The following is a 72,089-nucleotide window of genomic DNA, read 5'->3' as shown; positions in this document are numbered from 1 at the left end:
ACTCATATTTTCATTTAGGATGTATTGCCTTAGCTCTACCATCCATGTATTGTAGTGCTATCCGATTGTTAGTCATTTGGTTGTTTTTACTCCTAACTTTGGTTTCCTCTTTGGTAGCACTACTATTATGTCTTCTGACAATCTATTGTGTTGATGGTTTTATCCAATTTTTCATAGGATAGAGGTCCTTCCTCCACTAATTTTAATAAAAAATATTGAATTGTTATTTAGTAATATAATAGTCAAATATTTTATAATTAATACTCACATTTTTGTTGTAGATAAAGCTAAATATGAATATATTTACTAATAATTTAATAATAAAAGTGTACCACAATAATTATCTAATGTAAAATATAGTATTGGTATTTTTTATCATGTGTAAATCTACTTTTCATCACGCATGTACAAAAAAATGTGGGTATTACAGAAAAAAATAAAAGGAGGCTAATGAATACTAAAGGATGATTTGGTGTTGTGTCAATAAAAATATTAAAAATTAAACTCAATATTTAGGAAATTAATTCCTCATTGGAAAGAAAGCTTAAATCCTTCCTAAGTTCTTAAGGTTCTTTTGTCTCTATTTTCTAAGGTAGTTCAAAAGTGATATGAGATACTTTTAAACAAGGGGTCTAGCTTAAACATATAATTAGGAATTAATTATACATTATGGTCAAGATATAGTTTTTAGATAGAAAAGTAGGTTGTTATTCCCTTGTCTATTCTCTGAGGCAATAATGGGCGAACAAATTTTTTACATTTCAAATTTGATATAAGCATTTTTTATTTGAGAAAAGAGATCCTACACTAATCAATGCATTAACCTAGATCAGTTATTTTCGCATACATCATTAGGATAATGTGAATAGGTTTGGTTAGTATCCTCTAGGAAGAGCCAAATTACCTAGGTTTACACTCTTTTTGGTTGTGTTGTGATGAGGATTTTTTTGAATGTGTGCATGAACTAGTATAATGATAATAAAATTGAATAACTTTGATAGAATGTAGATGCTAAAAAATAAAATATCAAAATAGAAAATAGATTTGAGAAAATGATACAAATAGGAACTTGGAGTTTCAAAGTAGAGTTGGTTAGGTCAAACTCCAGTACTATGTTTTATTGCATTCATATTATATAGGTTGGAATCATGAGTGATAGTGAAATAAACAAAGTTCTAGATACAGATCACTAAAATTTGATGTAGAAGTGGCCAGACAATAGTATTGGGTGTTATGTATTTAGGGTTTAGATGATTTATATTCTAGAAATCTCTATCACAATTCACTTTTTTCTCCTATAAATCTAGCATTGTTATAATCCCTCATATTTGTGCATATAAAAATGAAAGAGGGGAAAAAGGTTGTGTTTTATGGGGCATTTCCTTAATCAAACCTTGTGTTGGTGTCCACAATAATGATTTTAATGATGAGAAAGAGTGCATAATATTAAGAAAGAACACCAAAAATTAATTAAAATAATTCTAATATGTATAGAAATGAGATCCTAGACCTATGGATGCAAGCTAAGATCTCATATCTCCATAGAATAGCATTTGAGAATGAATAGGCCTGAAAACAATATGAAAATGAGATCTAAGTACTTGTATTTTGTTCCTTTGTTGCAATGATATTTATATTATGAAGTGTGTGAGATTGAACTATGTTAAATGATAAAAAATTGACAACTTTTAGCAATACAAATGAAATGCAAAACAAAAAGCTAATAGAGTAGGGAAACAATAGAAACAAGGTACAATGGAGAACATGTTTTGCTTGAGACCTAAAGATGTTAGACATGATTAGAGGTAATGATAGTCTAAGGGTATTTGTGTCAATCGAAAGTTATAGATACCTAATTAGCAAGTCTTGCAGGTTTGTTTCTTTGTAATTCAACCAAAAAGTGTGGAACATAATTAGAGGATTCCCTAGTCCTTGTGTTTCTTGTTGTTCAAACTATGAGATTGCCTACTTTAAATTACATGATTCGTATTAATACTAAAAAATGTATTCATAGTTTTTTGATGTGTACTAGCCATAAAACTAAATCTAAGCAAGATCACATGGAACATGGTGGATTAAAAAATATGAAAACAATCTACACAATAGAAGAGAAAGATGATGCACATAAATTAAGTATATCAATGAGTTTTCTACAAGGTCCATGATATCCCAACAATTGTTTCTGGCAAATATGCAAAAAGGGTGGTTGCTAAAAATCATGAATTTGTGTCAGGTATAAATGATCCTACAAGTCCATTTTTTACATCATTTAAATTTCAAAAAAATGGATGGCCATGAAAAATGATAATTATGTTGTGAAGGAGTGCATGATCTATATATTTATTACCTTAATCACCTTGAGAAATGAGACATGAGTGGAGTGAGAGTTAGAGAGGCATCTCTAAAAATTTGTTGAAGTGCCTAATATTAAAATTTTAAAGAAATGATAACCTCTAATAGTTCTTCATTCACAAATGATAAGCTATACAATTAATAGAAACAACTTCATAAATCCTTCCAGTCAACTAACCACTGTTAGTGTAGGTTTTTTATTTTTCCTTATGAGGAGGTATTTATTTTTTTCACATATATTATTAATATTGCTTAGGTTATTAGGAGTGGTTAATATGAGGACACATGGTGAAATAATTTAGCTACATGTGCAACTCCACCTGACATGGGTAGTTGAGTTACACACCCATTTTTGGCTTGTTGTGCCACCTCTCATAACCATTATTTTGTCATTTCCTAAGTGGATTAGGGGGTAGTTGGGTTTCTCATCCTCTTTTTATTTTATATGCCACCTCTTATAAGTCCTTTTTTGTTTTCATGTAAGGAGGTTATGCCACATGTTTTGACATTTACCAAGTAGGTAAAATTCTCACACCTTTTATGCTTGGTAGTAGGTAAAACATCCCACTTTTTATGGAGGTGGGAGTTAATGTTCCTCTTTGATGTATATGCTATTGTTTTTCTATATAATAAGAACTATACTCTCATTCAGCTATTTTTATCTCCGATCATCTATTGCTTGGCCTTGCATGTGATCTACAACTGACATCAGATCCTGGCTCAGTTCTCGCTTCTCGCGGAATATAACATGGTATCAAAGCCATGTTTTTTGGTATAGCTCATTATTTTTCTGAATAATTTGAGAGATTTGAGACTATTAGATAGCTTATATTTTCCTCAAAAACCAAGTAGGCTCTTCTCTTGCATTCTCATGTGACCTGGAGAATCTACACAGTTTAAATGAAAATAAGCTTCTAGATTAATCTGGTTTATTATATATGTTCCTTTGAGATCTGGGTGATTGTATTTTTTTGGTAATATTAGAAGATTATTCAATATTTCCACAGTGTCCAGAAGGCTTGAGAAAGTCAAAAGTGATTTTTATTTCATGCCAAAATCAAAGTTTGGAAAACATAGTAAAAAATATAGAGTGAAATCTTTTTATTTGAGTTGTTTTCATTTTGGCTTTAGAATTCCAACATTTGCTCATTTCTAGAAAAAAAACATTTATGGGTTTTCTTCCCAACATAAAAAACTTTTGGTTTTTTTGAATTTTTTCCTAAAAAAATTGTACTTTTTGCAGAAATTAAGTTTGAATAGGGAATGAGCTATTTTTTCTAGTAGGTAGATTCAACAACATCTCTTAAAAATTGCATAAATTTTGCCTCGGGTGTCGGATTTTAGTAAATGAGTACTTTATAGAAAGCTAAAAATAAGAACTTTCCATTCACGTGGGTATCATTGAAAAACATGCCTTTTTGCATTAGATATTGCAGGTTGAATCAGCTACATTTTTTTCTTCTATAGGTCATATCTTTCATCTCACAACTCTAGTTTTAAAAAATGAATAGTTGGAAAGGTATTCAGAAGTATTACATAGCTATAAGGCTTTTTTTTAGATATTTTATCAGATTTAATTGCATCAAAACTTTCTTTTTTTACCATGGATCCTTAGAAAGCATTGTAATCTGATAAGAAGGCCTTGTAATTACACTAATTATAAAGTGCCAACCTTGTAATATTTGGGGGTGAGGGGGATGTCTCGTGTGTCTTATTTCTTGCACTTTTCCTGATTCTTTGCAATCTTCTTTTTTCTATCATGGATGAATCTATAGTTCCTCTTTTAACACCATATAATTATTTTGAATGAAAATATAAGATGATAATATATCTAAAAATTCATGGATATCATCGTGTTACTATGGGACTTGAAACTAAACCTCAAGATTCTATAGAAAAAATTAAATGGTTTAATAAATGTGATGAAGCTTTTGCTACTCTATGTATGTCAGTCTCTCATAACCTTATTTTTCACATTGAATCTATCACTACACCAAATGGAGTGTGGACCACTTTGGAAAACCTCTTTGGTAAGTCGAATGAGTTAAGGGGTCATCAATTAAAGAATAAACTCATAAGGTTGAATCCAACCAATTTTGACAGTATACAAGACTTCTTCACAAAACTCAAGTCTATAAGATTGCAGTTGGAATAGTGGGGAACTAAGAAAGATGATAAGAAATTGATCTTGAATATTTTTTCTAAGCTTGTTCCTAACTATTCATTATTTGTTTCTACATTCTATGCTACAAAATGTGCTCTAGGTACCACATTAAAAATACCTTCTCTAGATAATTTTGTTGCAGAAATCACTAGGGAACAAGACAAATTGGTTCAAATGGGTACAACAAAAACCTCTAAATCAGATGCCTTAGTTGTAAATAAAGGCACAAAAGAACTAACAGGGTCTAGTAAGAAAGATAAGAAACAAAAGAACCAAGGAGAGAAGAAAGATCAGAAATCTGCTACCTCAAAAGCAAATAATCAAACCTCTTCATCAAAAGATGAACAAGCTAAGAAGGAGAGAGTCAAGTGTTCTTATTTTAAGAGTCCTGCTCATTTATGAACATAAGTGTTTAAAGAAACAAATTGATCACCTTTCACATTTTCTTGAAAAGAATAATATCAAGGTTTTTGATTCAGTCAAATAGAGTTCATTAGAAGGATCTTCAAAAGACACAGATAAGAGTAAGAGGAAAGGAAAGGGAAGGCCCTAGTTGTTGCTTCACAACCCAATTCTTGGATAATTCACTTGGGTGCTTCACACCACATGGCTTCTTTAGAAGATGATTTATCCTTTTTAGACCCATGTTCCATGACTTCCATCCTAATGGGTGATGACACTTTTGTTGAAGTGCCTGGGAGAGGGTCTATTGATGTGGGAAAAGGAATATTTGAGGACGTCCTTTATGTTCCATCTTTATCAGCTAATCTCCCATCTATTTATGAGATCACTCATACTGGTTCTAGAAAGTGAGTTGAGTTCACACCATATACAATGGTAATCAATGAAATGCATAGTGGGTCTATTGTTGCTATTGGAAAAGAAGATTATCATTTCAGATTATATCAGTTTTGTCATTTTGTTCCTGACTCTCCTTTGACAGTGTTACTCATGTAGATGAGGTAAGTTGTTTGTGGCATCAATGGTTTGGCCACTTGAACTACCATTACTTGCAACAACTCAGTCAACGAGACATGGTTTTAGGGTTGCCTTCTATTCAATTTTCTGATGGAGTTTTCTAGGGATGCATTCTTGGTAACCTTAGAAAGGAGAAATATGGTAAACGTAAATCATGGAGAGCTACACAACTATAGGAGTTGGTACAAAGTGACCTGGTAGGACCATTTTCGTAACCATGTTTTAGCAGGGATAGATATATGTCTTGACATTTATTGATGACTTTTCTAGATATAAATGTATTTGCTTTCTAAAACAAAAGTCTAAAGTCTTTTAGAATTTTCTAGATTTAAAAGCTTGTGCTGAGAAACAATTTGGGAAGGTCATCAAGATTCTGCATACACATAATTACATATAGTCCTTACAAGAATGGTGTCATAGAATGCAAGAACAGGTCTTTGGAAGAGATGGCCAATTGTATGATTTATTCCCATTCTTTGGCACCACAGTATTGGGTTGAGGCCATCAACTCTGTGTGACACATCCAGAACCTAGTTCATTACAAATTTGTGAAGGGGGTAACTCCTTTTCAAACTTGGACTGGTTGAAAACCCAAAACTAAGAACTTTAGAGCATTTGTTTCTCTTGCATGGGCCCACAATCTAGTATAAAAATGTAAGGATATGGATCCATGGAGAAAGCCTTGCATATTTGTTGGATATTTAGATGATGTCAAAGGGTATAGACTTCTCCATCCCTTTACTCATGAGATGTTTATTGAGAGGAGTGTTTCTTTTGAGGAGAGTTCTTCTAGTTCTTCTCATACCACTTCTCCATCCACTATCATATTGGAGACATTACATCATGATAATAGTTCTTCAAAGGATATTAATCCTCCTATTCTTGATGAGGAGTTTTCTTCCTCCATTTTAGATGGTGATAGTGATGATGAGGATTCACATTCCTCTCATAGTCATCACTTAGAGGTTGATGATTCTCCCCCAGACTATCTAGCCTCAGTACCTCTTTGGGCTAAACAAATATTTGAGTCAACAAGAGATTTTCCTGGTGATCCATAAGATACTAAAAGAATAAGGTCACAATTTTAGTAGGCTCCACATCTCTTCATTGCGTCAGCTTCTGATCCATAATATTTTCAAGAAGATTTAGGTTTTCCCGAGTGGGATGCTACAATGCAAGAAGAGATCAATTCTTTGGAAAGGAATCACACATTGGATTTACTTCCTCTTCCTAAGGGAAGGAAAGTTGTTCAATGCAAGTGGATCTATGGAACAAAATTTGCAGTAGACGGGTACATTGATAAGTATAAGGCTTTCTTGGTAGAAAAAGGATTTTCCCGAGTTGATGCAGGAGCACCGGTCTAGTTCTTACCAGTTGGGAAATTTTTTAATGGAGTTGCTTGAGATCGTGGTATTTCTTCATGCTTGAATGTTTAGCATTATGGTTTTGGGTTTATTCCCTTGTGTTCATGATCTTTGTTGTGTTCGAGTTTCATAGCATTTGGCTTTGTTTTTGGTGAGATGTGGATTCCAATTTTGGCCTAGTTGATATGTTCTTACCTGTTAGTCTGGTAGTGTATTGAGCAAAGTTGGATTGGGTTGTGCTTGACCTCTATGACTTGTAGATCATTGGAGATGTTTCTTTGGGCCTTGGACAATATTCCCAGAGGTCCGCGCATCATTTTATGCTTTTGTGTTTATTCTTAGTGATTTAAGCCGACAGGTTACCATTGCACGTTCCATGAACCGGTTGGTCTTTGGGCCAACTTGATTTAGTTGTAATTATTTGCAGATGGTATAAATAGAAGCTGCTGAATCATTTGAGAAGATAGAATTTAGAGGATAGAAAGACAAAGTTTTGAGATCGAGCAAAGATGTAGACCCGACAAGATTCTGATCCAATTGGACTAATGATGGAAGGCTGAGGTCTGGATTAGGATAGAACATATGGACTATTTCTGGTGGCCAATATATTATGTGGATGATCTATAGAACTTGTATTTGTGTTGTAAGCATTATTTGTATCCTGGACTATGATCTAGTAGGTGGCATGTGTAATCCTTCACTGTATTAAGATTTATTCATCTTGTTTACCGATTATGTGTTCTATGTTGTTCCTAGTTGTTCTTTTTGCTATTGTTGGCATCTTTCTATCGATTACCAATATATCTTACATGGTTTATATGTTAAACTGAAAGGATAGACTATCCTTCATTGGATCTCCCTACCTTGACTGCGTCAAGTAGTATTAGAGCTGGTTTGTGAACTTGTTGTTGGATAGAGTACTGATTGAGCATTGGTTGGTTGGAGAGAAAGTTGAGGCAACTTGTAGACTTGTTCATATTGTGAAATGTGAGGCAGAGAAAGGTTCATAGGTAGATTGTGGATCCTAGAGCTTCAGCTTGAGGTAGTTAGTGGGCGAAGACTTGAATATATCGCTGATTGAGGCAGGCCGCAGTTTACAATGGTAGATCACTATGGAGAGGCAATTAGAAGTTGTAGTCTAATCTTCAAACCCCCCTAAGGTAATTGCAAGTACCTACTGACAAATCATTGAACCAGATTAAGTGATGGGACTCACTTTTCAATTAACCCGAAGAATTTGATGCAATAGCACCGATATAATTCTTACTGGTTGGGTAGTTTTTTAGTGGAGTTGCTTGAGATCATGGAATTTCTTCATGTTTGAGTGTTTAGCATTGTGGTTTTGGGTTTATTCCCTTGTGTTTGTGGTCTTTGTCTTGTTTGAGTTTCATAGCATTTGGTTTTGTTTCCGGTGATATGTGGATTCCGGTTTTGGCCCGGTTGATATGTTCTTACCACTTAGTCTGGCAGTGTGTTGAGCAAAGTCGGATGAAGCTACAATTGACTTGCAGATCATTGGAGATGTTTCTTTGGGCCTTGGCTAATATTCCTAGAGGTTCGTGCATCATTTTATGTTTTTGTGTGTATTCTTAGTGATTTGAGCCTACAAGATACCATTGCATGTTTCATGAACTACTTGGTCTTTGGGCCGACTTGATTGAGTTGTAATTATTTGCAGACAAAATAAATGGAAGTTGGTGAATCATTTGAGAAGATAGAATAAAAGGATAGAAAGACAGAGTTTGAAGATCGAGCGAAGATGTAGACTTGGCGATATTTTGATCTGGTTGGATTGAGGCTAGAATGCTGAGGTTCGGATTAGGGTAGAACCGACAGACTATTTTCGGACATTGATCTGTTATGTAGATGATCTATGGATCTTGTATTTTTTTCATAAGCATTATTTGTATCCTGGAATGCGATCCAGCAGGTGGCATGTGTAATCCTTCAAACTGTAATAAGATTTATTCATGTTTTTATCGGTAGTGTGTTCTATGTTGTTAGTGGTTGTTCTTTCTGCTATTTTTGGCATCTTTCTATCAGTTACCGATATATCTTGCATGGTTTATGTGATAAGTTGCAAGGTTGGGGTGTCCTTCATTGGATCTCCCTGCCTTGATTGCATCACAAGTTCTAGGAGTTGATTAATATAAGACTTTTTCTCTAGATTCTAAGATGAATTTCATATGACTTGTCCTTTCTATAATTATAGCCCTTCATTGGGAAATTCATCATATCGATGTGAAGAGTTCATCTCTTCATGGTGACCTCAAGGTGGAAATCTACATGCAGTAGCCATAGGGGTTTGTTTAGAATCCTTCACTTGTGTGTCGACTTTGAAAGTCTATTTATGGCTTCAAAAAAGCTCCTCGAGCTTGGTATGGAAATATGGACGCATTCCATCTGATAGTTAATTTCACTCAGTGCTATTCTGATATGAACATATACATTTTGCAACTGGATGATGCTCTCATATTTCTAGTTATCTATGTTGATGACTTGCTAATCATAGGGAGTCCCTCATCCACCATCAAGATAGTGAAAACTACTCTACATGATAGATTTCTAATGTCAGACTTGGTTCTTCTGCATTACTTCTTTGTGATTGAGATTACTCAGTCTTCTTCAGGTATCTTTCTTCAGGTATGCACTTGATATTCTCTCTAGAGTTTGTGTGGCTGATTGTAAGCCTACACCTACTCCAATTTTGTTAGTGGCCAAACATGAGGCTAAGTTCTCTTCACCCTTTGTTGATGGCACTTTATACCAACAACTTGTTGGGAGTCTCGTCTTCTTGAGTCATACAAGACTTGACATTTCATATGTAATGGGCATGGTCTATAGATTCATTTAGGAGCCACATGAGTTGCACTGGAAAGTAGCTAAGTAGAACCTCCACTACATTCATGGTACTCACAATTATGGATTTTAGTATGTAGCAGGCGTGGATATTAACTTGGTGGGATATACAGAATCAGATTAGGTAGGTGATTCTTAGGATCTCAATTCCACTTCAGGATATGGCTTCTCACTTGTTTCTGGTCTAATTTATTGGTCAAGCAAGAAGAAATATGCAATTTATCTTTAATCAATATAGGCTAAGTGTAGAGGGGTTGTCAATACAAAACTAAGGCTATTTGGCTTCAGAATATTCTCATTGAGTTTGGTATTTCAATCAGAAATCCTACCATCATCTTTTGTGATAAACAGAGTGCTATACAGATCTCAAGAAATCCAGTTCATCATCAGAGGACGAAACACATTGAGATACATATGCACTACATAATTTTTCCATAGTCTTCTCTATGGACATATAAGGGGAAAATCACACCAAAATAAAATGAATTTTTTTTGTATTGAAGTATTTACACTACTCACACTTCTATCACTCCTTACCCTCACTTAGCACTAGTAAACAATGGGAAAATCCCCCAGAATTTAGCCTTGTGATCTTACTCATATACTGCACTGGATACCATTCACTCAAGATGCCTATTATTTCTCAATCTTTCATTATCACCTTGTTGTTGTATGTACATTGTTTAAAAAACTTAATATTTCACCTACTAATTTTTTAAAGCTAAATTAAATATTAGTTTTGAATTTGAATAAAATAGATTTTAAATATATAAAGAAAATATATTTCAAATTTGTATGAGTGGATTAAAAAAGAGAATAATAATTTATTACATATATATATATATATTAAAAAATGAACACACTACAAAATAAATTAAAGATCAAAAATCTTGATGTATTTTAGATAGAAAAAATGTCAAGGTTAAAAATGTAAAAGAAAACTTGATACTGTTGTGGAAATTTTTAAAAAAATTATTAAAATTCTGAACATGTTAGAGAGCATGTTTAAAAATTGCTATTTTTTTCTTGTTGATGTACAAACATCTTTTGCTACCTTACATGTGAACCCAATATTTTGGATCATATATCTAGGCCAAATCCAAGTCTAATAATAGAGTCTTCAGGAACTTGGAATTCTTGGCTCATCTCCTATTGTGAAAAATGGATCGAAGAATAATGACAACGATTCTGGAAGATTGATTGCCGTAAGTTATTGATCGTCTCCATCATTGAATCTAGTTTTTAAATACAAGAGGAAAGGTTGCCTATGTAGCGACATGTCCATACATGGCAGTTACCATGTATGGACATGCCCCTATGGAGGCAACCGTTCATAACAATTAGTTTGTTTATGTTTAATTTCTGAACTGCATGCTCCGTTAATATAATGCGATCGAGAATCACATGGGCATGATAACTATCATGCCCACTATGATTACATTACAGTGCGTATTGTAATGTAATCATAGTGGCACAATAAATATCCTTCTCATTGTGATAATCATCACAGTGTATACAAAGTTAATGTCCATCTGCATATTGGGACTGTGTGTTAATATATCACTCTCCAGAATGACTTTCAGGCATCGATTTAATAACCACACACACACACACACACACACACACACATATAAAATAACTGATTTACCATCAGTTAGATTCAGGAGGGCTATATCTTAACACTCCCTCTTAGCAGAAGTGCATCTAAGTAATTTTCTTGGGAGCATATTCTGTCATGACTTTTGACACATTTCAGGACAACATTTAATATAGTCTTGTCATGACAATAAACTCAATATCATGATATCAGGCTCAGTCCAGGACAATCACTTAAGAAGTCAATCATGAGATGATCACATACTTTAGGATCAAGATATCCGGCATAGTCTGGGACAACAACTTAATGTAGTCAATCTTGACACTTGGTCAATTATTGTCAAGATCGTCACCTTGAAATAGTAACCTTAAACATAAGAAGATTGTCATCTTCTTGAACATAGTTAGAATATTGCAATATACATTTTATTTATTTATTCATGAAAAAATTACACATGGCAGGAATTTCATCCTAATAATCTCAATTATAATCTAGTCATACCAAGTTTACTTCTGAAGTATTCTATCTTCAATCTTGCAAGTGGCTTGGTGAAGATATCAACATTTTGTTCTTCAGTACTGATGTACACTAGTTTTATGACATTTTGATCTACCATATCTCTTATGTAGTGATAAGGGATCTCAATATGTTTGGATCAATTGTGAAAAACTGGATTTACTGAGAGCTTGATACGGCTCTGATTATCACAGTGAATTATGGTTGAATTCACAGTTTTTCCAAATAATCCAAATAATAACTTTCTTAGCCATACCGCTTCACGAGCTCCCATGGAGGCTGCCATATATTCTTCTTCAGTGGAGCTTTGTGCAACTGCTGACTATTTTTTGCTGAACCAAGATATCATAGCAGAACCAAGACTGAAGCAACACCCTGTAGTACTTTTACGGTCAGTGGTACTTCCAGCCTAATCAGAATCAGAATATCCTTCAAGTTGATTCTCAATATTTTCATACTTTAAGCCAAGTCCAATTGTGCGTCGTAAATATCTTAGAATGTATTTAGCATCCATTAGATGTATCTTCTTAGGTTCACACATGAAGTGACTTAATACATTTGTAGCATAGTAGATATCAGGACGAGTATTTACCAAATACATGAGTGAACCGACGATTTGTCTGTAGAGTGTGGGATCTGTAGGTTCTGAATCTTCTGCCTCAATTTTTATCTTGTGCAAATTAGTTTCCATTGGTGTAGTAATAGCTTACACTCCATCATCCCAAATCTAGCTAGAATATCTGTGGTGTACTTTCCTTCATATCAAATTTTGCTACCAGATCTTGCTTACATTTCATAATGAGATTATCCTCTCGTGTTATCAAAAGATAATCCACATAAAGGACCAATATAATTATATTGCCATTTGAAGCCTTGAAGTAGATGTTGGGATTTGCTAGGTTCTTGGAGTACCCTAGTTTGGAGAGATAGTTGTCTATCCTTGCATACTAGGCCATAGGTGCTTATTTTATCCCATAGAGAGCTTTCTTTAGTTTACAAACATAGAAATTTTTATCACGTATGGTGAATCTTTCTGGTTGTTCTATATATAATTCTTCTTCAATTGAACCATTTAGGAAGGCAGTCTTTACATCCATTTGGTGAATTTTCCATCCTTTGGATGCTGCAATTGCAATGATTGTTCTTACTGACATATACCGGGCAACTGGGGCAAATGTCTCTTCATAATCAATTCCTTCTTTCTAAGAGAATCCCCTAGCCACAAAGTGAGCTTTATGTTTTTCAATGCTGCCATCAGATGCATATTTGATCTTGAATAACCACTTGGATGAGACAACTGATTTGTCTTTTGGTCTAGACACTATATCCCAAACATCATTCTTAGTATAGATTGATATTCTTCAACCATAGCATCTTTCCAAGCCTGTTTTGATAAAGCTTCTCTAACATTTGTTGGTTCAGAATTTGTGAGTTTGGTTAGAAGTGCAGCATAACATTTTAGCATTCTTGTTCTCTTATTTTCTTTGGAAATTTCATTTGGTTCTACATTATTCTCTTCAATCATTTTCCTTGCCCATAGAGGTCTTTTCCTATTATTGAGTGTTTCAATATTTTCATCAACAAGAGGTTCAGAAGCTCTTATGATGTCCTCTCTCTTAGTGTCTGAAGGTTCAGAATTTTCTATGATATTCTCCCTCTCAATCTCAGTTATGTGATCTTCTTCTTCTTTAGTAATGTTATCATCCTTGGGTTCTTTGAGTGTAGTGTTTTCTTCAAACTTTACATCTCTATTTATCTCAACAATTTTTTTCCCTGGAATGTAAATGCGATATCCTTTAGTATTTTCACTATAGCCAATGAAGATACCTCTTTTTTCGGATGTTTCTAGTTTTTTTCTCTTTTCTCTAGGAACATGTATATATACGGGACAACCAAATATCCTTAAATGACTTACGTCTGGTTTGTTCCCTATTAAAGCTTCTTCAGGAGTTATGTTTTCTAGAACTGAGTGTGGACATCTATTTTGAATGTAGACTGCTGTATTTGAAGCTTCTGCCCAGAATGAAGTGTGTGAGTTTTGGTCATGCATCATGGCTTTTGCTGCTTCAATTATGGTTTTGTTCTTTCTTTCTGCTACTCCATTTTGTTATGGATTATATGGTACAGTATACTCCCTCTTAATCCCAACAGAATTACAAAAGTCTTTGAAGTTGTCAAATGTATATTCTCCCCTATTATCGGATCTTAACACCTTAATTTTCTTCCCTGACTGGTTTTCTACTAGTGCCTTGAATTCTTTGAACTTAGATAGTACTTCATTTGAGTCTTTGCACTTTAGAAAATATATCCATGTTTTTCAAGAGTAGTCATCAACAAAGATTATGTAGTATAAGGATCCAGTTAGGGATGGTGTTGACATGGGACCGCATAGGTCTGAGTGAATTAGTTCTAGAATAACTCTTGATTTGTGCTCGCTTGAGGGAAAAGAAACTTTCACATTCTTTCCCAAGGCACATCCTTTGCAAATGCCCATGTGTTCAGATTTTAGTTGGGGCAGTCCTAAAGTAATCTTCTTTATGTTGGATAGAGCACTATATCTTAGGTGTCCTAATCTTTTGTGCCATAATTTATTATTATTTGAAACTTCAAGATTTAGTGGTTCCTTTTGATCACTGCATGGTTTGTATAGGCTACCATCTCTTGAACCTACTGTTATGGCATTTTTGATATTTGTATTTTTAGGCCAAAGTAGAACTTTTTCTTCATTGAAGGTAACCCAATATCCTTGATCAGCTAGGCCTGAGATTGAGACTAGATTTCTTTTTATTCTAGGTACAAACAGAACATCCTTTAATTGTAGAGATACTCCATTTCTTAATTTGATAGTACAGGTCCCAATTCCTTTCACAAGATATGTGGAGTTATCTCCAATAGTAACCTCTTCACTTGAGTGCCTGTCAAGTGTTTCAAACTGGTTCCTGAATCCAGTTATATGCCTTGATGCTGTACTATCTACGATCCAAGTGTTTTTATTTGTATTCATTTTGCTTGATAGGGCTAAGAAGAAAAGTGAGTTTTCTCCTTTGACTTCAGCTAGAGTAGCTTGTGTTTTCTTCCTTTCTGGATAACTCCTATGAGTGTGCCCATATTTTTCACATTTGTAACACTGAATTTTAGACATATCTCTTTTCTGATGGTTTTTATTTCCTCTCTTCCATTTGGAGAACTTTTTCTTTTTGTTGAAGGTATTTCTATTAAGTGCTTGGATTTCTCCTTCTTTATTTGGCCCTAATCCTGTTGAGATTAGTTGAGATTCCTCTTGAATGCACTCATTCTTAAGTTGCTCAAATTTGGGTAAGGGGGGTGTTCTGCTAATACATTGAATGTAGAATTCCCATGAAATTGGTAATCCTCTTAGGGCTATAAGAGAGATTTCTTGATCATTTGCCTCATTTCCAATAGTTTGTAATTGGTCTTTTACTTCAGATATGCTTGAAAAGTATGTAGATATTGTATCATCTTTATTCATCTTTATGTTTAAAAGTTGTTGTTTCAAGGTTAACATTTTTCTCACATTGTTAACTTCATATGTATTTTTAATGGTTTTAAATACTTCATATGCTTTAGGTAGTCTAGCTATAGATGGAAGAATATGATCTTTGACTGAGTCAATAATTCTTTTCTTTTCTTTATTATTGCACCTTTTCCAGGTAGATTTCTCTAGTTCATCATTTGGCATGTCTAGATTTTCTTTTATGTAAGACTCTAATTCTAGTTCTTCAAGAATGGCAATGATTCGTATCTTCCACTCTCATATTACTTGACATTTTAAATATTTTCTTAGTTGGATATGTCCTCTGCATATATAGCCTTTGCGTCGATTTGTTATTTACTTCCAATAAATGCTTATGAGTAATATGGTTGTCTAATTTATTCTCTTAATATGTTGGCTTTGATACCATGTTGTGAAATATGGATCAAAGAATAATGACAATAATTATGGAAAACTGATTGCCGTAAGTTATTGATCATCTCCATCATTGAATCCGATTTTTAAATACAAGAGGAAAGGTTGCCTACATAGGGACATGTCCATACATGGTAGTAGCCACGTATGGACATGCCCCTACAGAGACAACCATTCATAACAATCAGTTTGTTTATGTGTAATTTATGAACTGCATGCTCCATTAATATAATGCGATCGAGAATCACATGGGCACAATAACTATCGTGCCCACTGTGATTACATTACAATTCATATTGTAATGTAATCATAGTGGCACGATAAATATCACGCTCACTGTGATAATCATCACAATGTATATAAAGTTAATGTCCATCTGCATATCGGGACTATGTGTTAATATATCACTCTCCAGAATGACTTTCAGGCATCAATTTAATAACCACACACACACACACACACAGATATATATATATATATATATAATAACCGATTTACCATCAGTTAGATTCATGAGGGCTATATCTTAACATCTCCTAGGTATGACAATTCAAAGTGTTATTAAAGAAAATTTCTTGGTGGCCTGTCCGGATAAATGTTTTAACTTCGAACTCTTTGTCTCCCTTTCTGATTTATAGGTGGCTCGAAATTGGAATCTTCATAGGGATATTTCTATTCCTCTTCAAGGGCTCAAATAGAGTATCGAAGGGGTGGTGTGGTTTCCCTCTTCCCATGGACATATCAAAATTAATATTGACGAGGCATCTAAGAGAAAATTTGGGCCTACTAGTTGTGGGGGAGTGGCTTGTGATCATAATGGTAGGTTTCTCTCAATAGTGGCACACAATGGACTAAAGATTTCTTTAAAGGGACAATACAAAAATTTGGCTAGAAAGTGACTCCCTTAATATTCTTAGTTTCCTGCAGAGCTTGCAAACCACTAGTTGGACTATAAAAAAATTAATTAAACATACTCAAGCTATGCTAAGGTCTTTGGAGAATTTCACTATCACCCATGTGTTTCATAAAGGAAACAAAGTGGTTGATTGTCTGGCCAATATTGGAGTTAAGATTAATGATATTAAATGGTCGGGGCCCTAGGATGTCATCTCCGTGTATATTAAAAACCTTATATACGATGATAATAGATAGTGTTGATATGGGGGATGTTGTCTAGATTATTTTAATGCACTTTTCATTTATGTAGAATATTAGGTTGAGATGTCTTTTTCACTATATTCTAGCAAAGGTGGGGTTTGTTCTTTAGGAAAGTCTAGAATCTTCATGGTTCTTCTATGTTATTTCCTAGGGTCTAGTGGCTTGCAAATAGGAAATTTCAGAAAAAATTGTAGGTTTGTAATGGTGGTGATAGAAATAGATTGGAGCCTACATCTTATGAAAAATGGAGGAACAAGGTAGAGGTTTGGGGTGAAGTGTTTGGGGATGGAATTACAACATACATTGAGAAACTCCATGGCCATGACCCTTGGGCCACTTGTCTCTTCATAAAATGTTGGAATAATGGCACCCTTTGGATATTTGAGGGTGAATTTGTGGTGGATGAGAACAACATTTCTAAGGTTACATGGATTTTTATGGAAGGAAAGAAATTTTATTGAGACGGGAAACCTTCAAAGGAAGCCCTTGACATCTTCTTCTAGAAGAATGAGAGAGTGAAAGTCTGTCGCACATCTAATGGTGGCTAAAATTATGAGGACCTTAAAACCCTAAAGGTGGATGTAGCCAAACTTATTATGAGGTATATCTCTTTGGATGGTCACTACAAAAGTATTTTTACCTATCACTTCACTATTCTCAACCGTTTTAGTCATGATAGGTGTATTTCAATTTTATTTTATTTGGTGTTGTCTCTATGTAATTATGTTAATGTCGACCTCAAGAATTAGATCTCCTTTGTTCTCCACCAAGGTTTAATTTTATTGATTGTTAAACATGGTAAATTTCTTTAGATTAAGCCCCATCCATTGGCCTCTAGAAAGAAAAATATTCTCTATGCCCAAAATGTTCATTGGCACTATATAGATGAGTCTTCAAAGTCTAAAACCTCTGATGAAGCTACCTTCCATCTAGGATAGAATAAAAATAAATCTTCTTCTAAGGGTAAGGATTTTGTTCGTAAAATGAATGTGTCTGAGAAGAATGATTTTGACTATGCCCCTTAAGATGAGTTTATTCTGGATTCCTATAACCAGGTATCTGCTAAAAATGGTAAATCCCCAAGGCTTCCTATCTTTGATGGCAATAATAGAATTTTTGAGTTGGGCTCTACCTCTAGAGTGAAAATAAATCCCCCACAAGAGAATCCTCGAGGATTAAAGATGCCCAAGATCATAGATACTAAAAATACTACTCAGATTTTTGGGGTTCAATAGAATCTGGATTTTTACATTGAAATCCAAGTTGAGAAGGACAAGGAAACTCCCATGAGTAGGGATAGAGACTCCTCTATGGTGGATTCTAGGGCTAGAGAAATTATGGTGAAAGTGTCTATGGAAGGCCAAACTAGTTTTTTCAATTAGGTGATCGTGGAAATCTCTGGTTTGAAAATCACGATCAAATACCTTATAGTAGGATATAATTCCTCCCCTTTTTTAGACAACACAAACAACATACTTGAGCTTAGTCAAAAACTAGTGACAAATGTCAAATCCATGAAGAATGATCTTGAAGAAAAAACAATGATCCTAGAGATAGTTATGGATAAGGTTGATGATAAGCTAAGAGTGATCATTGTAGTGAGAAAAACTACCATGACCAATAGCACAAAGGGCCTTCAGAGGCTAAATGAAATGCTCAATCTCTTAATGATTCCCCTTCAGGCACTCATGCATCCCCCTCAATATTGGTATGTGGCAAAGGCAAGATAAAGGAGTTCATCTAGGAAGGCGAGACCCAGACTAATTAAGGACCATCAACTCACACCTAAAGCAAGGATAAAGGTAAGTAGGTTAAAGCCACTAATATGGAGGAGTTGGCTAATATCAATAGGGCTTTTATTGAGAAAAATGTTAAAACTATTCAAATGCTAAACATTTTTTTTTAATCTCCAGAAATGTTAAGACTATTAAAAAAAAAGTAAAGGGCAATAAGAAACATATTGATGTTCTATTGTGAGAGGTCACTAAATGATGAATATAAATGATAAAGGAATTTGGGTTTCATTTTAGGGAGAATGATAAAAATAGAGAGATAGAGGGAAAGAAGATAAAAAAAAACAAAATCAGAGAATGAGAGGGAAATACAGAATGCGGCAAGAGAGATAGAGACAAGGATTAAGAGGGAGAGAAACCAAATATAAAGAAGGTAGAAAGAGATTAAAAAAAATTGAATTAAAAGAGAGAGGTAAAGAGAAAATAGAGATATAGATAAAGATAAGGTGGTACACAATGCACAAGTGAGTGGGTATATATTTAAATAGTAATGGTTAAATATGTCATTGAATTGTATTTATTTAAAAATATTTATTGTTTTGTTAGTCAAATATTTTACCAAAGCAAGTTAAAATAATATAAAATGGTTTTAAGAAAATAAATACGTAAATATGAAATGTTTTGTTAAATAAGAAATATTCTATTTCTATATTCTACTTTAAGAATATTGAAATGCTTTTGGAAAAAAATAATATTAGATATTTTGAACCACTCTCCATAATCCATTATAGGAAAAGGAAGACTGCAGACTTTTAACTATCAATGATTCAATAACACATGAAGGTTTTACTACTAGCTCTTAAGACTACCATTGGTGTAAGAATTTAAGATATTTTTTTACATTTTTATGAAATGGAAAAAATCAACTTTAAATATATTAGAATTTGCCAATATTAATGATTATTTTAGAAGATACTTGAATTGATTTTGATAATGTATTAATTTTAAAAAAAAATTGATTAATTCCTTTATCAAGAGAGAGAGAGAGAGGTGATTTATATATATGTTTTTAATAAATATATTAGATTTATTATTTACAAAAGAAAATAATAGTTTATAGAAATGCAAAAAATGATGCGGTTTCCATGCAACAGTACAAATGCTACCAGCATAAATATCTTAAATACATCTATCTATAAGATATTGAGAGATATTACTCTTGAAACACCTATCTATTCTCAGTAACAATTTAAATATAAGAGACTAAAAACACACAACATTATTTAGAAAGTTGTGTCTAAGATATCTAAACTAATATTTTATGACTATTATTTTTAATATATCATATTTTTTAACACACTAATACTATTATACTCACCCTTTAAAGTCATTTTAGATTATACTTCTAAATATAATTTACCATCTATATAAAAAAACCCATAATTCCTCTTATTCAAATTGAAGATATATTATTATACAATTTCAATTAAGTTAAATCATTTTGATTTCATAATTATAATGTCACATTTATTATTTATATATATATAAATATAAGAATAGAAAATACAAATATATATATATATATATAAAAGAGTAGAAAATACAAGAGAAGAAAAGATTGGCTCAACCAAGCCAAAAAGTTTCGGAGATGCAATTCAGGCTGAAAACGATCAATCATTACATAACAAGTCAGGAAGGACAGCTGGAAACCAAACAATAATACAGCAACAAATTACAATACGGAAAAAAAATATTTTTTCATTGAACGTAGATCCCTATTATAATCATTAGCAATGACTTCCAACGATACATTGAAAACATCCTAATATATCCTCACAAGTAGAGACACGGTTATCACAATGATTAAATTCAATTTTTTGCGAAGAATCATCAGAAGTATTAAAACAAAATGAATTCATGATTTGAGAAAAACGTTTATTCTGTATTAAGGGCCCTCTAATACACTATTGGACTATATATTCTAAGAAGTCGTCAAACAATTCCAGATTAAATTTGCTACTGTTAATTTGGGACCCTACAGTTTTTGCGAATCTCTCCGTTGCTCCCAGTAAGAGGTTTGATGTTTCCCATATTTACCATAGCCGTTGCAAAATCTCGAAAGAAGGCAAACTGATTAGCACTGTAGGTAGTAACAAGAGCATCTGCGGAGCCGCCATTAAACAGAACCTGATCAGAGTGTAAAAGACCTCTGTCTTCTGAGGATTTTGTAGTAGCTGTTGTCAAAGGAATTAGGTGTGCCCACGTCTAAAGGAGACAGATTGCTATCACCATTGCCGCTTCTGCTCGGGCAGCTTGCCTTGCGAAAAGCAGCGAATGCAGGACTGATATTCGTTTCATTGTAGATGCGAGTTCGGAAAAGCGAGCATTGCGCTTGACCGATGGTATGAGCCCCTGCTCAAAACGATAGAAATATGCAAACTTAGTTACCATAATTACTTCCTTAAAGTGCTTCAGTGAAAGATGAAATGAAGCTTTTGTATTGCTTACCTGAAAGGGCAACCATGTCACTCGCAGAGAGTCCTTGAGCTTGAAATGCTGAGATGAGATTAGGAAGGCTTAAAAATGGACTTGGAATATTAGTATTTGCATCGCTTATGACGGCAGTTCGCGAGTCCCTCCTACCCAAGCTCACAGTCCACGATGGACCTCCCAACTACCATATTTAGGGACGAAAATAATTTTCAGTCAAGACAATGGTGAACTATTATATTCATTCATCCGTAGCATCAATATCTAATCACCAAGGTCTACCGGAGAGTAGAAAATGAGGAAAAAAATGAATACCTGGACAACTGATTCACGAGCAGCTAATGTCAAAATATCAGCACAGGAAACCACTCCACTGCAGACTCTCTCTAATTGGGTCTTTATATTATCTATGACCTCAAAACCTCTGACTGAGTTGGCGTTCGGAAGTGCATTCTTTTCTCCAGTGATATTTGCGGTGTCATCCAGCAGTATCGACCCATCGCATCCCTGTAAAAGTCCAGCATTTTTAATATGCTAAAACAAACAATAAATCTAAGAAAGAAAGAATGGAAGAAATTGATATACTAGGGTTGAAAATGTTACGTTAACGAAACAGTCGTGAAAGTGAAGGCGTAGCAACGATGCACCCATGCGCCTCTCTCTTGCGACTGCCTGCCTCACTGCTTCTTTGACTATAGGCAATGCCTGGGGACATGATCTCCTATAAAATGACGGGCTAAGTTGCCCATAGACAACAACAATGGAACACAATAGAAAAACAACACACAGATGACTCCTCATCGCTCCGGTTGCCAAAAGAGACGTGGCTATTTTAATAGACAAACAAGAAGTTCAATTACAGTCTGCCTGAACTAAACTGATTTCAAAAACTTTTGGTGTCACGAGGACAACTAAATTGCTCTATATATAGTAGTAGAGACTCAGACAGACGACATGTATCTTCTCTGAAACGACTTGATCTTACGCGTAGAGCATAATGACAAACAACTGGAGTTTGAGCCAATTATTGCAGACAATGACGCTCAACGATAAAGGTGATCAAGATCAATGGAAGCAAATTTGTATGAGAAGCTTAAATTAGCAATTGCAGTTGACCTCGCTGAATACAATATCCTTTAACTGTTTCTTTCAACAATGTAGGATAAGATAATATAAGAAAAAGGTGTCGGTGATTGACGTCCTCCATTTGCAGATGTACTGTCTATCCAGTTAGTTTTTGAACGTCATTACAAACTAGTTGTTTAGAAAATCTCATTTAAAATAATGAATTGGTCAAGTAAAAGAAACTAAAGACGAAGTTCGATGGGCCCTGGACATGCAATCCTTCGTTTAAAACAGTAACTCGTTTCTACATTGGGACATATATTTCCACCTGGCTGTCAGATATATTTCTCCAATCTACAGTCGGACCTTACTCTGCCTGATCTATAATGGCAAGGCCCCACCTTCTTCGTGCTCTATAGAACTGAATGAGTCATTTGCCGCGTGAGATATCGTTCCAGCCGAATTCATTTTGTCTTCTTTTCCATTGTTTAGGCCTCTATCTATAGAAGGAATGCAATGACTATACATAAAATTGATGAAAAAATTGAAAATTGAAGTGGACACACAAATTCCAATTTGAATTTCCACATACCTCATTCGTGAAGGAAAAAGAAGAGGTATTCAGAACTCCTACCTAGAGTGGCAAAACGAATTAAAATTTTAGAAAAAAAAATGAGATGGATAAAAAATAAAGTGTTTTTTATAACTTTAAAATATCTATATAAATTGGCAGTATGACATGGAAAAAAGAAGAGCACTCTTATAGGGAGTACCATCACTATAGAGGGAATCTTTGTTCAATAAGACGCTAGAGAATGTCTTGAAGGAACAAACTTGCATAGTATGTAATAATAGGAGCGATTGAGTTACCAGGAACTAGCTAGATTTGCACATCGATGTTGCCACAAAGATAATTATTCTAGGATTGGAATACAAAACCTCTTTTAATATATTAGAGGAACAAATAAGAATTAGTTCAACATATTATTTAAATCATGTATACATAGTAAGCAAATGAGATATATACTAAAGACTGATCAAGAGTAAGTTGAAACTTTTCCTGTTTTTGAGTATCTTAACATGATCATTTCCCTATGTGATATCAAAGTCATTATAAAAATTCACAAAGATAAGGTGGGAGAATGAATGTTTTAGGCTTAGGTAGAATGAGGTCCATTGGGAATGAAATAGAAAAAGGTCCAAATCCATTAAGTATACTTGAATGCATTACAAAATATGTGCTGTGAAATAAGTAGATTTGAGATTATGGGCTGTGTTAGGATCAACAAAAGTTAGGGCATGGAAAAATATGGAAAAAATACCTATTTTTCTATTTATTGAAAATTATTACAATCTAATTATAAATCACATCGATTTTGATAATTGAAATATATTAATCCAATCAACTAACAGTTAAGACGATACAACTGTTTTTTGTTGCATACATTACCAAGCCTAAAAAAGACTATATATTGATGTTCAATAAATAGTATATCATCGTGAAAGGTGGGAGACAGATATGTCCATAATTGATACACTCACAAACGTGTAGGCAAGCCTATCAACAAATAACTTCATAGAAGGTAAAAAGTGAGAGGGAAGTGGACAAAAATAATTTTAGTGAGGAAATATCTTTAATTAAGCATCCTAATCTTTCCAGCGATCTTTATATTATTGAATTGTAAGTGGTATTAGTAAAATGAAGTATGCGGGAGAGATAAATAAAAAGATGGGGAAGAAGCCGGTTACTGAATTGCATGTGAAGGATCTACAGAGCCCTTCGGACTTCGTGTAAGAAATCAATTCGTTAGTTTCATTGGACGTCAACAATTTGCAGTGTTCATTATATTATTTTAAATCGATTAACAAGTTTAGTAGACAATTAATAATAATAACGGCTAAAAAAGCATCCGGTAAGAGCAACTTCCAAATGTCAACGAGCGATACCTTTAGCATATATTTTATATCATGCATTGTTGAAAGAATCGGTCAAAAGACAATGCATTCGGCGAGGTCAACTGAAACTTCTCACATAAATTTGCTTCCATTGAACTTGTTCACTATTATTGTTGATCGGCATTGTCAAAGCTTTTAATACCATCTCATCTTCTTGTTTTCAATTAATGAATCGAAACCTCACTGTATCCCACTTGGCTCTACGCGTAAGACCAAGTCGTTTAAGAGAAGATACACTAGATTGTAAAACCAAGTATTAGCTAAAGGAGTCTTGATGGTACTATATAGAGGCCAAATCAGTTGTCCTTATGAGACCAAAAGTATTTGAAATCGGTTTAGTGCAGGCAGCCTGTAATTGAACTTGTTGTTTGTCTATTGAAATAACCACGTCTTCTTTGACAACGGGAACAATGGGGGGTCTTCTGTGTATTGTTTTACTATTGTGTTCCACTGTTATTGTCAATGGGCAACTTAGCCCGTCATTTAATACGAGATCATATCCCCAGCGCTGCCTATAGACACAGAGAGGTCTTTTGCACTCTGATCAGGTTCTGTTTAATAGCGGCTCCGCAGATGCTCTTGTTACTACCTACAGTGTTAATCAGTTTGCCTTCTTTCGAGATTTTGCAGCGGCTATGGTGAATATGGGAAACATCAAGCCTCTTACTGGGAGCAACGGAGAGGTTCGAAAAAATTGTAGGCTCCCAAATTAATAGCAGCAACTTTTCTCTGTAATTGTTTGACAACTTCGTAGAATAAATAGTCCGCTAGGGAACTAGACGTCCCTAATTACCAAATAAATGATTTATTTCAAATAATGAATTACATTTTGTTTATTACCTCTGCGGATTCTTCGCGCGAAGTTGAAATTATATCCTTATTATAACCGTGTTTCTAGTAGTGAATAGATGGTAAGCATCTCTTCAAATTATTCGTTAGTCATTAAAATCTAATAAATGTGACATATTAGATACATAGGCTATGCATGAAATAATATTGATGTAAGTTAAAGTAGAATTGTGTTCAAATATGTATTGAAATTTGACTAAGGTGTGATTTTTTTTTTAAAGATTGAGAAAAGTAAATTCAAATACTTGAAGTAGTCACTTTTTTGAGTTATTTTGTTTTGACTATGGCAACTGGTGTCTAGATCATCTCAAAATAGGTCCTTTGAAGGGGAGACTCAAATGTCAAGACCCATGACATAGGACCTAGTCTTTGTTTTGTCATTTGATTTCCCCATCAGACTGTTCATGCAATTCCAATAAGCTTTTAAAAAGAAATCATCAAACTACATGTTAAAATGCAAATGTTGTTTACGACTAACTAGTTCATGAGCCCCTTGAAACTAGCTCTTGGTCACCTATTGAGGAAGTGCTAGTTAGTTGGTTTCTAAAATAGGGGATAGAGCTTAGTCCCACACACCTTTGTGCTAAAATTATGTGCTATGAAAGACTAGACATTTCTATGAGGAATTCCTTGGTCAATCATATGGTCAAGAGCCAAAAATTTGACAAAGTAAAGAAAATTATAGCCCTTTTGACTATTTGGGTTGTAATATATCCTCATATAAGACTACATATGTGCCAAAAAGGGGTAATTTTATGTATATACATCCACCATGGACTATATATGTTCCAATAGTATGCAATATAATTAAAATACATGAAAAGGAGATATGTATATATTTTGTAGACTGTTTTGTATATTTGTGTAACATATGGGCATGTAAGGAGTAAATGTAAGGGAAAGGAAGTATTTATAGAAGACTTATGGTGAGAATGCAAGTATATAAATTTACGAGTGGTGTGTCAATTAAAAACTATATACATACAATAAAGAGAGAGTTTGGACATTAGATAAAAAATTAATCAATATTTGTGATGGCATCCCACTCTCCTTTCTCTACACTATTTTTAAATTTTAGATTCTCACTCAAGAGTAGTGGTGTTAATGGATCCATTGCCTACAACCTAGTGGTAAAAATTTATATATAGGTTCAGTCTTCCCCTCACAATGCTAAGTTTAAATTCATTCTTTTGGAAATGTAAAAATTTATATATGGGTTCAGTCTTCCCCTCACAATGCTAAGTTTAAATTCGTTCTTTTGGAAATGATGTTTCTCCTGAGATTGTGGTGAAGTCCTCTACCTCACTACTCAAAGCCTCCTTTATGGACCTGCAATGTAATCCCTTGCAGGGACCCTTTGGTGTATCTCAAAAGTGTGTTCCCTGCACCTCTTCTCTAGCGATAAAGCTAGGTTAGGAGGTGCTAGAGTGTATTTCCCAATTTGATAGGAAGGATTTATTTGTAGGTCCAACAGATTCTAGCCCTCACTTTCGAACCTAGATACCTAGATGAGTAAGAACTAGAAGCCTATGGTTATAGGTAATGTGCATATTTACCCCAATGCTCATGCTCTTTTTGTTATTTATTTTGACTCTTTCAAAGATCATGAATCTCTTTTAACCATGGCTGACTAGAAATTAGGATCTCACTTTGTTTTAGTTCACCTTTGGTCATCCTTCTTCAACCCCCTAAATGAATCTGCATTTGTCTCTCTAGTCTGGGTAAATCTACCTTACCTCCCCCTCATTTTTGGTACAACTCTACCTATGAGGCTATTGGAAATATGATGGCTCGCATCCTCAAGGTAGACCTTATTACTGGCAACTTGTCCCACACCTCCTACATTCATATCTTGGTGAAAAACTATCTTTCAAATCCATTACCTACATAAATATTTCTAAAGGTGAGAGAGGAACCTTGGAGTCAAGCATTTAACTATGAGGGGATACCTTTCTATTATAGACACTAATTTCCTAAGGGTTATTTGTCATCCTCTTATCCCTATGGTTGTCATCCATGTTTTTTCGCCTCCTACTAGAAGGATGATGATTGTTTCAATATAACAATGCTATCATTCCTACTACTTCATATGATGACTTGGATTCCTCTACTGATTTGGTCTCTCATTTTCCTACTATGTCACCTAGGTTGTTAACTAGTGCAGGGCACCTATCAATCCATGCAATGTTTTTGGTTTGTTCTTAAGTCTTTTATGTTGTCCTTTATGTTGTAATAAGTGCACCGACCATTTGGGACTCCATGAGTTCATGGTTGAGTTGTCCAAGCTTTTGTTGTGTTCAAGATGTTGATATCCTAGAAAGTTGTAATATTGATATTGTTCACAGGTGCACTACTCCAGAGCAAGGTCATTATGTAATAGGGTGAAATGTATTGTTTTTAGGTCTCTTAGAGTGCATATAGGGCCATTGGAGCCTTGTAGTACACTTGAGTGCAAAGTTGAATCCTCAGGATGAAAAAGATGTAAAGTTGTTTAGCAACATTCACAATTTTGCAAAAAGTTGCATTTTTATTGATTGGTGGTGAAAAGTTGGTTCTAACCAACTGAATCATGTTGTTTAAAGCCAAAAAAAACATCATTTTATGGGTTGTAAGATCTTGGAATACAAAGCAAGTTTTGGTTGTAAGCAAAAATCTTGTTTGACACCATGTTTTACTGTTTTCTTTGGTTTTGTTGTGTTGTACGGTCCAGTACGGACTTGTCAGTAGAATATAATTGCGAGGAATGAGAGATTGGTGAGTCTACTTTCCAACAAGGTATATTATCAATTATGATTGTGACTGGTTGCAGAGGTTCAATCCATTCTCTGTCACTAGGTGCAAAACCCTTGAAAGCTAGGGTTTAAGCAAGAAATGGCTCTAGCCTGAGCATCCACTGATGGAACCAGCTGAAATAATGTGGAATGCTAGGTTAGTTATTTTAAATAGGTTTAGTGTAGGTGTTTTGGTTTTGCAGACCTTTGTGGTGAATTTACAATGATACCCTTGGCTCACAGCTAGGAGTGGGTGAGACTAGGACAACAGGAGATGTGCATTTTCAGAGCACATATGGATTGGTGGAGCCAAAATTAACACATGGTTGGAGACCCCTTTCAATACCCTTAAATAATCCTTTATGTTTTTTTTCAAGTGTTTTGACTGGTGAAACCTTCTAAGACGAAGTTTGTAAGTCACCCGGGTAGGCCTAAAACCCTTGAAAATAGGACAACTTTTGATACCCCATGTGTACGGAGAACCCAAATGCCATTTTGCAGTATTGTTTGTAACTCTGAAAAGGGTACTAAAATATGTAATTTATTTGTGGCCTTGTGTGGGGATATTTGAAACTAAGCCCTGAAAACCGTAATAGGAGGGCTAATTGCATTAGGCCTATTTGGAGCCAGTATAACCAAGGTGACCATGGGAAGGATTGACAAAGGGTCTAAAGGTTACCAAACCATTAGTAGACCCCAAAGACACTATGTCAACTCATTTGGTCCTCATGGAACAAGTCTGAGATCTAAGATCCTTGCAAGGGTTGTTAAAGCACTTGGAAGTGGTGTTAGGGATTGAGGTGGAATCCTCAATAGGAAGTGTTGATTGTTAAAGATCAATGTATATAACTTGGAGGAAAGCCAAAGTGGAATAGTCCTTGAAGGTATAAACAACAGAACCCTTACCAAGTACCATTGGATGGGCTTGAAGAGTTAGAGGGTTCATGAGAGCAACAAAGACAACTAGGTGTTTTGGATCTACTCTAAGAATGTCTGCATCAGAGTGGTATCAGAGCCACCATTTTAAAAAATTGGTGTATATCACACTATGAGGAATTAGAAGAAAGTTCAATGCCTCCAAAGGCAATGACTCCAGAATCCATCTGGCAGATGGTGACAAAGATGCTAGAAGCATTGAAGGATCAGGAAGGAACTAAAGGGACCCGAGATGTTAAGAAGGAGAAGGGGAAGGTCAAGAAAGAATGGGGAGATGAGACAAATGAAGAAGTGGAAGATGAGGAGGACCAAACAATAGTACCAATGCCTCAAGACCAAAAACTATTCTTGGATGCAGTTAAATCCATCTCCAAAGATAATTTGGATGGATTACCCACCTATGGAGGAAATCTCTTTGGAGAGGAGTTATTAGATTGGATAGAAGCACTGAATAACTATTTTGATTATAAGGAGGTAGCAAAGGAGAAAAGAGTAAATGTAGCCAAGTCAAGATTGAGGGGATCAACCCTAGTTTGGTGGAACATGATGCAAGAAGAAAGGGTACAAGTAGGTAAGAAAAAGATAACTTCATGGGAGCGTATGAAGATAAGACTTAAGGCTCAATTCCTACTAGGGGATTCTGACGTTTAAATCCACAAGAGACTACAAAACTTGAAACAAAGGGAATTAGATGTCAATGCATACACTAAGGAATTCCATAAATCAAGTTTGAGGGCTAGGAAACGTGAGAATCAAGTGGAGAAACTGGTCAGATACATGAATGGTCTTAGGTAGAACATACAAGATGAAATAAGAATCCTCACACCAGACACTGTTCATAAGTGTTGACATTAAGGGCAAAGGAAAATATCAAAAGGAGAAGTGAGCAAAATCATAAACATAGAGGTGGTAAGAACTTTAGAGGTAGAGGAACCTTTGGCAGAGGGTAGAGTGCTTCAAGAAATGAAGAACATCAAAACCAAGAAGGAAGTGGGGCCTCACAAAGAGGATCATATAGAGGATCCTTTAGAGGGAGAAGCAATGGAACCCATTGTTGGATATTTACCCTCGTAAAAGTCAGAATATGGCTCTTATGGGTGGTTTGTTTAGGGGTAGGTTTGGAAGCTTAGGGAGAGGAAATATAGTCTTCACCGGTAGGTGTTACCACTGCAACCAAGTTGGACATACCATGAGTAGGTGCCTTAGAAAAGCCTCAAGTTCAACAAGCTCATACATGGATGAAATAAGGACTCAGTTAGTGCAAGAGGAGGACACTAAAAGTGTGACCTCTCCAATTAGCAAGGCATGGCCAGTGATAGATGGAGAAAATTTGATGATGAGAAGAACAATGTTAAAGATAACCCAAGCTCAAGAGCCACCACATCGGAAAAGTCTATTTAGGGCCACTTGTAAATCACATGGCAAAATTTGTAAGGTGATTGTGGATTCAGGTTCCATAGAGAATATTGTCTTAGTTGAAATGGTGGATAAAATCAAACTGAAAAGATTTCCTCATCTCACTCCGTACAAGGTATCATGGCTCAACCAGGGTCAATATGTCTTAGTTGATGAAAAAGCATGGGTGTACTTTCAAATTGGTGAATACAAAGACAAAATGCTATGTGACTTATTGCCTATGGATGCTTGTCATCTGGTTTTGGGACGTCCATGGCAATATGATGTGAAAGCCTATCATGATGGAGAAAAGAATAGTTACCTCATCACCAAGAATGGTAAGAAGTATCAAATGGATCCATTACCTGATCCAAAGGAGGAAAAATAAGTAGGGTCAAGTGTTATGTTACTGAGTGTAAAAGAGTTCCTTAGAGTGTTAAAACAAGAAGGTAATTTGGGATAGGCTATAGTGTTAAAGCCTAAAGATGAAGCTAAGGCAGATCCAATGAGTGAAGTGCCTCAAGAAGTGCAAGGTTTATTAAAGAAATATGCAGAAGTTATAGGAGATGATATGCCTAATTCTTTGCCTCTAATGAGGGATGTTAATCACCAAATAGACTTGATACTAGGGGCAAATCTACCTAACAAAGCTGCTTATAAAATGACACCTAGCCAAAATGAGGAGATTGCCAAACAGGTCCAAGAACTCTGAGACAAAGGATACAAGAGGGATTGTTGTTCAAGGGACACCTTCTTTGCATTCTCAAATGTTCTATGAGACAAAACATTATCCAAGAAAAGCATCGAGGAGGTTTAGTAGGTCATTTTGGCATAGATAAAACTATGGAGCAGGTTAGTAAGTTTTACCATTGGCCCAAGTTGCAATCAGAAGTGAGAAGGTTTGTAGAACAATGTGCAATTTTCCAAAGAGAAAAAGGTTCATCAACTAATGCAGGTCTATACCAAACTTTGGTCATACCTGAGAGGCCTTGGGAATGTTTAAGCATGAATTTTGTGTTAAGCTTACCAAGAACTCCAAGAGGATTTGACAATGTGTATGTAGTGGTTGATAGGTTCAGCAAAATGGCACATTTTATACCTTACAAGAGCACCAATGATGCCACCTATATTGTAGGATTCTTCTTCAAAGAGATAGTTAGAATTCATGGCCTTCCAATAAGCATAGTCAGTGATAGAGATGTAAAGTTCTCAAGCCACTTTTGGAGGAAAATTTGGAGAAAGTTGGGCACAAAATTATCTTTTTTCATATGCCTATCATCCTCAATCAGATGGTTAGATAGAGGTAGTAAGAAAATCCTTAGGTAATCTATTAAGATTTCTCACCAAATAACATGGAAAGACTTGGGATTTAGTAATCGGTCACGCAAAATATGCATACAATGACTCAATTAACCGAAGTACATGTAAAAATCCCTTTGAAATAGTGTATGGTTTCCATCCTAGGGGCATACTAGAGTTCAAAGATCTTAGTTCTATGACACCTAAGAGTGCACAAGGTGAGGATTTTGTAGAAGGTATCAAAGAAGTGCTTGATAAGGTAAGGCAGACCTTACAACAAAAGTTTGAGTAATATAAGATGAATGCTGATAAAACAAGAATAAATGTACAATTTAAGATTGGAGATTTGGTCCTAGCATACCTAAGGAAAGAGAGACTTCCAAAAGGACAGCCTACTAAGTTATTGAAGAAGAAGATTGGGCCTCTCAAGGAGGTGCATAAATATGGCCAAAATGCATATGAAGTTGAACTCCCTCCCACCTTGGGTATTTCTCCTATCTTTAATGTATGTGATCTCTATCCATACAAGGGAGAATCCCAAATAGATCAATTAGACACCTCATCACAGGGTACTAAAGATTGGGTGAGATATTTGCCACCAAGCCAACCAGTCAAGTTGGAAAGTATCTTGGACAACAAGGTAATAAAGAAGACAAGAAAAGGAGTATACAAGTATTATCTTGTAAAGTGGGCAGGGTTACCTGAATCAGATGCTATGTGGATGTCCGAATCAGATATACTTCAGCATATTGTGGAAATTGGAGACCTCTTAACTCAAGGGACTTGATTTCTTTGTCCTAAGAGAGTATGGTGTAGAGCACCTATAACTCCATGTAATTTTTTTATTTTTTATTAAGTCATTTATGTTGTCTTTTTTTTTCTAATAAGTGGACCAACCATTTGGGACTCCACGAAGTCATGTTTGAGTTGTCCAAGCTTTTGTTGTGTTCAGGATGTTGATATCCTAGAAAGTTGTAATGTTGATATTATTCATAGGTGCACTACTCCAGAGTAGGGTCATTATGTAATAGGGTGCAATGTATTGTTTTTAGGTATTCTAGAGTGCATAGAGTGCCTTTGGAGCCTTGTAGTACACTTGAGTGCAAAGTTGCATCCTCAGAATGAAAAGGATATAAAGTTGTTAAGCAACATTTGTAATTTTGCAAAAAGTTGCATTTTTGTTGATTGGTAGTGAAAAGTTGGTTCTAACCAGTTGAATCATGTTGTTTACAGCCAAAAAAAAAATCATTGTATGGGTTGGAAGATCTGAGAATGCAAAGCAATTTTTGTTTGTAAGCAAAAATCTTGTTTGATACCATTTTTTTACAGTTTTGTTTGTTTTTGTTGTGTTGTACAGTCCAGTATGGAATTTTCAGTAGAATCTAATTGAAGGGAATGAGAGCTTGATGAGTCTACTTTCCAACAATGTAGATTAGCAAGTCTGATTATGTTTGGTTGCAGAGATTCAATCCATTCTCTGTGACTAGGTGCAAAACCTTTGAAAGCTAGGGTTTAACCAAGAAATGGCTCTAGCCTGAACATTCACTATGGCACCAGTTGAAATCATGTGGAATGATAGATTAGGGTCTATAAATAGGTTTAGTGTAGGTGTTTTGATTTTTCAGCCCTTTGTGGTGAATTTACAATGATACCCTAGGCTCATAGCTAGGAGTTGGTGAGACTAGGACAACAAGAGATGTGTGTTTTTAGAGCACATATGGATTGGTGGAGAAAAAATTCATACATGGTTGGAGACCCATTTCAATACCCTTAAATAATCCTTGATTTTTTTTTGCAGGTGTTTTGACTGGTGAAGCCTTCTAAGACCAAGTTTGTAAGTCACTCGGGTAGGCCTAAAACCCTTGAAAATAGGATAGTTTTGGATACCCCATGTGTACAAAGAACCCAGATGCCATTTTTCAGTATTATTTGTAGCTCTAAAAAGAGTACTAAAATATGTAATTTATTTCTAGCCTTGTGTGGCGATATTTGAAACTAAGCCCTAAAAACCGTAATAGGAGGGCTAATTGCATTAGGCCTGTTTGGAGCCAGTATAACCAAGGTGACCTTGGGAAGGCTTGACGAAGGGTCTAAAGGTGACAAGACATTATCAAACCCCAAAGACACTATGTCAACTCTTTTTGTCCTCATGGAACAAGTCTGAGAACTAAGATCCTTGCAGGGGTTGTTGGAACACTTGGAAGTGGTGTTAGGGATTCAGGTAGAATCATCAATAGCAAGTGTTGATTGTTAAAGATCAGTGGCTATAAGTTGGAGGAAATCCAAAGTGGAATAGGCCTTGAAGGTCTAAACAATAGAACCCTTACCAAGTACCATTGGATGGGCTTGAGGAGTTAGAGGGTTGGTGAGAGCAACAAATACAACTAGGTGTTTTGGATCTACTCCAAGAATCTCTACATCAAAAACTCAAGCTCCTGATCCTATTGTCTCCACTATTGAAGATTTGGGTCTTTTTCCTATTCTTTTGGTGGTTTCTAGATCTCTAAATTTCTAAAAATAAACTTTTGTTGAAAATATAAATCGGAGAAACATAATAAAATCGCTACTATCTACCAAGATTCTAGTAACATTGAATGTATAGAGGGAGTAAAAAATCTACAAACAAATTCAAGTAGTTGGAGAAACCATATTGTAGGACCCATTCATTTCTTTATGAAGATGATGCCATGGATGATATAATGACAACAAACCCCAAAAAATTGATTATATTCTATTGCATGAACTAGTATAATAATCCTCTTTGATTTTTAATATTTCACATTTAAGTGCACATACAAATAGTTCCTTCTTGAGAGGAACATGACACATGCAAAACTCTAGCTTTACATGAAAAAATAAATCAAATAAACTTTCCCAACAATGAAACAACAAACAGGAAAGAGGCAAAAAATACGAAAGAGGAAAATCAAGGTTTATTATGGAGGAGCTCGAAGAGATTAGCAATAATATGATTCAGAAGAATACTGAGCTCATGAAAGATCTTATTTTTCTTTTTTGGCTTTTTTGTTTGGTGTTGTCGGGTGCATCCCCTATTTCTGTATTCGTTTGCCAGTTGTTTAGACTCTGGTTTTCTATTGGTTATCTTTTTGTTGGATTTGGGTTTCGGGTCCTTGTAAAATCTGTTATCTTAATAAAAAATAATAAAACAAAAAACTCCTCTCATACATGCAGAAAGGGTGACTAGATCAACTCATACCAAAAAATGTACAGCTTTCATTGTGTTTGAGACAATGGATAGGTTTGCAACAATTTGAAAGAGATTCACAACCTACAACAACAAGTTTCACTAGCAAAGAAGATAACTAATGCCAAAAGTTTGTAGGTTACCTAGAAATAGGTCAATTTTACCTACTTGAACAAATTCTAACATGAAATATAGGTTGATTTAGGAAAGAAAGACACAAAAAAATAATGCTAGAGAAGTTCAAATCATTGTAAGAAGGGGATAGTTGATGCTAATGAAAATAAAGCCACCTCAAACCTCCACCAAATTGATTAGCCAAGATCAACTTATGAGATCAAAATAGAGCAATTTAAAGCTTCATGACAATGAAAAATCAATAGAAAAGAATACAAGACTAATGCTTGGTGACTCTTTTATGGATGTTATGGGCCTCCTAATACTAAATTGGGCATGTAAGACTAAATGCCTATGTACGAGAATAAAAAGGTCAATCTCCATAGAAATAGCGTAGAAATTTCTAGATGCATTTAGATTAAAATTCTTGCAAAATACAAATTGGCTTCTATTTTTTAGACTAGTAAAATCTATGGATATTTTAAAAACACAAGAATAGAAGTAAGAATAAATCTCCTATAATGCAAAAAATATATTTTTAAACTAAATAGTCAAATTAATAAACTAAATCATAGATCCAAATTAAGCTTTATTCTCAGAATCAATGATCTACTAAATAGACAGAGCTACCATTTTAACTATAAAAACTTAAATTCATAGGAAATAGGCCAAAGATAAATTCTACTAACTTAGAATGATCAAAATTACAATAGATGATCCATATTTATAGTTCAAGAGTAACGAGCAATGTTAATTAGCATACCAACACCTATCAAGGATGAAGTGTGCAAATTTAAGCAACTATAGGATAGAATGAAAGCAATACCTAAGAAAGCTTAGCTAATAGATCATCAACAAAAGAAAGATTAAAAAAATAACACCAAAACTTCATAAGAATAAAACCATTTGAGTTACAACCATTTCAAGAAATTGGAGCATGTGAAGAAATTGACTCACAAATTTCCTAAGAATTTCTACAATTGAATTTAAAATAATGGGTTTGCATAATTGCATTAAAAGATGAAGAAGATGAACCTAGACCAAAATCTTACAAAAAAGTATAGCGAGGTTCAACATTTAGTTTATAGACAATGATATTTTCCACACATGATTTAGTGGTTTCAATAATTAAACACCTCCTCACCATTGAGTGCATGTCAAATTAGTAGTCCATTGAACCAACCTTTGAATTACACATTAAACTTTTAAATATGAATTGTGCCAACACACTAAAACAAATTATAAGAATTAGTTCAAACTTAATGTAGTGAAGAATACTAGCAGTGTTTGATACTATCAAATGGTTTACCACCTCTCAATATTTTATTACAACCAATTATTAATTTCAAGAAAAGGTAGAAGTGTAAGAAACCAACAACTTAAATAACAAGACATAGATGACAAGAGATTTATTATGACAATACATTCAGTTGACTAGAAGTTCATAAATATAAAGGGTTAACAAATGAAAATTTGGGATTCTTTTCACTTACAACCAACCATTATACTTTAGCTTAGTAGATTCAACCTTTGGAGGTGGCAATACAATGTGAACTTACTACTTAAAAAGATAACCATAAAGTTGGACTAAGACAAAGATACAGCTATGGATAGGTAAGATTTATAAATTTTGTAAAATTTTGCAAGATATATACTGCCAACATCAATACAATTTGAAATTTTTTGAAGAGAATAATATACAAGGGAAAAAAATTATGATAGAAAATTAAGTACCTTGGGAAAATTATTGTTGTAAATTGACACTCATCCGGTGGTCTTCAGTGATTTCTGGTGGTTTTCGGTGGATGATTATTTCTTTAGGGTTTTCATTGATGGCAACTCTTCTTGGAGATCCGATTCAACGATCGTAATTCTTCTCATCCGGAGATAGGTGTTAACCTGTAGCCAATTAACTAGTATTTCAAGAAGAGCAGTGCAGTTTTGGTTCGGAAATATTTCTAGTGGTTGTGGTGATTTTGGTGACTAATTTGGAGGTGAAAATGATGAGGCTAACATTGGTGAAGCATTTTGCTAAATTGTTTTTCTTTGGTGTCGACTTGAAGCTACATGTTACATTTTTAATTGCTGACTTGGAGGAGATTATTCTTGATATAATTGAACATATATGATTGAGTTGGTGATTTATTTTTGGTGCATTACTAATATGGTGATCTGTTTTTGTGCAATTGAGTACAATTTCATGTGCGAATTTGATTCCCAAGTGATCCATTAGCTAACTAAGATAAAAACAGAGCATATTGCAGAGCGAGTATAGTCAGAGATCTTATTCTTAAGTAGAACTCAATCTTGCATTATTAGATGCTATTTCAAAGTTCTTTAATTGTATTTCCTTATTTTAATCAAATTGTAAGTTAGTGAGACTTTCCTGAAGGTTGTATCCTTTCAAAACATTGTAATTGAGCAGTGAGCTCTAGGCAGTGAGCCTGAATGCAAGTGCATTCCCCATCTATGTAATATGTATGTACTCCTAGTCATAGTATATGAATATTGTGGGTTCTAGCCACAATGTGGTTTTTCCCTTTCCGTGTTTCCACGTAAAATTTTTTGGTGTTGTGGATCTCTTGTTTATTTATTGCTTCCTTATGTTCTTTATTGTTATGCATTGCTAACCAATGGATAAATAATAGGTTTGTGAATTTGATTTCTGGTAGAACACTGATTCACCCCCCCCGCCCCCCGCCCTCTCAATGTTCCTTGACTCTAACAATTGGTATTAGAGCCTAGTACCTCTAAGGAAGCTTAATCACTTGAGGAAGATTCAAGAGATTGATTCAATGAGTTCTGGTTTGTAGAGACAACTCACCCCCCACCCCCCCAATAATAATTCTTGAAATGTTGTGGATACTAATATAAGAGAGACTTGGTTCAATAGGTTTCTTTCCTCTCACCGCCCTACCCCTACCGGCGACACGCCCTACTATTTGAAAATCGGGGTGATTCGGCGGTTGTGCAGGGTCAACTTTAGTTTTGCAAGCGAGTTTGGACCCTACTATTATCACTTAAGCAATGTGGCACTTGAGGATCTTGATGCAACTAGAAATGAGATCTGTACCCTGAAGAAAAACCTAAATGTTGTTGATAATTTCATCAATGACTTGAAGGATCAAGGAAACATCTCTAGAGATAAGAGGAAAGAATTGATGGAAAAGCTGAAGGAGAAAGAAGATCAAATCATGGAATACCAAGATAAAGCTGATGAAATTAACAAGTTTGAAAGAGAGAATGCTTCTTTGAAGAATGAGATGCAATACATTGTGATGAGGCTGACTAAGGAGATTGAGGAACAAAAGAAAAATGAAGAAATTATGGTACAATCATTGAAGGAAAGAGTTGATGAATGTTCCAGGCTTACCTATGAGAATGATCAGTTGAATCTTGAGATTACACAGTCAAGAAATAATGGTCAAGAACTTGAAATACATATTGATGAACTTGCTACTGCTAATGAGTACAGAGACAAATTCAAGGATAGCTTAGCAAGGTTTGATGAGATGATGAATAGTCAGAGGCATGGAAAGGACATGTGAGGAATTGGATTTGAGAAAGGTGAATCCTCTGGATCTTGAAAGGTAATGCAAAACCTGATCAGAAGAAGAGCAAGAATCCTCCGGTAAGACAACCTAATGCTCATAAATTCAATGGTCTATGTTTTACCTGTAATAAATTTTGTTATATGGCGAATCGATGTAGAAGTAGGATGAGTAATGGGATGAACAACATTAATAATGTTCCAACCTTTATCGGTTAGTGTTTCATATGCAATAATTTTGGTCACAAGTCAAATGTGTGTAGAGCAATAATGAATAACTTTAAGAACAAAAGATGCCATGCTTGTGGAATGTTTGGACATATCTCTATTCAATGCAGGACAAGACCAAATCAAATGAATTTCAGACCTATGGAGAATAATGTTGTTCACCAAGCATGCAACAAAACCAGTCACGTTGCAAAGTATTGCAAAAACAAGAATAGTGTTCTGGTAGACAAGAGTAAATCAAATGAGAAGGGAAAATGAAAGTAGAAGAGATCAAGGAGAAGCATAAGAAGATGTGGGTAAGAAAAGATGAATCCAGAGCTGACAATGGGTCTGCACCGGAATCTGGTGTAGGATCTTCATCCGATAGCTAGGGCTTTGTGCCTTAGGGGGAGATTTTCATGTAGATTCTAAGAAATCCCTCTTCGCTAGTTTGAAATCATTTCTGGAAGGTTGCAAAAGGATTGAATCATATGTGTAGATGATATCCAGAAGTTTCAAAAGGATTTGATGCTTCGATATGCATTTTCATGAAAATCATGATAACTGGTTGTTGCATTTATTACAGTGAAAAATTCATTTTTTGAAGGATAAAAGTGCATTTTGAAGTTTCATTTGTCACAATGTGATTAAGCGATTAGAGTAGAGAATAGAAAAGAGATTCAGTGACTCCAACAACAGTTTCAACGACTCCTAAGTGAATTTCAATGCTCGATTGTGTAGAAAGGTATTTATCTGTTCAGGATTTCTATTTCTACAAACCCTAGCATTTGAAATGACTTCAGTTTTTGGTGTTGCTACCCAATTGCTAGTTGAGATTAAGGATAGGGTCTAACCATTTTTCAAGAAACAACATTTTAAGTTGGTTGAGGATGATCTGGAAGGTGCTTTTTTATCTATGCCATATAGTGTTCTCCATAATGAAGATATTAAGGCTTACATTCACTGCAATCTCAAGGAGCTTGGAAACGCAGATATGCTGGATCTTTACAACAAGCATTTGGCTAATGGTTTGGGAAATATGAAATCAGAATACAAGGTGCTTCAAGACAAGGGTTTCTCACAATTCATGCATTTTCCATTATTTGATGAGGCATAGTGGATCCAGTATATTCTTAGCCATGTAAATGATGAGTTTATATGGCTTGATAGGCCACATAGAATTACCAAGCAAGCGATCTGAGCCATAGATGGCCTAGAAGAAATTGGATATGTTCCCAGTGTGAGGAAAGTATCGAATGACACTATGATAGCCACCACAGGTTCCAAATTTGATAGCAGAGCCATGACCATTAATGACATTCTAGAGAATGATGTAAAGTTTGCATCAATGGTAGTCAGTTACAATGTTTACCAATCTAGCAGGTACAACTCTATTTCTAGTACCTCTATTTACTTTGTATACTAGATGCTTAAGAATGATAAAAGGTATGAAGTGTGCACTACCCTACTAAATGAATAACTGAGCAATTTGAAGAAGATAAAACAAGATAAAAAGAACACATTTAGATTTGGTACACTTCTTATTTGCCTGGCTTTGTACTTCCTGAATGAGATACCCGATATAAAAGGTAAGGTCCAATAGGCCTATGACAAACCGGTGGCCATGCAAATCAAGGAAGTATTATGGGGAGTTGGAGCTGCAACACTGAGGATATCTTCTCTCTAGGGATATTTCAAAATCTTTCAAACTACAATGAAGAGCAGGGATAGGATCCCCAAGGAGGTTGTAGAAAAATATGAGAAAACCATTTGTTTCATGGTTGATAAGGATCAGTGTCTAATGGAAGTAGTGGAGCCCCGGATAGTATGGATCATGCACATGGGGTATGAAGTTGACTCTGTTACACTTGAGGCATATGCCCAACACCTATTCAGTCAATTGGTGGATCCCAAGGAAGGGATATTTGGGACTTACAAGGAGAAAGACCTTAGTCTACACATACAATTTACTACTCCTTCTCAGAAAAGAAAACTTACGAAGATGGTAGAGAAAATGGTAGTTCAGATGGATTTCACCTGGGAGGTGGTGAAGAAAGAAAGGGAAAGTCATGCGCAAAAAGAGACTAAATCTACTCTTGCTTCGGTAGGTCAACCTACAAAACCTAGCCCATCTGGGAAAGGTGTACTGAAGTAGAAGGATAATCCTAAAAGAACCTATGTTGTTGTATCTCAAGTAGCCTTAGAAACTAATTCTGAGGAGGAAGCAACAAAGGAAAAGAAGAAGGGACAATTTGTCAGAGTGGTGAGGAAGCCACAATCCGATGAGCCCAACAAAGTAAAAAGGCAAAATCAGATCCTATTCTTGCTACAAGGTCCAAGAGAGAAAGGAAAGTCAAGAATCAACCTAAGTCCAGTACACAACAAGGTAAATCTGAATTTGTTCCCTCATTGACAATAGATCAGTTCATTGATGAGATAATTTTAGATGGCAATTTGAATAATCTTGAAGCATGTTATGAAAATTTTGCTAAAGAAGATAAGAGAAAATTGAAGAAGCAGTTATATTATATCTACACAATTTTAGTAAAACATTAATTGAATTGGAAAAAAGTCCATTCCAAAATATTTGTACAGTCTTATTGATGCAAGAAGAATTAATGCAACTAAGATTGATAGAGAAATGAAGGAGAGAGAGCTAGTAAATGTATGCACTTGTATTACTCATGGTGAAGCAAAGAGGCTAATTGAAGAGGCAAACAAGAAGGAATTTAGAAGTAAAAACAAGATTAACGGATTGATGATTGGAAATGTAGAAGAGGTGAGGAAAGAGATAGAGGAGATATGGAGAAAGATAATTGCAAATGACCCTGTGTACAAGGACGCATTCAAGCCATCTCAAGTGGAAGATAAGAAAGGTATTTCTGGAAGTCAAAAGGTTGAAACTCAATCTGAGGATCATCCAGAAGACCAAGGCAATACTCCACAAGATGCTGAGACCGGTTCCTTTGGTGGTAGATAGCTCTGCAGCCCCTAAGATCCAATAGGTTGATATTGCACCAAGTGGCAACACCAGTGCAATAGATAAAAGGGACAAGGTAGAGAAGAAGGATGCTCAGACAACAGAGGCTAAGGTTGTTGAGGTTGACAAAGGCAAAAGTATAGTTGATTAGACAATTTTCACTCCTCTAGTTATAGGGACCCCGCCTCAGATTCCCATTAATCTTGATGGTTCTATTGATCTTGGAAAGATGTCTCCTTCTAAGAAGCTCATGCTCACAGCTATTGTACAAGGCTACCAGCTCAGGCTAGCCAAGATCTAGTGAAGTTTGAATCTGAGGAAAAATAGCTACTTTTGACATCTATAAAAGTTTTGCAGAAGGTGGACCCTAATGTACAGTAGATTCGAATAACAACCCCTTTGATAAATTGTTACAGTTAATTAATAGTGTAAATACCAGTTTTGATTCTTTGGAGAGGACGACTTCACAGAAAGTTTTGGATAAGTTCAAGGATGTTATTAAATAAACATTCCAAAAAATGATTGAATATGATAGAATGAGATTAAATGAGAGACTGTAGATTATTTTTGACACATTATCAAAAGTTGGCAAATTGTACAAATCCTGCCTGATTTTGCCTAAGTTCACTATAGATATTGATAAGAAAATAGGTGTTTGCTGGGGAAATATAGTTGGCATTTCTCAGTCCTTTGATCCCAATACAACTATAACCAGAAGTATTAAAGGACATATTATAGCCTTAAATGATCAGATCTCAAGCCTTCAAGTGGATAAGGAGAAAATTTTGAGAAAAGTAGGTGAACTTCTGAACCTAATTGCCACTTGAGTGGAGACTATATTAAGTAATAAGGTGGACTGTATGAAGGAGATGGCTTGACTTGTATCATCTAATCTGAGAGAGTTAGAAATTCATGCCACTGTATTTAGTGCATTCATCACAATTTTGGACAACTTGAAGAGTGGGTGGGATACTCACCTAGGAATTTTTAGAACTATTTATGCTGACCTCTTCAAGTATTTGTAAAGTGTTTTTCATCTATATATAAATTTTGGATAGCACCCCATCTTTGGCGTTGCTATTAAAGGGGGAGAGGAACAGTGAAAAAAGTACTGTATTTCAAAGAGTGGAAATCCTTGTCTAAAGGGGAGCCTTAGATATTCTTTTGACTCTTTTGAACTGGTGTACACTGCTCAACACTTAGTCATTTTTCACGAGTGTTGCCATGAATGCGAAAGGGGGAGATTGTTGGCAATTGACACTCATCTAGTGATCTGAGGTGATTTCTAGAAGTTTCTAGTGAATGATTATTGGTTTAGGGTTGTCATTGATGGAAACTCTTCTTGGAGATCCAAACTGACAATTGTAATTCTTCTCATCCGAAAGTAGGTGTTAACCAGTAGTTGATTAACCGGTATTTCAAGAAGAATAGTGCATTTTTGGTCTAGAAAGATTTCCGGTGATTGTGGTGATTGCAGTGACTAAATTCAAGGTGAAAATGAGAAGGCTGACATTAGTGAAGCATATTGGTAAATTTTTTTGGTCTGGTGTTATGTTTTGTTAGAGATTGAAGCTGACTCGAAGCCACACGTTACATTTTTAATAGCAGACTTAGAGGAGATTATTCTTGATATGATTAGATATATATGATTGAGTTGGTGATTGGTTTTTGGTGCATTACTATTGTGGTGATCCATTTTGGTGCAATTGAGTGCACTTTCATGTGCAAATTTGATTCCTAGGTGATTTGGTAGCTGACTGAGACAGAAATAGAGCATATTGCAGACCGAGTACAGTCAGAGATCTTGTTCCTAACTGGAACCCATTCTTGCATTGTTAGATGTTATTTCAGAGTTCTTTAATTGTATTTCCTCATTGTAATCAAATTTCCAGTTAGTGAGTCTTTCCTGAAGGTTGTAGCCTTTCGGGTCATTGTAATCTAGCGGCGAGCTCTAGACAGTGAGCATGATTGTAAGTGCATTCCCCATTTGTAATATTTATATACTCTTGGCCATAGTATATAAATATTGTGGGTTCCAGCCCCACCATGTTTTTTCCCTTTTGGGGTTTCCACGTAAAAATTCTGATGTTGTGGATATGTGGTTTATTTATTGCTTGCTTATGTTCTTTACTGTTGTTCATTGCTAACTGGTGGATAAAGAATAAGTTTATGAACTTGAATTCTGATAGAACACTGATTCACCCCTCCCTCCCCCCTCTCAGTGTTCCTTGACTCTAACAAGTACAACTATGCAAAAAGTACAAACAAATTATAAACACAAAGAACTAAAAATTATTAAAATTAAATTCTCATTATTAGGGTCTTATAAATATTGGAAAAATATTAAAGATGTTATTGCTCTCTTCAAGGAACATTAGGAAATTGTTAAAGAAGATGTTATTGCTACTACTCATTTTTTTTTTCATTCTACAAAAATCCTAAAGAAATCAAACTATACTTTTATCGCTTTAGTCCCCAAAAAGAAAATGTTGAGAGCTTCTTGGATTAGGCTAGTTAGTCTATGAAACATAGTTTATAAGATCCTATCTAAGATAATTATTAACTCATCATTTTTGAAAACCAAAAGGGATTTGTCTAGGGAAGGCAAACATTGGATGTTAATTTGATGACCCATGAGATTATTCATTTTTTGGAGAATAATAGAAAGATAGGTATGGTCCTTAAATGTTTTATTTTAAAATATAATGATAGAATTTCCTAGCAATTCCTTTTTACCACACTCCAGAAGTTTGGTTTCCAAGAAAATATTATACAACTCATAAAGGATTGTGTTACTACCCTAAGATTTTGAATATTGGTTAATTATATTTCTAGGGGATTCTTCCATAATGAAACAGGTCTTAGATAGGGGTACCCACTCTCTCATTAGTTATAATTTCTTTTGAGGTCCTTGGAAGGAGCTTTAATAAACTTATTTATAAGAAAATTCTTAAAGACATACATGTTGCTTCTTCCCTCTCTCCCTCTTCACACTAGAAATTCATTTATGATATCATCTTATTTGGCCATTCATCTATCCAAGAAGCCCAACAATAGAAATTATTGTTAAATAGGTTTACCCAAGTCATAGGACAAGATATCAATTACACCAAGAGTATCCTATACCTTGTTAATATTGATGATAGGTTGCATAATAAAATAATAAACATTAATGGATATTAAAGGGTTAGTGCAAGACGATGAGTCCACTTTTTGGCCAAAAAGTGGAAGTGTTTTCCCTGATTTTCAGATTTTGTCTCATTTGAGATTAAATTTTGAAACACTTAGAGATTGAATCTTGGAAAAAGTCAGTAATATAAAAGATATCCCTCTGAGTGTACTTTCCAAATACGTAATTTATTTTAATACCACATAATAAAAAATAACTTTTTGAATGGAATTCTAAAAACTATGTTTTAAAAATGCATGTTTTAGGACCATACCATGCATGTGTCCGACCCACACTTTTTGACACAATTAAAATTATTTTCTCAAACCGTTTTGGGAAATGGTTTGTAACACACTGAAGATTGATGAGCATATTTTTCTGTATTTTTTTTTCTAATATTTTTTTTTAATTAATTTTTTAATGGCCGTAATTATCTTTTTAAAAATTTGACGTGTACGACCCACATAATTTGATGTAAACTTAACATTTTTTGATTTATTTTTTTTTCAAATACAAAATAATTTTGTGTAGATTGATGACATATAATTTTTTTCCAAAATTTATTAAAATTAAAAAGTTATTAAATTAACAAAATTAGTTAATATTTCAAATTTATGGACCTGATTTAGTATAAATTAAATGAAAAATAGTTAAAATAATCAAATTTTAAACAAATTTACATATTTAGAATCTAGAAAGTATAATCTGAAATGGGTTTTAATTTTGTATAAAAATTCTCTGATTAGAGGCACGTAAACTATTTCAGAAGTTCATATTTGTGCTTTCATTTATGGAGATTTGAATTTGCAGGTCCATGTCTAAGGTGTGGCCATCCCAGGCCTATCCTAGGCCTAATCCTGAGCCAAGTGGTGGGTTGTGGAATCAACTTCCACAGAACGGACCCCCGTTTTCAAACAAGGGCAGCTTGTGGAAGAAAAAGGAAAAATACGATTTAGAAATGAGGGCCCATTTTTAAAAATGGGCCCCCATTTTGTTTAAAAGTAGGCCCCCATTTTAGAACAAAACGGGGGCCCATTTATTTTTGCTTCGAGAGCCCATTACCTTTCGTGAATTTGTGACTCATTACCTTGCACTTGCCCTAAAAGGAGTCCTTTATGCTAGTTATTGTGGGTTTCCTTTAGAAAAAACAAAATAATCTCATATTACTATTTTGGAATTATGGAAAAAATACAATCAAAGCTGACAAGATTAAGAGTCAAGCTCCTCAATCAAGCTAGGAGATACTAATTATTAAAATCCACTCTTCAAAGTATTCATTTGTTTTACCTATCCTTATTTAAAATTCATGCATTCATGGTAGAAAAGATAGAACAAAGTAAAACAATTTATTGTGGATAGGGGTTGAAGAAAATAAGAGAATGAATTTAGTTAAATGGGACATTGTCTACAAGCCCAAAAATTTAGGGGTCCTAGGGCTTAGGAAATTAAAAATTCTTCAACAAAGTCCTCCTAGCTAAGATTAGGTGGAACCTTATGTCAAAATATAATAACTAAACAAGCATTGCCAAAGCCAAATATTTAGGTGGGGATGATTTTTCTCTCCTCATAACTACCTAAGGCCGATGTAATATTTCTACTTTGACATATTCAATTATTTCTATTTTTTTTAGAAGGGGAAATATTTGATTTGACCTTTTTTAAAGTATAATTACTACTTGAGTAAATGATAAAGAATTATTTGAAAATAATGTAGTAGTAATGTTCACATTGGGTTCACCAAAATGTAATGGAAGAAATGTGAACCTATAGAAATAAAACTGTACTCCTTCAATAGCCTATTTTGAAATATACTTTAAAATATCTCAAACAAGTTCAACTATTGGAAAGTGTAGACAACAAAGAGTCTTCAGTCCAAATATAAAAATCTTAGCCAAGGAGGCTAGTGTCACATGTATAGATGTCTGCATGGTGCACTGTTATCACAGGGAGTTCACTAGCTAGGCAATATTTTATTCATATTGGGGGGTTTAATATCCCAAAAATGAGATACAATATATTGCCTATTAGTGAAAATAGGGGGATTTTTAATTTGGCCTATGAAAAAAATCAATATTTGGCCAAAATAGGGGGCCTTTTCATCTGGTGTATTGGGAGGGGGTGGCAAAAAAGGAGTTTAGGGCAAGTTTTTTTTTCAATAGGGGGATTCTTTAGTATGCCATGAACACACGTGCTATAACCCAGGTTCACTAAGTAAAGCCCCCATGATTGTTATCTTGTATGGACCAAAACATTAAAAACTTAAAAAATGGCAAAGATCCATCTTTGTCCTTCGGATAACCTACAAGGCCTAGAATTGGAAATATACGAAAGAATGTTACGCAATAGAAATATGAAGAGACATAATACAGAGTTTTAAAAAAAAATAATGAACAATAAATAATACAACAAACATTTGTGTGTTTGAATCATTCTAATAAACCTACACATGCACAAAAGAGGAAAAATGCTTGCACTTGTTTGGAGACTTTCTTTAGTCAATTCCCTATTTTTTTGTTTCCTCCTTCATAGTAGCTAGCTAGATAGATCAAAAAACAAAAAGAGAGAATGATAAATGATTTAAAAGACAAGCGATTTGGTACATCCAATAATTCTCAAAGACACAAGAGAGTTTTTACTAGAAAGGCTTGAGGAAGCCAGAAGAGTTGTTGAATTGTTGTAGCAAGCTACAAGAATCTATTGAGTTTTAAAATGGACTCACCTTTCTATTGATTGTTGAGCATTTCACCCTAACCTTTAAGATGTTGACAGATAGGCTCCTCAAGATTGTTAAATAAGGCTCCACACCAGTGTACAAAGAAGACATTTAGTAAGAAAATTATTGGCCTTAGGGTAAAAGAGAAGCAAACTATTGAAGAATAGAATGAATAAGAAAATAAACAAGATTGTGATAGTGAATGATGATGTTGAGTAATTAATTATACTACAATAATTTACATATGTATTGTTGATCTCTTCAATATATTTTGATTTTGTATCTAGTGTATAGCTTAGTTGATGCGACTACCCTAGTCACATAATCATAACCATACTTTTTTGTTTGGTAAGAGGTCTTCAATTAAAAACAAAAAAATTCACCGATACTAGAGCATAAGTAAACTAGGGCACAAATTCCAACTCAAAAGAAATTATTTTTCTTGTAATTCAATATACACATAATGTGTGAATAATGTAAATAACTCATTAATAGAATCAATTGTGCCCTAAGAAATATGACATGATACTTAACTCATTGAAAACTAGGAATAATAGCAAAAAAACAATGCTCTTTTATTTTTGAAATTAATAATAATGCACCAATGCGTTGAGTTATCATTTTGTGGAGAATTGGACTTGGTGCATTAAATAGAGCTTAGTGTAATATTATGAATGGTTCCATGTGAACATATTCATTTAAAAGAGAGTACACACATGGTTAAAAGGAATCATAAACAATGGTGGGGCCCCATAACTCCATATTGTTAGAAAGATAGGATTGATTCAACAAGGAAATAGGTTAATTTCTTATGCACATGCCATGTGGTGATAAGGAAAATAATTGTGCCAAAGAGTTATTATTATTAGTTGGGGTACGACGAATTAGTTGGGGTACGACGATCAATTTTTGTACAAGGAAGAAAATGTGTGCATTGAATGGGATAGGACCAAGTGGCAATGATATTAATGTGGGATTCAACTTTTAGTTTTTAAACAAAGATATTTCTACATATGATTTAGTGGTTTCAGTTTTTAAACACATAATTCATTGTCTTTCAATGTATGTCAACTTAACAATCTATTGAACCCACCTTTAAATTACACATTACACTTTTTAATATGACTTGTACCAAAACACTAATACAAATTATAACAGCTAATTCAAACTAATGTAATAAAGAATGCTAGCAATTTTTGATAATTTAAATCAACAAACAACTTTAATAAAAAGACTTGAAGGACAATACATTTACATTTAGAAGTTCATAATTACATAGGATTCACATATGAAAATTTGGGATTCTAAAGGACAAGAGATTCCTTGCGCCAATACATTCAGTTGAATAGAAGCCCATAAATACAAAGCGTTCACACAAGAAAATTTGGGATTGTTTTCATTTACAACCAGCCATTATATTTGAACCGAGCAGACTCAACCTTTAGAGGTGACAATACAATGTGAACTTACTACTTAAAGGAGACAAGCATAAAGTTGGACTAAGACAGAGATACAACAATGGATAGGCAGGATATATAATTCTTGCATAAGTTCGCAGAATATGCTGCCAACATCATCAATACAATTTGAAAAATTATGGAAAAGAACAATTATCAAGGGAAACGAAACTATGATAGAAATTTACCTCGGCCCAAGTAGGACTGTGCAAAAAGAACCAGTAAATTAGAAACATCAATAACTAAATCTTGTTATAATTAAATTCCCATTATTTTTTTGAACTTTTAGAAGAATGCGATGATGGAAATTTAAAAGTTTGAAAACTTTTTAAATTCGATTTTGTCGGCGACAGCTAAGTAGTGATTCAGTCAATATCTTATTGACTAGAGGGCGTCTAGAAGAAAATACATCTCATGCATATAGTGCGTTGGATATAATTTTGTCTTGTTTCTCTGATGTCATCTCAGTGGTTGCAAGCTTGAATCCACGATTTTTGTCCAGCACATCTGGTACGACAGTTTAACTTAACATTAAATTGAGTTTGTTTAAGTAGTTAAACTAATGATAATAATTTTATAATATTAATAGTTATAATTTTAAAGTAATTAGTATGTGATATTATATGGATACATTAATAAATATGGTTTAATGTAGATTATAAGTCTTTTTTTTACTTTTATCTAGACACTTCAATAAGGAGTATAATAGTGTGGCATTATATTTGATGGTGTGAACTTCAAAACTTAATCATAATGCTATTGTCAAAAACTGAGAATGATTTGAAATCATCACATATAATTTTGAAAGGCACAAAATTAAGATGCTCAACATCTAGGAGAGAGGACTGAGTAGTTGAGCACCCTAACTTTGTGCTTCTCAAAATGTTATGTGAAATTTTCAACACTCCCAATCTTTTATAGTAACTTACTTGGCAAGTCCTCGCTTATAATTAAGGTTTCAAGGCCACATCATCAAATATGGTGCCAAATTAGAATTCTTTTTGTCAATGTGTCCAAAAAGGCTCCAAGAAAAAGTGACACTGATACTTGTGCACTAAGACATGTTTTATTGGTGTGTTGCTGTGACATCATATGATTTGTTGCTTTTATGTCTATTTCCTTCTTTGTTTCTTTCTTTTTTTCGTTTTGCATTTGTTCTTTCATTTGATCCCTTGGACTCTATGCCTCTACTCTCTCTCCCCCACCCTTTCTCTTTTTAATCACCTTGATCTGCTGCTATTTTCCTGCTATTTTCCTTTTGTTTTCCATTTTTCCTCATCTTGATGATGGATCATGGAGCATGATCTAAATCGTTGACGAAAAAATTGTTCACACAGTTAAAACTAGAAGCTATCAAGATAGTTTTCATGTAATGTGGACATTTCATGCATTTAAAATACATTTCATTCCATTATGGACAGTCATCATCAACACTAACAACTTAAAGTCACTACTATTGGTGCATATTGTGAAAATAATAGACATTAAATCAAGTGGTATAATAACTATTAGATTCTCTCTTATCTAATAAAATAAATCTAAGAAAACTCAACATCTTAAATTCCATAATTTTAATATTTAAGAATATGTAATATTCTAGACATTTCAATAAAGACAATAGTAATGTGACATCATATTTGATAATATAAATTTCATACATTAATCATAATAATATTTTATAGATTGATTTGAAACAATCACATGTAAATGGAAAATATAGAGTTTTAACTTTTAGTACTCTTTCTATTAAGAGTATAACTCATCAGAGTTAAATAAAGTCGGTCGAATTTAAACAATGTACAACTTAAAGTCGAAATTAAACAATTAATACGTTGTTTACAGTAAAGACGGGTCCCACACGTAAAATAGTTATACACCTTTGATTACGGGAGGCGAGTCAATGGAGTGCCGTGTACGACACGAATTCGAAATCCCCCATGCGAGCCAGTAAGCAAAAGAGAATCCAATTTCAATGTAAAAACACCAACGGGACGTGATGACGTGCGAGCCTGACGTTAGGAATAAACAATACGCGTCCAAGCATGGAAAATGGAGGAGCTATTTTCCACAGTGAAAGAAAAAGCAAGGAAAGAGATAAAGATGAATGATCTAGATGTTTTAGCCTACTGATTCACATCCACTGGAATCTCATTTATTTGGCGAATCTCAGGCTATAAAAGCCAACATTCCTTCATTTTATTTGGCGAATGAGGACTAGTATTTTTATTGTATTTATTGTCTCGGTAATGTTGTGTTTGTGGGATGTGAACGGGCAGCTTAGCTCGACGTTTTATGATAAGATGTGTCCCCAGGCACTGTCAACAGTCAAAGCTGCCGTGAAAGTAGCAGTCGCCAAGGAGAAACGAATGGCTGCTTCATTGCTACGCCTTCACTTTCACGACTGTTTCGTTAACGTTAGTCTTTCCATTATATAATGGGTTTTTTCTAGTCTCTTTCGTTTGACTTCAATTCAAATATGTTTTATTTAATGGTAATTTGAGTTTGCAGGGGTGTGATGGGTCGATCTTATTGGATACCACAAGTGGAGAAAAAGGTGCAGGTCCTAACGCCAATTCTGTAAGAGGATTTGAGGTGATAGACACCATTAAGACTCAAGTGGAGGCTGTTTGCAGTGGAGTTGTGTCTTGTGCTGATATTCTCGCCATTGCTGCTCGTGATTCTGTAGTTGAAGTAATTATATTTCTCAGCTGCTCACCTTATTCTTATATCATATTTATATTTGTGATTGTAGTACACGAAGATATAATCGTTCTAAGTTTAAGATTAAATTGATGCTTTGGATTAGCGTGTCCATTTAGACAGCATGGTCACATTTGTATTCTTTAAAAGATAGAATGTAAGTACAATCTAATCCAAAACAGTTGTAATCAACAGTAGTGTGTGGGAATCTGATATCATTAGAATTTTAAAATGTTTAGATTAACAATTAGTGTATAGATCAGAATTTGTTAGTAATTAGGGCATAGCTCACAATTTCTAGATCATAGGCTGAAATTCTTTGGCTAAGAGTCAAGGATTGAGGGGTATCTATTATGCCAAAGCCACTTAGGGCACAACCCTGGCCTCATCCGTTACAATGTTAGGGTCTTGCACTTAACAAGACTTTATCTTTGGTGGGCTCATTTAGAGAACAACTTAAATCACACACTTCTAGGATTAAAAGTGTTAAAACACTTAGAGTTGACTGACATTTTGTAGGCTTAATATGTTGCTTAAGGTATGTGGTCACACTATGAATACACTTCTAGACTTAAAAGTGTTGAACACTCAGAATTGACTAACATTCTCTAGACTTAATATGTTGCTTAGTGTGTGTTGTTTAAGGCTGGTCCTCATTTAGAATCATTCAACTTCACAAGATAACCAAAGGTTCATTGATAATTTGCTAGTACTTTAAGGTCTTCCTTCTTATCATTTTTAATTGTCAAAATCAAATTTTAGCCAATATAAATAAAAAAACTCCTTATTAGTTATTTTTAGTTATTAAATTACTTGATATTTAAGTAAAATATATTCAGTTTTATTTTTAAGATAAAATATCAAATGTTAACCATTATAAATGAGATAATTCTTTGTTATTAATTTTTAATTGTTAGATAATATCATATTCAAGTAAAATATATTCAATCTTACTATTTGACATAAAATATCGATCATCTATTGTCCTTTTCTAATAAATGATTTTATCTTTGAATATAATTATAGAATAGAAACTTTAAGGAAATCAATATTATATTTTATTTAAATGATAAATCCTATAAATGTTATTAAAATTTTATATTTATGAACATCAATTTAGTATTTTTCCTTTATTTTTAAAGAATATTTATCTACTATTTTGTTTCTTAAATTTAACTATATCTGTTTAACTAATATATTCTTAGTTTTTCATTTTTCATTGCATTTTTTTTCAAAAATAAATTAAAAGGAGGGCTTCAGCCCTAGCTCACCCAGTCGTGGATCGCAACTTAAGGCGTGGGTATGCTCCCCATGGTCTTGAGTTCGAGTCCCCGGCTGTGTTAACTCTATGTGTGTTGCTACCTTGTGAGTGGGTTGTACACACTGGGGGATTAGTCTTGCTTCGGCAAGGACACCTCCAGATTCCACGATAGTGAATATAAAAAAAAAAAAAAATTAAAAATTTGTGTGTCTAAAGAATAGCCAAATTTATTTGTTTAATGATTTGAATAATTTCAACTTTTAAATGTGAAATTGCTAAAGTTTATAACAAATATGGGTATTTGGAATTCAATGGGATAAAGAATAATAAAGTCTCTCATAGAATATGTTAGCATAATTGGAAGGAACAAAATCATGAAATAAATGTAAGTAGACTTTGTGAGATGTTATCACCAAAAAGAGGGAGATGGAGTCAATGTAAATGGTAGTTGAAGTCCTCTATGATGTTATCCCGAAGGATAATTTGAAGTAAGAAATATTATCTTATAATTGCACTTTGTTTGTGATTGAATGTAAGAGAGAATTATCATCAGAAAATGTATTGTCAATACTTGGATTTGAGTAAGAATAATTATCTTATAATTGTATTTTGTTTGTAATTGTAGTTGGGAGGGCCAACATGGACAATATTGTTAGGAAGAAGAGACTCCACCATTGCGAGTCGAGATGCTACCAATTCCAATCTTCCAGCCCCCTCTTCTACCCTAAGAGAACTCATTACGAACTTTACTAGTAAAGGCCTTTCTACAAAGGATATGGTTGCACTTTCAGGTAAATTATACATGCCACATCAAGTATTAATATGAATATGACTATTCTATTTTTGTAAGTCAAGTGATTGTATTTACAACTAAATGAATATCGGTATGATGTTTAGGTGCTCATACAATTGGTCAAGCACGGTGCACAACTTTTAGAGATCGCATATACAATGATAGAAATATTGATAAGGTATTTGCCACCTCTCTTGAAGCCAATTGCCCAAATAGTAGTGGCAAAGGTGATAACAATATTGCTCCCATAGACACTCTTAGTCCAACTATTTTTGATAATAACTACTACAAAGATTTGATAAGCAAGAAAGGAGTTTTCCACTCAGATCAGGAGCTATTCAATGGAGCATCTACTGATTCTCAAGTGACTACCTATTCCACCAATCAAAACACCTTTTTTAATGATTTTGTTACTGCCATGGTGAAAATGGGAAACATCAAACCCCTAATTGGCACCCGTGGACAAGTGCAAAAAAATTGCAGAAAACCCAATTAAATACATAGTGGATGACACTACTTCATATACATTAGATATTAACTATATATTGTCACATATTTAAAATATCAACAAACAAGTCAATATATTTTATTTGGATCTTCATGTGAAAGTTGATATTTTTTTATAATTATGTAATTTAAAATAAAATTTCTCTCTTTCAATAGTATATTGAACTTAAGGGATGATTTTTTCTTAAAACTACATTTTTTATTGGATATTTTTGTCTTTTCTATTTAATTTTGTTAGCAAAAGAATTTAATACACATCTCTTATTAAAAATGGCTATTATTTTAATTTAAATTTAGTACAATTTGAATGGACATGTGTTAAAAAGAACTGTTCATCAAATATATTTATCATGAAATCAAAGGGATATATTTTGTTGGAATATTTGGAGCAGTTTACTTTTATCATTTGAAGCTCTAGTTTACATATAGATTGTAGCCTTTAAAAAAAATTGAATTTATGTGATTTTTAAATTTCTAGCTTTAAAAATTGGTGAGGTACTCAAGCATTCATAAGTGTAATAGAAATAATCTATATCTTAGACGTTTTTTATTGCAATCAAGTATAGTTGTCCTTTTATAATGATAAGTTTAATTTTTTTGTAAATTTTCCTCAAAAATAGAACATAACTTGAATCTTAGTTGATCCCATCTACATTCATTCACAGGGACTTGTCTTGATCATCAATCTATCTATTTTCTGCTCAAGTTTAGACTCATTGATGAGATAAACCAAATTAACTTTGTATAATTTATGGAAAGGAACTTGAAACCTTAAAACATTTAAATTTAAACTTGGGACAAAGTTCTATCTCTTCTTAACCTAGTCATTATATATTAACTTGAACAATGACATATTTTAGTTGCCAAGCTTGTAGTTTTATAGGATTAACCCTAATTTAATTTAGGGATTTAATAATTATTCTAGTTAAAAACTACAATAAGATTGAATTATCTAATTACATTAATAATTGGGAAATATTGCACTCTTGCTTGTACTACTAGTTCCTTAATTAGATCCCAGTCCACATGACAAGGCCAACTTGATTATGAGTATAAAATTCTCCTTCAAAAGTCAAATTCCTATTCGTTATACATGTATAAACAAAAAAAAAACCATTGGTTACCAATAGATCTCCATATCCCTATTACATTAATAAAATTGATGTGTCCAATTTTTTTTAAAAAAAGTAAAAGTAGATCTAGAAGCTATATATTTACAAATCAAAGAATGATTTAATAATATAATATATCATTTACATAAACCTTTTAATCAATAACCAAAATAAGATGAACTTCACATTTTAAAGATAACTATTGGATAATTAATTTTAATATTTTGATTAGACCCAACTTCATACACAACTTTCATGAGAAATTTAAGAGCATTAACATGACTAGATGTTGTAGCATCATGTGATAGTTAATCTGTCATGACAAACACCAACACAAGAGAAAACCAAAATAAATAAATGAACTAAAAAAAACACTAAAAAATAAATGTAAGAATTGAGAAACAAAGTGAATAATGCTAGGATAGTTTTTTATTAGAGTAAAATAGGTTTTAAAGGGAACTTGAAACCCTTTACAAAAAGACAAAGCCAATACCAAGAAAAAAATAGATGGAAACAACTAGCTAGCCACCAGTAAAATAGAAGAGACATGAAAGTGTCATTAGATCTGAAAGCCCTGAAGATTTTTTAACAACTTTGAAACTTCGACATTCTTGCTAATAACATCTTCATTGATGGTCAAGACATCATGGAAAACTTGGGCATGCTCATTCTTACCTTTATCACGACTGGATGCTCTAGTGAACGAGACACAGACAGGTTCAACACTCATGCCTTATTGAACTGCAACAACACTTTTCCCATCATTCTTCACCAAAGTAGAGGGAGAGCCCAAATTACCCTTCGATAGACTATTGAGTGTCTTGAATTTCTCATTAAATTGTCTGAGGCCTTGAAAGTTATTTTGCATAGCAGTTGTACTCACAACCACCATGACCCATAACTTATCATGAATTTTATCAATTGTGTCTTCCAACATCCTTGGCCACATTTTGGATTAGAGTGAGAATTTTATTTGCATTATCCATAGATAGGGGCTTGTTCAAACTTAGTTGACCCAAATCCATCTTATGATTAAGGGTATTAACCCTTTCTTTGAGCAAACTGATCTTAGGAACCATCCATTTAAATAGATTGCTCTATCCTTTCATTACGTCCTTGACCACCAGCATCATAACCATATTCCCCACCATAGATGGCCCCTTATCCATGCCGATTAGAGTGTCAATATCATTTTCAATGGGGATTTCAATATGAAAGTCCATCCCCTATGGGTCCCCACCAAACTCAGGATTGTCAACCTTATTTCCATCCGTCACTTCAAGTTTTTGTTTAACATTTAATTTTTCCTGGGGCTTCTTAGCATGGGTAGAGGCAAACACTTTTTTATGTCCAATGGTAGAGTAAGACAAATTAGGGATTTTTTTCTTCTCTTTTGCCTTCATAAGTTTAATAGATTTAGATGATTCCCTCACCTAGGATTTACCCTTTTTGGCAGAGCAAGGGGAAAGGGAATCTAGAACATACTCCTCCGCGGGAACATAATCAAAATATTCCTTATCATTTTCATACCCATGAGGTCATCTGGGAGAGGGCTTTTCCTTCCTAGGGTGCTTGTGGTTACCAATATGGTAAAAAGCATCATTAGCTAAATGGGCATCCTCAGAGTCAATTGAGAGATTGAAAAAATGTCAACATACATTTTGGGAAAACTTGATTTTGCAATTGGATCTAGAGGGTTTGGTTGAATGAACAAAGTTTAACATGCTCCATGAGAAGGAAAATAAGACCTTCGTGAAGAACCAGAGAATTGGAGTTCTTTCTATGAACAATAATCCCATGGCCAAGAGAAAAAATAAGATTAAATGACAAGAAAATCCATCTATCAGTTCTGAAATGATTTAGAATCATAAAGTAGTTGCTAAATAAGCTAGTAAAGCGACCATCAAGGGCTAGGTACCCCATGATGACCTCTGAGCTTCCACCCAAAGGGGTTTGATTGGTGCCCGATCATAACCCCCATCAGTAGTCCTCTTAACCCTATACCATTCAGCACCTTTAAAGAAGAGACTGACCGCCTCATTAGATGCCTTTCGGTCCATATAAATTTTTGTGCCCTTCACCAACATTCCAGTAATTTCTGCAACGAGGTCTTCAGTAACCGAAATTCTGACCTTGTAGGCCCGAAGATACATTCTCCCTTCCATCTAGAAAGGCATTGGTCACCAGAAGGTCGTGGCCATAGAATTTCTCCAGATAAGGGTTAATACCAACAGCCAAAAGTATATACAATTGAATATATTGGTATAGTTAAAAATTATATCAAAATTATTGTCACGGCAATATGTAAACTGTACAACACTAAATCATTTTTCTATTGTCAATTTCATATGATTTACAAGGTTCAAATATAACCATATGATCTTCCACCTTTATTTGAAAGCTACTATGGTTTGAAATTCAACGGTTACTATTATTTGGATCTCAACGCTAAGAAGCTACTAAATAATGTTTGCAGACGTAGACATTGGCTTTCCAAACTGTTAATCACAGGACGGTCAATTAAAAACCATTAATCCATTTAAAGTGACACCCTATGCAACAAGCTACCATGATGTCATTTCAATCCACCAGCCGCTCTCACTTCATTTCAACGCTGTTTTCCAAGTTGACGCGGCAATTGATTTTTTCTTCTTTAATGGAATTCACAATGGATAATCATGTTGACTTAGAATGAGACCTGATTTCATGAGGAACTAAATTTGTGTGTCTAAAGATGATCGGAAGGAAAATTTGAATTATATTTTTTTAGTTTGTCTATACGTTAGTAATTTGCGTTTTTGAAGGCCTTTTGGCCATTTTTAGGTCTAGCAAGCCGTCAAAATCTCACCTACAACTTTTGGAAACCTTTCCAACGTGTTAAACAACTCATAATTTCGAGTCTCGAGGAGAAAGTTATGCCTAGTTGAAATTAGGATAAAATTTCATTTAGTTTTTTGAAAATTTCGTAGTTTTTAGATTTTATTATGTAATGAACAAATGTGACTGTTGGACTTCGATTCTCAAGAGGTTTTTGTGACCCTTGGAATCTCATGAACTTCTATATGTTGGATTTTCTAATGGAATAGATTACTTTTTGGCTTGCTTCAATTCTATGCTTTCTGGTTCTTGTAAACAGAATTTACAATACCGCAGGTTCTCACTCTGGTATTGTCATCTGACTCCATAATTCGGATTAGTGGTATCAGAGAAAGTTCGCTCCTATATGTCATATCACACGCGATCAACATATTAAAGATTGGGGTTGGAAACAAGGAATCCTTCAGACTACCTTCCTTTGAGACGCACACGATCGTAGATGGCTAAGTTGTAGACCGATGATGACATTAAAGAATTAGTTGTAGATGCACTAACAAAATAACGTGAATAAATGATAGAGCAGTTCAAGCAAATGCTGGAAAGTAATGGGTCACAAGCAAACCCACCATTCACAGGGCATATGCCATTCAAGGTGCAAGTGAATTTTGATATACCCACATTTCAAGGAAAGATCGATGCAGATGTTGTTGATGATTGGGTTTCAAAACTAGAAAGATATTTCTCTATCAATCAGTTTTCAGATGAAGAGAAGATAACTTTCGCTCTCCTCAAAGTTGAAAATCATGTGAAAGATTTGTGGGAAGCAAAGTTAGCATCCAAGGCAATAGAAAATGGCAGCACTTTTATTTTTTATCAAAAACCCACATGGGGAGAATTCATGGAGCACATAAAGGAAGAATATTTTCCTATTGATATATATGAACAGAAATATATGCAGTGGCAATTTCTTCGACAAAAGAAGGACCAAACTATTCAGGAATATACTAATATGTTTCATGCCTTAGAAGCAAAGCTTGGCATCAAAGATTGTGAGAAGCACCGAGTTTTGAAATATCAGATTGGACTCCACAGGTACATCCAAATCGAAATGGAATTCCTGAACATAGAGACTTTACCTAGTGCATATAAATTTGCAAAATTGAGGAGAAATTGAAACAAAAAGGAAGGAGGGATAATTTTGCAAACAACAGATGGAAGTGTGAAGGTGGAAAAACTACATGGAAACAAACCTCTAAGGACCCCTCTCCCAATTCACTAACAAAAAAGACATGGAGTATGAAGAAGACACAAGAAACAAGTATGTGGTGTGAATTCCATAAGAGTCCCTCGCATAATACAAAAGATTGTAGAACCATAAAAAGCCTACTAATGGAGATGCATGAAGACAAGGCAGAATCTAAGGTAGCAGAAACTTGCATAGAAGGAAATCATGAACAGGTCATTGAGGCTGATCCATATGCCACAGTAGCTACTACAAAACTATAGCCCCGGGAGGATGAGGAGAGATTGTTCCATTCACAAATGTGGGTCAGAGGAAAACCCTTGCACTTTATTGTTGATAGCGGAAGTCAAAAGAACCTAATATAAGCAGAGACTATGAAGATACTGAATCTGAAAACAACAACCCACCCGCAACCCTATCCAATGGGATGGGTTAGTAAAGGAAGAGATATCTAGGTGCACGAGCAGTGTTGACTTTCATACTCCATAAAGCCTTTCAAAGATGAGGTAATATGTGATGTGGCTCCTTGAGATGTTTGTGATGTTCTGTTGGGACAACCATATATGTACCAGCGACATAGTGTTTATGAGTCCAGGCCTCACAGCATGACCATCAAATTGGGAGAGCGGAAATACCGAATACTAGAGGTAAGCCCTGCATACACTACCTCTTTGATTAGTCCCAAGCAATGTAAGAGGTTGGTTGTCAAAATGGGAACATTCATTTTATTGATGATTCATTCTGAAGAAGAAAGAAAATCAGTTTATAATTCGCATACCATCACAAACACCACAACACTGCAGAAAATATCAATGGATCAAATTTTGATGAAATATGAAAATCTGTTTAAGTTACCAACTTGGGTACCTACACACTGCCAAGTGAGACATACTATTGATTTGATACTAGGAACTCCATTACCTAATGAACCAGTCTACCGTAGGTCAGTATTAGAAAATAATGAGATTAAGAGGCAAATACAAGAATTGATTGAGAAGGGACATATTCATCCAAGTGCATCACCCTATGCCAGCCCCATTGTTCTAGCAAAGAAAAAGGATGGAACCTGGATACTTTGTATTGACTATAGGGCCTTGAGTAAAATTTTAGTCAAAAATAGGTATCCACTTCCCCGGATAGATGACCTCTTGGACTAGCTTAGAGGGGCCCGATTCTTCACCAAAATTGATTTGAAATCGGGGTGCCATCAAGTACCAATTGAATCAGCCAATGTGTAGAAGACAACTTTCAAATCTAAAGAGGGATTGTTTGACTGGCTAGTGATGCCTTTCGGTCTAACAAATGTTGCAGTGACATTCATGAGAATGATGAATGATATACTTAGACCATTCACTGATTCCTTTGTGGTGGTATATCTTGATGACATACTCATCTTCAGCAAAACTTGGGAGGAACATTTGCAACATGTGGAAAAAATTCTCTCAACCTTATAAGATCATGGGCTTTATACAAACAAAGAAAAGTGCTCCTTTGGTATGCAGAGTATCAGATACTTAGGATATGTTATTGATAGTGAAGGTGTCCATATTGATTTGGAGAAGATACAAGTGATTAAGGACTGGCCGTCTCCTAGAAATCTCACAGAGTTACAAAGTTTCCTCAGGTTGGAAAAATTTTATCGCAGATTTGTGTTGGGATTTTCCCATCTGTCTTGGCCTCTAAATCAATCATTGAGGGGGGGACACAAGAAAAGTTTAAATGGACAAGTGCTCATCAAGAAGCATTTGAGGGGCTAAAACAAAGGTTATATTTTGCACTAGTTTTCTCTCTTCCTGACTTGCAACAGTCATTTGAAATACAAATAGATGCATCAGAATATGCTCTAGGGGCAGTCCCCATGCAATATGGTCATCCAGTTGCATATCACAGTCACTTTTTCTGATATAGTGCGTCGATATGCTACTTACGACAAGGAATTGTATGCTATTGTTCAAGCCTATAAGCAGTGGAAACATTGCATTCTAGGTAAGGAGACTGTCATCCACACAGATCACAAACCCCTTCAATTTTTGCAAACACAAGGGAAGTTGTAGAATGATCGACATCAACGATGGTTAGCATATCTTCAACAATTTCACCTCAATAGTCACCACAAGAAGGGAAGTACTAACAAAGTAGAAGACTATTTGAGCAAGCCTCCAATTGCAGCCATAAGTATGGTTTTGAACTCATGTGGTCATCAAACTAAAGCTTGGGCTTGCTTGTATGAGAATGATGTTGAATTTATAGATGTTTATAATCAATTAGTGAAGGGACAACAAGTGAATGATTTCTATTTGCAGGATGGAATGCTTTGTCACCTTGGCCAAATCTATGCGCCTAATGCAGAATGCAAAAAGTTGATATGGGAAGCTCACTATAGTAAGGTTGCTGGTCACTTTGGTATAGATAAGACTATCGCTATACTTCAAAAGTATTTTTATTGGCCAAAATTACAAAATGATTTTATTTCATATATTCAAGCTTGTACCGCGTGTGCTATTTCTAAGCCTGCCAATCATAAACTTGGGTTGTACTCACCACTTCCTAATCCTGAAAAACCCTGGCACTCAGTTTCTATGGACTTTATGTCTGGTCTTCGTACCACCAAAAGAGGCCATGATTGTGTGTATGTTGCGGTAGATAGGTTCTCAAAAATGGCAGTAATAGTGGCATGTAAAAAAACCATTTCTGCAGAGGACACTGCAAAGCTATTCTTTGAATAGATTTGGGTTCATTTTGATTTGCTGAATACCATTATCTCTGATAGAGACAATAGGTTTCTTATTAAGTTCTGGTCTACACTATGGGAAAAGATGGACACAAAATTGACAAAGTCTACTGCTTTCCACCCTCAAACAAATTGCCAAACAGAGGTAGTGAATCAGATGATCATACACATCCTATGAATGTACCACTCAAAACATCCCCGCACATGGGATGAAAGTCTTCCATATGTTCAGCATAGCTACAACAGGGCAATTCACAGTTCAACTGGCCCCAACCCATTTGAGGTTTTCCTAGTTATTAGCCACTTGCACCCGTTGATGTTGCCATACCACTTATTCAACCCGATCTGGTTCCACATGTTGGTAAGGAGGAAGATAAGGCAACCCAGTTCATCAATAGAATTCATCATCTACAACAACAAGTTCATGAAATTTTGGAACACACCAATAAGAAGTATAAGGAGAGACATGATGAGCATCGTACTCATAATTTTCAAGTCGAGGGTAAGGTGTGGTTGCATATCCAGAAGGAACGATTGCAGGGTGCCAATAGGAAGCTTCATCCTCTGTGTTATGGGCCATACACCATCATCAAGCAAATTGGTGATAATGATTTTGAGCTTGATTTACCTCCATTTCTGGGTCTTCATCCAATCTTCAATGTGGAATCCTTGAAGCCGTATTTTGTTCCACTATTAGATGTTGCAAATATGTCAGAAACAATCTCCACTACAGAATTGAATCCAAATGTAGCTACCCCAATCCAATGCGATCAGATTGTGCACACCATGGTGAAAACACTCAAACAACAACAGATTTACTTGTACAAAGTGGTTTGAGCAGGGCAGATTGCTCAACAAGGAAAGTGGTTTACTAGAGAGTAGCTTCAAGATCATTTTCCTCATCTCATTCAAAGTTTTGATGCAATGGGGCCCATTTCTTTCCAAGGGGGAAGTAATGATCAGAAGAAAATTTGAATTATATATTTTTTAATTTGTCTATACGTTAGTAATTTGCATTTTTGAAGGCCTTCTGGCCATTTTTAAGCCTAGCAAGCAGTCAAAATCTCATCTACAACTCTTGGAGACCTTTCTAACGTGTTAAATGGCTCGTACTTTCGAGTCCCGCGGAGAAAGTTTTGCCTAGTTGAAGTTAGGATAAAATTTCATATAGTTTTTTAAAATTTTTGTAGTTTTTAGGTTTTATTATGTAATGAACAAATGTGACTGTTGGACTTCGATTCTCAAGAGGTTTATGTGACCCTTGGAATCTCACGAACTTATATATGTTGTATTTTCAAATGGAATAGATTAATTTTTGGCTTGCTTCAATTCTATGCTTTCTAGTTCTTGTAAACAAAATTTACAATACTGCAGGTTCTCACTCAGGTATTGTCATCCGACTCCATAATTCGGATCAAAAGAATAGTCAAATATTTTTTTTAATGATTTGAATTATTTCAACTGGTAAATGTTTGAAACAAATATGGGCTTCTGGAATTCAATAACATAAAGAACAATAAAGGCTCTCATAGAAGATGCTCACATAATTGGAAGGAACAAAATCCTTAAAAAAATAAAAATGTAAGTGGACTTTGTGAGATGTGAAATCACCAAAAAGAGGGAGATGGATTCAATGTAAATGGTAGTTGAAGTCTTTTATGATGTTATCATGCATGATAATTTTAAGTAAGATTTATTATCTTATAATTCCACTTTGTCTGTGATCAAATGTAAGAGAGATTTATTATCGAAAAATATATTGTCAATACTTGGGTTTGAGTAAGAATTATATCTTATAATTGCACTTTGTTTGTGATTGTAGTTGGTAGAGTCAACATGGACCATATTTTTAGTAAGAAGAGACTCCACCACTGCAATTCAAGATGCTGCCAATTCAAATCTTCCAACCCCCTTTTCTAGCCTAAGTACACTCATTGCAAACTTCAGTAGTAAAGGCCTTTCTACAAAGGATATGTTTGCACTTTCTGGTAAATTATGCATGGCACATTAAGTATCAATATGAATATGGTTATTCTAGTTTTGTAAGTCGAGTGCATATATCTACAACTAAATGAATATTGGTATAATGGTTAGGTGCTCATACAATCGGTCAAGCACGGTGCACAAGTTTTAGAGATCACATATACAATGACAGAAATATTGATAAGGCATTTGCCACCTAACTTAAAACCCATTGCACAAATAGTAGTGGCAATGGTGATATTTCTGCCATAGACACTCCTAGTCCCTATTTTCAATAATAACTACTACAAAGATTTGGTAAGAAAGAAAGGATTTTTCCACTCAGATCAGGGGCCGTTCGATGGAGCATCTACTAATTCTCAAGTGACTACCTATTCCACCAATCAGAACACCTTTTTTAATGATTTTGTTGCTAGAATGGTGAAAATGGGAAACATCAAACCTCTAATTGGCACTAGTGGACAAGTGCAAAAAGTTTCTGGAAAACCCAATTAAATACATAGTGGATTACACTACTTCATATATATTGGATATTAATTATATATTATCTTATACTAAAAATATCAACAAACAAAGCTCAATATATTTTATTTGGACCCTCATGTGAAAGTTGATATTTATTTAGAATTATTTAATTTAAAATAAAATTTCTCTCTTTCAATAGTATATTGAACATTAGAGATTGCTTTTTCTTAAAACTACATTTTTTACTCAATATTTTTATCTTTTCTATTCAATTTTGTTAGTAAAAGAATTTAATATATATCTCTTATTAAAAGTTGTTATTATTTTTATTTCAAATTTAGTAAATTTAATGGACGTGTCGAAAAGAATAGTTCACCAACTATACTTATCATGAAATCCAAGGAATATATTTTATTGGCATATTTGGAAGAGTTTACTTTTATCATTTGAAGCTCCAAATTACATAAAGATTGTAGCTTTTAAAAAAAATTAAATTTATTTGATTTCTAATTTATAGCATTAAAATATGGGTATTCAAGCATTCATAAACGTAATAGAAATAATCTATATCTTACTTTTTTTTTGGAATCAATTAAAGTTGTCCTTTTATAATGATAAATTTGAAGTTTTTGTAAATTTTCCTCAAAAACTAAAAGATAACTTGAATCTTATTTGATCCCATCTATATTCATTCATAGGGACTTGTCTTGACCATAAATCTATCTATTTTGTGTTCAAGTTTAGACTCATTGATGGGATAAACCATATAACTTGTATAGTTTATAGAAAAGAATCCCAAACGTTAAAACATTTAAATTTAAACTTGGGAAAAAGTTCTCTCTTTTTTTAACTTAGTCATTATGTATTAACTTGAACAATGGAATATTTTAGTTGCTAAGCTTTTAGTTGTGTTTAAGGACTAACCCTCATTTAATTTAGGGATTTAATAATTGCTCTAGTTAAGAACTACAATAGCATTCCAGAAGCATCAAGATTGCATTATCTAATTATATTAATAAATATGAAATATTGCATGTTCCTTAATTAGATCCCATCCCACATGCCAAGGCCAACTTGATTATGAGCATAAGATCCTCCTTCAAAAGTCAAATTCCTATTAGTTATACACGTATAAACAAAAAAACACATTGATTACCAATAGAACTCCATATCCGTATTACATTATTAAAATTGATGTTTGCAATTTAAAAAAAGAAGTAAAAGTAGATCTAGAAGCCATATATTTATAAATCAAAGAATGATCTAATAATATAATATATCATATACAATAACCTTTTAATCGGTAACCAAAACAAGATGAACCTCACTTTTTATAATTATTAATTGGATAATTAATTTTGATATTTTGATTAGACCCAACTTCATACACAACTTTAATGAGAAATTTAAGAGTATTAACATAACTAGATGTCTTAACATCATGTAAATAACCGACTCCTAATCTTGCCCTAATTCATCTTCAAAGACCAACATCCACATAGGAGAAAACCACAATAAACAAATGAACTAGAACAAACATGAAAAATATGGTAAGCATTGAGAAACAAAGAAAAACATGGTAGGATAGTTTTTTTTAGAGTAAAACAAGTTTTAAAGGGGACTTGAAACCCTTTACAAAAAGAGGAAACCAAGACCAAGAAAATACTAGATAGAAACAACCAACTAGGAAGCAACAAAATAAAAGAGACAAGAAAGGGTCATTAGACCCGAAAGCCCTGGACATTTTTTAACAACTTTGAAACTTCAATATTCTTTCTAATAACATCTTCATTGATTGTCAAGACATGATGGAAATCTAGGCATGCTCATTCTTACCTTTATCACGACTATGTGTTTCGATGAAGGGGCCAAGAATAGGTTCAATACCCGTGCCCTACTGAATTGCATAAACAATTTTCCTATCATTCTTCACCAAAGCAAAGGAAGAGCCCAAAATTCAAATTACCCTTTGATAGACTTTTGAGAATCTTGGCTTTCTCATTTAATTGTTTGAGGGATTCAAATCTATTTTGCATAACCATTCTACTCACAACCACCATGACCCTTAGCTTATCATGAATTTTATCAATGGTGTCTTCTAGAGACCTAATCTTCTCCTCGTGATCCAACTTCATAGTTTTCACATCCTTGGCCACATTCTGGATTAAAGTGCTCATTTTATTTGTATTATCCATAGATAGGGGCTTGTTTAAATCTATCTCTCCTAGATCCATCTTATCATTAAGGGTATTAACCCTTTCCTTGAGAAAATTGATCTTAGGAACCATCCATTTACATAGATTGCTCTATCCTTTTTGTCACATCCTGAACCTCCACCATCATATCCTTTGTTCCCATGGTAGATGAACCCTTATCCAAGCCCATCAAAGTGTCAATTTCATTTTCAATAGGGATTTCAATATGAAAGTCCGTCCCCTAAGGATCCCCACTAGACTCAATATTGTAAACCTTATCACCAATCATCAAATCAATTTTCTTTTAAACATTTATTTTTTATTGGGACTTCTTAGCATGGCTAGAGGTAGACACTTTTCCTATCACCGATGGCAATATAAGACAAATTAGGGATTTCTTTCTTCTCTTTCACCTTCATAAATTTAATAGATTTAGATGATTCCCCAACCTAGGATTTACCTTTTTTGGTAGAGCCAAGGAAAAGGGGATCTAGAAAATACTCCTTTGAGGGAACATATCGAAATCTTCCTTATCAATTTCATACCCATGAGGCCATCTGGGAGTGGGCTTTTCCTTCCTAGGGCGCTTCTCACTACCAAAATGGTAACAAGCATCATCGTCAGAATGGGCATCCTCAAAATCAGTTGAGAAATTGGAAAAATGTCAACATACATTTTTGAGCAAACTTGATTTTACAATTGGGTGCAGAGGTTTAGTTGAATGAACAAGGCTTTAACATGTTCCATGAGAAGGAGAATAAGGTCTCATGAAGAACTAGAGAATTGGGGTTCTTTCTATGAGAAATAATCCCATGGCTAAAAGAAGAAAGAAGATAAAATGACAAGAAAATCCATCTATAATGTTTAAAATGATTGAGAATCGTAAAATGATAGCTAAATAAGCTACTAAAGCGACTACCAAGGGCTAGGTACATCATGATGACCTTTGGAGCTTCCGTCTAAAGGGGTTCGATTGGTGCCCGATCATAGCCCCATCAGTAGTCTTCTTAACCCTATTCCATTCAGCACCTTTAAAGAAGATAGTGACCACGTCATTAGATGCCTTTCAATCCATCTAGAAAGGCATTCGTTGCCAGTCGTGGCCATAGAATTTCTCTAGGTAAGGGGCGATACCAACCGCCAAAAGTATATAGAATTGAATTTATTGGTATCGTTAGAAATTATATCAAAATTATTGTCAGGGCAATGTGTAAACTGTACACCACTAAATCATTTTTCTATTGTCAATAAATTTCATATGATTTACAAGGTTCAAATACAACCATATGATATCTTCCACCTGTATTTGAAAGCTACTATGGTCTGAAATTCAACGGTTACTATTATTTGGATATTACTATTATTTGAAAGCTACTATGGTTTGAAATACCACTAAATCTTATTTGTTCAGAAATTAAATGCCATATACTAAGAATACTTCGATTCAATACAGTTGCAGCAAAGTTTTTGTTTTTTTGGTACATGTGCCAGTTACCATAATATTGCTCTTTCAATATTTCGGATATCCACGTTTCATTATATGTTTGGACTGGCTCGATAGTATTCTACTGCAATAGAATGTGAAATGCATTTAGTGGTGTTAGGATATGTGATTTCTCCTACCAATGGATTGTAAGCACTCAAGGTAAAAGATAAATGTGGAATAGATAAGAGATTAAGTATGGAGAAACAAAATATATATTAAATATTTCTTAGTTTGAAATAAGTCGGTCTAGATTCTAGATTTATTATAAAGAGATATCATGTATTGGTCTAGATATCAAGTGTTTATCTGATCAAGATAGGATCAGGTGATTATAAGAAAGAAGATGAGAGTGTTGTAGCATTTAGGCAGATGTAATGGATTTATAAATAGTTGATTAATAAAGATATGAAATGTTGTAACATTAAAGTTTTTGGTAAAATATTATATTTGATGTGTTTGCATATTTAAGTATTTTGTGTTTGTTTTTCCGATCTATTGTCATCCACCATCTACAAATAATCGTATCTTGAGAAGAATTTCAAAATAATTATAACTAGTATAGATATCTTAAGTACATGTATCTAAAGAAATGTAAAGAGATATCAAGTGGAACAATTTTATATATTTCAAAATTAGTTTATTTTACTTTTTATTATATTTATTGAAAGATATTTAAATTTTATTTTTTAGATTATCTATATATAATTTTTTATATTTAAATTTTATATTTACTTATCATTATTTAAAAAAAAATTAAAATATATATATATATATATATATATATATATATATATATATATATATATATATATATATATATATATTAATTATTAATTATTAATGTTTACTAATAATTAAAAAAAATATTGCTATACATTCTCATTATTAAATATTTTTATTTTATGTCTTGTTTTTTTTAAACTATTATATTTATGATAAATATTCAAATTTTGACATGTAAATGGTCATCAAATTTAAGTTAAAAGATAATATTTTTTGTTAGCACACTCACACCATTACACTTCATCCTTTGTTACCATTGTAGTATGCCTCTAATGACACCTTAAATATTCATATCTAAGAAGATAGTGTAGATGTATAAAAATGACCACTTTCCTAAATGAATATTTAATGTTCATTTTATTCTCATTCCTCTATTTAATTAAATCATCCATATTCATCTATTTGATTAAATAAGTTATTCAATTTATTTAATTAAATTCACCTAGGGCTTTCATATCATTTAATTGAATAAATCACTTTATTTAATTAAATCTCCCTTCTACTCTATTTAATTAAATTTACATTTAAATAAATTATTCACTTCAAATAAATAAATCTAATTTATTTAAATCCTCCACTTACATCTATTTTGTTGAAATAAAGGAATTTATTTTAAATAAAATTACCCTCCATCCACTCACATTCTCCTACATCTCCCACTTGCCTCTCTAAACCCCTTCTAAATTATTCTAATTCCTTCTAAATTAGCCTAACCCATCTACTAAATATTGTCACATCCCTAAACAAAAGGAAGTCACTTCTCAAATCCTTAAAGTCTTAAATAACAATTAAAGGCTTTATGTCCTCAATAACTTAACCATTTAAGTCTCTTACATAACCATTAATGGTTAACTCAACCTTCTTACATGGTTGGAGACTTTTTGTCTAACTCAACCCTCATCTAACCCTAGGGTCTCATCAAGCATTCATTGCTTTGACAATGGTTATTCCTTTAACCCTTGCACAAGAGTTTACCCTTTGGGTAAAAGTTTTATCCAATGTTTTTTCTTAATCTAACCTTAACCCTTACCTTCTAAGGTAACCATGAGGTCTTCTCAAGCATTTAATGCTTCTTGAATCTCCTCTCAAGAAGTCTCTTATTGACAATTGTCACCATTTCATTCTTGAGAATTGAGTGCATGGATTGATAACTTTCAATCCTAACCCTTGATAAGATTATCCAATCTTGACCATCCATTGCCATATTTTTCCTTTAAATAGAGCCCTCATTCTCCCATTCTTAGGATCAAGTCTTTAGCATCACACTTATAGGCATTTTACTAAGCATTTAATCTCTCTTTGAATAGAAATAGTCTAATAAACATTTTAGAAGCATTTCTATCATCATAAATAATCATATTAAGCTATTATATCATGTTCGGATAGTTCTTTTGCTAATATTTTCATCTTATCATCATATACATGCTAGTTTAATTCATATTTGTTAATATCATGTACATTTAGGATTGTATTCATTTTAGATTGATCAAAGCATCCCTCATTCTCATGATTGTCATCCCTAAGTCACTTTGCTCAATGATCTAAGAGCAAAGGCATTGACTTGAGGGGTCTTGTGAGATAGAAAATAATGGAACATCCCTTGGGAAGTTAAGCTATTCCATATAGCTCCATAACTTGCACCAAGAGTCCCATTGGTGTGTGGACTAGTCACAAATACACATTTTCCGTTTCATCACACCACTTTTCTCGCACACGTTTTTGGCGCCCACCATGGGGCATAACCCCATTTATCAAATCATTTTTAATGCAGGGCTGACTTTCTAGGTACGTGGAAAATTGGAATCAATGCGTTGATACCATTCTGTAGCGCATCTGGTCTGTACTTTGGCACATTTGGCTGACTGTTTAGCATGTTGATACCATTTTGTAGCGCATACAGACTGTACTTTAGTGCATATCATTTCTGCTATTTCTTATAGGTCACCAGTGTAGTTCATTTAGACAATAGCGTAGTGCATCGGGACTCTTTGCTAGCGCATAAGTTCCTTTCTATAGCGCATGTGGTCTGTAGGTTAGCGCATAACAAACACAGGCATAAAACAAAATTGTAATAGAGACAAGAAATTAGACTTGTAGAAGTCCACACTAATTTTTTTTGATAGCTAACTGGTTTTATTGCAGGTAACTAACATTTGTTTGTAGGGTTGGGAGAATTTTCTTTTACTAAAGTTTTAGGCTTGGGATTAAAATTTTGTATTTCTAAATTTTTTAAGTTAGTTATTTAAAGTTTTCTTCATTTCCTTATTAGTAAAATTGAACTTATTTTCATTTTGGAGTACTTAAAAAAGGAACAACAAAGCAAAACTTTTTCATTCTTGCAAGTTAGGCAAAACACTTTGATTTTGGGGTTCAAAAAGAACAAGATAAATCTTTATTTATGCAAAATCTTAAAAAGAACCTCACCATCCTTTGGTGTTTAAAAGGATCCATCTTATTTCTTGCATAAGTTAAAGAACCTCATTTTCAAAAGTTCTAGATAAGGCAAAAGAGGGAAATCTTTCCCCTATCAAATTCATTTTGTTGACCCTCTTAAAAATTTTCTTTGTTGACTTGGATTTCATTACGTACCTTAGAAAATTATTGATTTGGGAGTTAAAAAGAATGCCATGAGTTTTTGGAGCAACATCTCCAAATAAAAGTTAACAAATCATTGCTTTCAAGAATAAAAAGAATCATTTTGTGCCTTGTCTCAAAAGTGGAAGGTATATGCTCACCCCTTAACTGGGTGACCAAAAAGCCAAACCACTCTTTAAAGCTTTGTTTGCTTCAAAGCATTTTAAATCTTTTAGCAAGCTTTCCCTCCCAAGTTGCTCTTAGAGCGCCATTTAAATGGTCGATGAGAGGGGAATGACCTAATTGGGAAACGAATTTATCACCAAGTGTTTCAACCCACTATAATCAAAAGTGGAGGGTGACGAAAGTCCTTTCAACGGTTTCACGCAATGATTAGCCTTCTCCTAGTATCTTTACGATACGTAAATCCTTTGTTCTAAAGGTTAGGAAGCCTCCCGAGAGAGTTTATCATTGACAGCCAAATAGGAAGCTTGATTACAAACCTTAGAAATAGAAACCTTGAGATGAGTAAGTATCTAGACATATTCAATATCATAGTGCAAGGGTGGGAAAGAATCCTCCCCCAAGATTACTCACCATATATCTCCCAAGATAGCTACTCAATTGTGAAGCA

The 72,089-nt window shown here is 34.1% G+C and overlaps 1 protein-coding gene and 1 pseudogene across 1 annotated transcript; one reads left to right on the top strand and one right to left on the bottom strand.

Annotated features, from left to right (window-relative positions):
- Positions 1-20,465: 20,465 nt before the first annotated feature.
- On the bottom strand, positions 20,466-22,011 carry LOC131045691 (peroxidase P7-like; annotated as a pseudogene).
- Positions 22,012-44,666: 22,655 nt separating this feature from the next.
- On the top strand, positions 44,667-54,055 carry LOC131045685 (peroxidase 2-like). Its single transcript, XM_057979280.2, has 5 exons — positions 44,667-44,713; positions 51,048-51,219; positions 51,314-51,496; positions 53,392-53,557; positions 53,664-54,055. The coding sequence occupies exons 1-5, from the start codon at positions 44,667-44,669 to the stop codon at positions 54,053-54,055; spliced, it is 960 nt and encodes a 319-aa protein (XP_057835263.2).
- Positions 54,056-72,089: the final 18,034 nt, after the last annotated feature.

This window comes from Cryptomeria japonica, chromosome 3 (genome assembly GCF_030272615.1).
Source record: "Cryptomeria japonica chromosome 3, Sugi_1.0, whole genome shotgun sequence".
Taxonomy (NCBI): Eukaryota; Viridiplantae; Streptophyta; class Pinopsida; order Cupressales; family Cupressaceae; genus Cryptomeria; species Cryptomeria japonica.
Note: the sequence above shows the minus strand (reverse complement) of the source record. Positions and strands in the feature narration are given on the sequence as shown.

Coding starts and splice junctions, on each gene's coding strand:
- LOC131045685 (XM_057979280.2), top strand. CDS start 44,667: ATGAGTCCACTTTTTGGCCAAAAAGTGGAAGTGTTTTCCCTGATTTT. Junction 51,220..51,313: donor TTCACGACTGTTTCGTTAAC/GTTAGTCTTTCC, acceptor TTGAGTTTGCAG/GGGTGTGATGGGTCGATCTT. Junction 53,558..53,663: donor GGATATGGTTGCACTTTCAG/GTAAATTATACA, acceptor TATGATGTTTAG/GTGCTCATACAATTGGTCAA.